The sequence below is a fragment of the Bufo bufo genome, chromosome 3 (assembly GCF_905171765.1).
Source record: "Bufo bufo chromosome 3, aBufBuf1.1, whole genome shotgun sequence".
NCBI classification, from domain to species: domain Eukaryota; kingdom Metazoa; phylum Chordata; class Amphibia; order Anura; family Bufonidae; genus Bufo; species Bufo bufo.
In genome coordinates this window covers 521574723-521646811 of record NC_053391.1, presented here as the reverse complement: position 1 = coordinate 521646811, position 72089 = coordinate 521574723, and positions in this window count along the sequence as shown.

Sequence of the window (72089 nt, the reverse complement as noted above, 5' to 3'; positions counted from 1 at the left end):
TATGGCATTTACTAATATAGTTAGTTCTTGATATTCTGTGCTGACCAATATTTCATAAACTATGCTCCATTGTTGGACAAATATTCAGTTTGCATCAAGGTCCTGTAGATAAGATGGCTACTGATGGAGGGTCATTTGACCAGACACATCACTCAGCCTCCTCTGTTCAAACACATAGCACCTGCACTAAACCTTCAACAGCTATTGCTGATCGCAGATGCAATAGATTTGGGAACAGGCTGCGTGATATGTCTGGTCACATGACCCTCCATCAGTAGCCATATTATCGACAGGATCTCTATGCACATAGCACAAAAGACTTAGTAAACAAGGGGCATAGCTTAATAAATATAGAAAATGGCACAGAATGTTAACAAAGACTATATTAGTAACTTGTATAGTCAACTTACCAACATATTAATCAACTGTAGCCAACCACTTTAAAGTAACAGCAGCAGATTCAGACACTTCTATCATAATTTCAGATATTTATATCTGCACTGCTGATATCCCCAACCAGAAATCTCAAGCAACTGGGAAGACCAAGTTCCTCCTCTCCACACGAGCACACAGACAATCACTGCAAGCTGGCTGCGTTGCCTTTCTCTCTCGTGATTTTTTCCTCCTGTAATCCCTCTCAGAGAAGATCCAAGATAGTGAAGTACTGCAACACTCGGTTCAGCCAAGAATATTTAATATACTTACAGGATATAATATAAAAAATGCATGTATTAAAACCAGATATCCTGGCAAGCCTGACCCAGGTTTCGCCACACTTTTTCAAGGCCCTATTGGCAGTGAGCCTCAAAATATCTGAACTTGTTTGCGGTGAAGGTGGCCTACTTCTATAGCTGCTGCAGCATCAAAAACAGTGGACTCTGAACAATAAGCTTTTTTATTCTTTAATTTTACTTCAATCATAGTTGAAGGTAGCTTTGCAAGAAAGGCTTCCAGAATCATATAATTGCCGTGGCAACCATGCTGCCCAATGATCTGGTTTCATTTACTGTCATCTCTTTCTACCTAATGACAAAAGATCCAGTGGCATACATAGTTGAAAGTATTATTTATAATTTTTTAATTTTATTGTAATGCTACAATGGGTGAATTTTACTATGCCCCTACATTAGGTTTGTGGCATAAAAACTATTTTGCATCTAAATTTATAATTTTCTCTACCCTAGCCATTTTCAAAAAAGGAGGTGTGATGGAAGTATTGTGGGTGGGGCCATCGCTCCTGGCACATTTGTTATGTGCAGGAATATGGCGACCACCATAACGCTTAAAGCCCCTTTACATGGCCTAATGGAGTAGAGAGAATTGTCAGGAAGGAAACATTCCTTCCTGACAAGTGCCTGCTCATCAGTGGAGGACATTGCTGCATTTACATGAAGGGATCTCCCCATAGTATGGGGAGGAATGATCTCTAATGCCATCACTTGTTGCCATACAAAATCATTGTTTGCCAGCACAGTGTGTTTCGCTCATTCATTGGGTAATCAGTGGCACCATTACACTCATTAGCGATAATCTGCCCTAATATCAATCAGTGTAAAGGATCGTTAAAGACGTTGGTGTAATTTAACAGTTATTTACTTTAGATAAGTGTATATATATAGTATAGAAGAATGGTGGCACTGACAAAAAATGGATAGAAAGGTTGGGTGCATGTTCACTGGGGAATGAGTATACACTGCGTGCAGAATTATTAGGCAAATGAGTATTTTGACCACATCATCCTCTTTATGCATGTTGTTTTACTCCAAGTTGTATAGGCTCGAAAGCCTACTACCAATTAAGCATATTAGGTGATGTGCATCTCTGTAATGAGAAGGGGTGTGGTCTAATGACATCAAAACCCTATATCAGGTGTGCATAATTATTAGGCAACTTCCTTTCCTTTGGCAAAATGGGTCAAAAGAAGGACTTGACAGGCTCAGAAAAGTCAAAAATAGTGAGATATCTTGCAGAGGGATGCAGCACTCTTAAAATTGCAAAGCTTCTGAAGCGTGATCATCGAACAATCAAGTGTTTCATTCAAAATAGTCAACAGGGTCGCAAGAAGCGTGTGGAAAAACCAAGGCGCAAAATAAGTGCCCATGAACTGAGAAAAGTCAAGCGTGCAGCTGCCAAGATGCCACTTGCCACCAGTTTGGCCATATTTCAGAGCTGCAACATCACTGGAGTGCCCAAAAGCACAAGGTGTGCAATACTCAGAGACATGGCCAAGGTAAATAAGGCTGAAAGACGACCACCACTGAACAAGACACACAAGCTGAAACGTCAAGACTGGGCCAAGAAATATCTCAAGACTGATTTTTCTAAGGTTTTATGGACTGATGAAATGAGAGTGAGTCTTGATGGGCCAGATGGATGGGCCCGTGGCTGGATTGGTAAAGGGCAGAGAGCTCCAGTCCGACTCAGACGCCAGCAAGGTGGAGGTGGAGTACTGGTTTGGGCTGGTATCATCAAAGATGAGCTTGTGGGGCCTTTTCGGGTTGAGGATGGAGTCAAGCTCAACTCCCAGTCCTACTGACAGTTTCTGGAAGACACCTTCTTCAAGCAGTGGTACAGGAAGAAGTCTGCATTCTTCAAGAAAAACATGATTTTCATGCAGGACAATGCTCCATCACACGCGTCCAAGTACTCCACAGCGTGGCTGGCAAGAAAGGGTATAAAAGAAGAAAATCTAATGACATGGCCTCCTTGTTCACCTGATCTGAACCCCATTGAGAACCTGTGGTCCATCATCAAATGTGAGATTTACAAGGAGGGAAAACAGTACACCTCTCTGAACAGTGTCTGGGAGGCTGTGGTTGCTGCTGCACGCAATGTTGATGGTGAACAGATCAAAACACTGACAGAATCCATGGATGGCAGGCTTTTGAGTGTCCTTGCAAAGAAAGGTGGCTATATTGGTCACTGATTTGTTTTTGTTTTGTTTTTGAATGTCAGAAATGTATATTTGTGAATGTTGAGATGTTATATTGGTTTCACTGGTAAAAATAAATAATTGAAATGGGTATATATTTGTTTTTTGTTAAGTTGCCTAATAATTATGCACAGTAATAGTCACCTGCACACACAGATATCCCCCTAAAATAGCTAAAACTAAAAACAAACTAAAAACTACTTCCAAAAATATTCAGCTTTGATATTAATGAGTTTTTTGGGTTCATTGAGAACATGGTTGTTGTTCAATAAAAATATTAATCCTCAAAAATACAACTTGCCTAATAATTCTGCACTCCCTGTATACATACAAATCGACATGGATTCTTCTTAGCGTTATCCAAACCGCATTTCTCCTGCTCCAGGTTGCCACCAATGTTTGCGTGTTTGCAAAACCCATTGCGTATGCGCTAAATATCCAGCGCATGCACACTGGGACTCCGCACCGCGATAGCCATCTTTAAACAGGTAATAGACCGGACAGGCGGTCTGCGCATGCCCGTAATTATCGTCGGGAGTCAGGCGCCATCTACATTCATGGCAATCTTGCCCTCTTTTCAGACACAAACCCCAAATACACATAAATTATACTAAACAAGGGCAAAGTGTGTACGGTGGGAGGGGATCATCCTTTGCACAGGATTATCCACCTCCCCCACCGGAAAATGACTTGTGGAATACTGCATATCAATACGGACAGCCATCAGGTCTAACCAGTGGTCCGTTATGACACCACACAGCCCAAGAGGGATCTCCTCTCTATCTGGCTTATGGGGTAGGGGTATAGGAAAAATCCGGCAAACAAAGGCATGTGCAGAGAAAATTATACATAGTGCAATCTGGATAGGGATAAAGCGGTGGTTCGATGGGTATATCAAAGTGTCACTTATTCCCGACAGTTATGTTGGTCCATAGTCCCTGATCTCCTCTCATTCAATAGTGTACTATAGAGAAATAGAAAATAAACATTAGTATAATATAGCACAAATAGTTCTATAACTTCTGTCTACAAACAAGTGGAAAAAGAAAATCAAACACCACTGGGAAGGGGGAAAGCCCAAACCCTCCTTGCACTACACCAAGAGATTAAATTCAACATTGAGACCTTTAGGTTTCAAACAGTCTAATGTATATATCCATTGTAGCTCTCTCCGTTTTAATAATTTTAGTCTATCTCCCCCTCTCCTAGGAGGAGGTATATGGTCGATAACTCAGCATTTTAAATCCCGTTCCGTGTGTCCAATCTCCATAAAGTGTTTGGACACAGGTAGATCTGCACGTTTTTTCCTTATAGTATATCCATGATTATTAAGCCGGGATTTCAGTTCAGTAGAGGTTTCATTGAGACCCTCTATGGAACTGAAAACCTGGCTTAATAATCATAGATATACTATAAGGAAAAACATGCAGATCTACCTGTGTTCAAACACTTTATGGAGATTGAACACACGGAACGGGATTTAAAATGCTGGGTTATCGACCATATACCTCCTCCTAGGAGAGGGGGAGATAGACTAAAATTATTAAAACGGAGAGAGCTACAATGGATATATACATTAGACTGTTTGAAACCTAAAGGTCTCAATGTTGAATTTAATCTCTTAGTGTAGTGCAAGGAGGGTTTGGGCTCGCCCCCTTCCCAGCGGCGTTTTCTTTTCTTTCTCCGCTTGTTTGTAGACAGAAGTTATAGAACTATTTGTGCTATATTATACTTGTGGGAGGAGCTGTGCGAGAAACAGAATAGGCATGCCTATGGACTGTCCCCACCCGACTGGCTGGAGTGTGCCCGATGCCAGTGACGAGGTAAGGCCTGAATAAGTGGGCCACCCAAGAGGAAGGTATTAAGAAGGGGATGGGAGGGAGGGCAAGAACCGGGCGCCCTTCTGCTTGTGGGAGGGGGTTTAAATAGGGTAAGTGCGCCCCTCCCACAATTACAGGCTGCAAGCAGCCTTCAATACTTGTGGGAGGAGCTGTGCGAGAAACAGAATAGGCATGCCTATGGACTGTCCCCACCCGACTGGCTGGAGTGTGCCCGATGCCAGTGACGAGGTAAGGCCTGAATAAGTTGGCAAAAGAGAACCGGCAAGTTGCAGGGTATGAAATATTTATTGAAGTATTGTGTGACCTACAATGCCAAGGAACAGAAGGCTCGGGATACTTCCGCCCGTGGATTCGGGATGTACCTTGAGAAGCAGGATGATCTCCACCGACCCATCTTGCGAATGATGTGCGCTGGTACCTGGTGACTGGAAGCTGCAGACGCGGCCCCTATCCGAAATGAGTGCCCGGATATTGCGCTAGGGTTGTAACCCAAACCTGCGGCCAGGGTGCGGATATTGGTGATGAACACGGTAGAAGACAGGGGTTTCCCGTTAACCGGGAGCAACGGGCCGTCTAAAGAGGGAGATTGAAGGGAGGCCAGGAGCTCCTGGAGCACCTTGACAGGACACCAACAGTTAGACGTAGGGTAAAATTCCACCTCCGTGGGTGGACCGGTTTGACTGGTCTTGGAGAATGGAATGGACAAAATAAAGTGGTCGGAGTGCCATGCGAGATGTCGCCTTAGCAGGGTCGTTCGGGAGATGGTGCTGCAGGTGAATTCCCCGGGCCTGAGGAACCCATAGAACCGGAGATACATGGCTGCCTTCGTAACGATGCTTGCAAATTGGCCAAAAGGAAGCCCATCCAGGGCTATGGATAACCTACGGAAAAGCTCACCTGAGACTGGCTGCCTGCGCACCTGGACTGCCGTGCTGACTCTCTGAACGCCCCTGAGGGTGGCTTTGATGGCCTGATTTGAAAAGATGGATCCGGCAGAGGGGTCGCTGAGCATCCGGTGGTGCTGGATGCCTGCCAAATACAGCTTGATGGTATTGTATGAGAGGTGGCGGTGGGAGTGGCAATGGGCTATGAATGCCATGATGAAAGTGACCTCGTCTACGTCCCCCTGCGGATGAGTGTCAGCAAAACGTCTAAACATGCTGAACCCGGTATCATAATTCCTGGCGGTGTTGGTGGCTAGCGACCGCCGGACCAATGACTGCGCGGTTGCTATCAGGGGCTCTAGTCCAGCAGGAGGGCGCTGTAAGGTGGAGCTGGAACGCCGACGGGATCTGCCTCTGGGAGTTCCTGGAAGAAAATATTGAGGTTAAAGCGGGACAGGGCGTCAGCCGCCACGTTCTGCGCTCCCTGGATATGGACCGCGAAGACGTGGAAGTTAAACTCCAAGGACAGCCAGACAAGCCTACGCAACATAGACATCATCCTGAGATTTTTAGCCCTCCCCTTGGAGATCACTTCCACCAGAACCTGACTGTCCGTCCTCAAGATGATCGATTTGTTTGCCCAGAGCGGACCCCAGACGTGGGCAGCCGCCACAATGGGGTATAATTCCAATAGTGGCGAGGACCTCATAGCCCCCGCCTCGGACTGGAGCTCCACCGGCCAACTGCCGACCAACCAGTGCGGATAGAAGATTGCCGCGAACCCGCGGGAGCCCGCGGCGTCGGTGTAAACCGTGGGGGAAGCCGCATCCGGGGATGGCACGAACAAAGAAATGCCATTCCACCCGGTCAGGAAGGTTCGCCACATCTGAAGATCCGCCATGGCGGGACCGTCCAGCCGGACGGTGGAGTCCTGATCCGGAGCAGTCGGGAGGAGATTGAGAAGCCGCGAGATGAAGGACCTCCCCTGTGGCATGATCTTGAAGGTACATGTAAGGAATCCTAACAGGGACTGGAGCTCCTGCCTGGACAAAACTCCAGAAGAGGCCGCGGAGGAAACGGTGGACTTGATCTTGGCCAGCTTGGCCGCGGGGAGGCTGGCCTCCATGCGGACCGAGTCCAGAGTAATGCCCAAGAAGGTAACCCCAGTGCCTGGACCCTCTGTCTTGGCGGATGCCACCGGGACCTCGAGCCTGGCGAACAGCTGGAGCAAGTTCTCCAAACCTGATGGGGGCCCCTGGGGCCTCTCGATGATTAGGAAGTCATCCAAGTAATGAATGACCATGTCCATCCCCCCATGATGGACAAGGATCCAGTGTAGGGCACAGGCGAACTTGTCGAACAACCACGTGCTGCTTTTAGATCCAAATGTGAGGCGGTTAGCAAAATAAAACCCGTCTGCCCAATGCAACCCATAATACTGCCATAACTGAGGAAGGATGGGGAGTAGCTTGAAGGCGTCCGCGATGTCGGCCTTGGCCAACCAAGCCCCTTCCCCAGCCAGCAGGATGAACTGAATGGCCTCGTCAATGGATGAATAGGACATCGAGAATTCCCCTGATGGGATCAGGGAGTTGAGACTGGGGATCGGCGACATGTGTGGAGCAGACAAGTCGTATATCAGACGCTTTTTATTTGATGCTTGTTTGGAGACTAGACCAATGGGATTGATCCTCCACTCGGCAAAGGGAATGGTTTCAAACGGGCCTAGCAGGAACCCTTTGCGAACCTCGTCCCGCAACAGAGTGGCCACCGCCTCCGGATCCTGCATGGCCGACTGTAGGTTCCTTCCTTCCCAGGAAACCTGAGGGAGGGCAATGAATCCTGTATTGAAACCCTTTACGAAACCGGTGATGAGGAACTCCACTGACTGGCGATCGGGGTGATCCCGCAACAGGATGCCCAAGAGCTCGACGTTGATGTCGGACAGTCATAGAGCCTTACGTTGCCTCTTCGGGCAGCTGGAGCGGGGGTGGGCTCTGAAGCAGAGGGAACACACATGCAAAGCTCTACAACTGTTGAAACCACAGCCCCCGGCATTAAAGTTGTTGCAGACCTGACTCTGGCCTAAGAAAGTAATGGGCCTGCCCAGCTTGTCGGTGGAACCCTCCTTGCACTACACCAAGAGATTAAATTCAACATTGAGACCTTTAGGTTTCAAACAGTCTAATGTATATATCCATTGTAGCTCTCTCCGTTTTAATAATTTTAGTCTATCTCCCCCTCTCCTAGGAGGAGGTATATGGTCGATAACTCAGCATTTTAAATCCCGTTCCGTGTGTCCAATCTCCATAAAGTGTTTGGACACAGGTAGATCTGCACGTTTTTTCCTTATAGTATATCTATGATTATTAAGCCGGGATTTCAGTTCAGTAGAGGTTTCATTGAGACCCTCTATGGAACTGAAAACCTGGCTTAATAATCATAGATATACTATAAGGAAAAACATGCAGATCTACCTGTGTCCAAACACTTTATGGAGATTGAACACACGGAACGGGATTTAAAATGCTGGGTTATCGACCATATACCTCCTCCTAGGAGAGGGGGAGATAGACTAAAATTATTAAAACGGAGAGAGCTACAATGGATATATACATTAGACTGTTTGAAACCTAAAGGTCTCAATGTTGAATTTAATCTCTTAGTGTAGTGCAAGGAGGGTTTGGGCTCGCCCCCTTCCCAGCGGCGTTTTCTTTTCTTTCTCCGCTTGTTTGTAGACAGAAGTTATAGAACTATTTGTGCTATATTATACTTGTGGGAGGAGCTGTGCGAGAAACAGAATAGGCATGCCTATGGACTGTCCCCACCCGACTGGCTGGAGTGTGCCTGATGCCAGTGACGAGGTAAGGCCTAAATAAGTGGGCCACACAAGAGGAAGGTATTAAGAAGGGGATGGGAGGGAGGGCAAGAACCGGGCGCCCTTCTGCTTGTGGGAGGGGGTTTAAATAGGGTAAGTGCGCCCCTCCCACAATTACAGGCTGCAAGCAGCCTTCAATACTTGTGGGAGGAGCTGTGCGAGAAACAGAATAGGCATGCCTATGAACTGTCCCCACCCGACTGGCTGGAGTGTGCCCGATGCCAGTGACGAGGTAAGGCCTGAATAAGTGGGCAAAAGAGAACCGGCAAGTTGCAGGGTATGAAATATTTATTGAAGTATTGTGTGACCTACAATGCCAAGGAACAGAAGGCTCGGGATACTTTCGTCCGTGGATTCGGGATGTACCTTGAGAAGCAGGATGATCTCCACCGACCCATCTTGCGAATGATGTGCGCTGGTACCTGGTGACTGGAAGCTGCAGATGCGGCCCCTATCCGAAATGAGTGCCCGGATATTGCGCTAGGGTTGTAACCCAAACCTGCGGCCAGGGTGCGGATATTGGTGATGAACACGGTAGAAGACAGGGGTTTCCCGTTAACCGGGAGCAACGGGCCGTCTAAAGCGGGAGATTGAAGGGAGGCCAGGAGCTCCTGGAGCACCTTGACAGGACACCAACAGTTAGACGTAGGGTAAAATTCCACCTCCGTGGGGGGACCGGTTTGACTGGTCTTGGAGAATGGAATGGACAAAATAAAGCGGTCGGAGTGCCATGCGAGATGTCGCCTTAGCAGGGTCGTTCGGGAGATGCTGCTGCAGGTGAATTCCCCGGGCCTGAGGAACCCATAGAACCGGAGATACATGGCTGCCTTCGTAACGATGCTTGCAAATTGGCCAAAAGGAAGCCCATCCAGGGCTATGGATAACCTACGGAAAAGCTCACCTGAGACTGGCTGCCTGCGCACCTGGACTGCCGTGCTGACTCTCTGAACGCCCCTGAGGGTGGCTTTGATGGCCTGATTTGAAAAGATGGATCCGGCAGAGGGGTCGCTGAGCATCCGGTGGTGCTGGATGCCTGCCAAATACAGCTTGATGGTATTGTATGAGAGGTGGCGGTGGGAGTGGCAATGGGCTATGAATGCCATGATGAAAGTGACCTCGTCTACGTCCCCCTGCGGATGAGTGTCAGCAAAACGTCTAAACATGCTGAACCCGGTATCATAATTCCTGGCGGTGTTGGTGGCTAGCGACCGCCGGACCAATGACTGCGCGGTTGCTATCAGGGGCTCTAGTCCAGCAGGAGGGCGCTGTAAGGTGGAGCTGGAACGCCGACGGGATCTGCCTCTGGGAGTTCCTGGAAGAAAATATTGAGGTTAAAGCGGGACAGGGCGTCAGCCGCCACGTTCTGCGCTCCCTGGATATGGACCGCGAAGACGTGGAAGTTAAACTCCAAGAACAGCCAGACAAGCCTACGCAACATAGACATCATCCTGAGATTTTTAGCCCTCCCCTTGGAGATCACTTCCACCAGAACCTGACTGTCCGTCCTCAAGATGACCGATTTGTTTGCCCAGAGCGGACCCCAGACGTGGGCAGCCGCCACAATGGGGTATAATTCCAATAGTGGCGAGGACCTCATAGCCCCCGCCTCGGACAGGAGCTCCACCGGCCAACTGCCGACCAACCAGTGCGGATAGAAGATTGCCGCGAACCCGCGGGAGCCCGCGGCGTCGGTGTAAACCGTGGGGGAAGCCGCATCCGGGGATGGCACGAACAAAGAAATGCCATTCCACCCGGTCAGGATGGTTCGCCACATCTGAAGATCCGCCATGGCGGGACCGTCCAGCCGGACGGTGGAGTCCTGATCCGGAGCAGTCGGGAGGAGATTGAGAAGCCGCGAGATGAAGGACCTCCCCTGTGGCATGATCTTGAAGGTACATGTAAGGAATCCTAACAGGGACTGGAGCTCCTGCCTGGACAAAACTCCAGAAGAGGCCGCGGTGGAAACAGCGGACTTGATCTTGGCCAGCTTGGCCGCGGGGAGGCTGGCCTCCATGCGGACCGAGTCCAGAGTAATGCCCAAGAAGGTAACCCCAGTGCCTGGACCCTCTGTCTTGGCGGATGCCACCGGGACCTCGAGCCTGGCGAACAGCTGGAGCAAGTTCTCCAAACCTGATGGGGGCCCCTGGGGCCTCTCGATGATTAGGAAGTCATCCAAGTAATGAATGACCATGTCCATCCCCCCATGATGGACAAGGATCCAGTGTAGGGCACAGGCAAACTTGTCGAACAACCACGGGCTGCTTTTAGATCCAAATGTGAGGCGGTTAGCAAAATAAAACCCGTCTGCCCAATGCAACCCATAATACTGCCATAACTGAGGAAGGATGGGGAGTAGCTTGAAGGCGTCCGCGATGTCGGCCTTGGCCAACCAAGCCCCTTCCCCAGCCAGCAGGATGAAGTGAATGGCCTCGTCAATGGATGAATAGGACATCGAGAATTCCCCTGATGGGATCAGGGAGTTGAGACTGGGGATCGGCGACATGTGTGGAGCAGACAAGTCGTATATCAGACGCTTTTTATTTGATGCTTGTTTGGAGACTAGACCAATGGGATTGATCCTCCACTCGGCAAAGGGAATGGTTTCAAACAGGCCTAGCAGGAACCCTTTGCGAACCTCGTCCCGCAACAGAGTGGCCACCGCCTCCGGATCCTGCATGGCCGACTGTAGGTTCCTTCCTTCCCAGGAAACCTGAGGGAGGGCAATGAATCCTGTATTGAAACCCTTCTCGAAACCGGTGATGAGGAACTCCACTGACTGGCGATCGGGGTGATCCCGCAACAGGATGCCCAAGAGCTCGACGTTGATGTCGGACAGTCATAGAGCCTTACGTTGCCTCTTCGGGCAGCTGGAGCGGGGGTGGGCCCTGAAGCAGAGGGAACACACATGCAAAGCTCTACAACTGTTGAAACCACAGCCCCCGGCATTAAAGTTGTTGCAGACCTGACTCTGGCCTAAGAAAGTAATGGGCCTGCCCAGCTTGTCGGTGGAACCCTGGGACCGTTGCGTGCCAGAGGGGCCTGGCTTGGAGCCTACTCGGGCCGGGGTGGGATGATTGGGGCACCAGTCGGCCGTGTGCTGGATGGACTGGCATGCAGCGCACGTGGGGGCCTGCAACCCGGCAAAATGGCGGCAGAACAGCTCCATGTCCAAGTTCGCCCAGTCCGTGATGAACTGGAACTGAGCGAGGGCGGCTGCTGCTTTGGCTGAAAAAGACCTGTGGTAGTCGTAAAAGTTCTTAACCCCGTATTTGTAACCTAAGTCGGTGACTTGGTATAGGTAGGAGTCCAGCTCCTCACGTCTGTGTGGCTGGACGCCGCAGATGGTATCTCGGTAGAGGCTGAATGCCAGGACAAACTCGGGGACCGACAGTTTCCGGTTCAGGCGGGTATCCTTGGCCCGCAGGACCACCGAGACCTCCCCGCAGTTGATGACTTTATTCTCTGATACGTCTTGCGACGCAATGAGAATGGACGCCAGGTTGACGTCCCTCCCCGCCAGGATGTCCCTTTTAAGGTTTTCTGGAATGTAGTGCGAGGGGGCAATCTGGGGTCTGACACGGACCGTACTTGGCGACAAATCCTGGGACGTAGACGGCAAGACCGGAAGGGCTGGAGAAGGCAGGGCCGGAGGAGGCCGGGACTCCCACTCCCCCATCCTAGTCTGGATATCCGCGACCGAACCTGCCAGACTGGCGATTGTGGCCTGTAACTGCAGGAGGGTCAGCTGGATCGATGAGGGAGAAGGCTCCTCACTTGAACCCGATGGTGCCGTCATTAGGAGCCGGTACAGCTCCGCTTTTCTCGCGGTGGCAGGATGGTGAATCCCTCTTCGTCTGAGCTCTGCTATCAGTTTTAGAATGGGGTTGGGGTTGCTGGCGCGGCCTGACACGGAGGTTCCGGGCAAGGACAGATTATCCTCCGACTCCGGGACCTGCGACATCTTCAAGCTGCATGGAGGAGGTATGAAGGTGACAGATGAGACTTCCTTCCCCCTCCCCCGGGTGCCCGACCGAGAGCTACAGGGGAAAATAGTTTCTCTTGACCGAATAGCGTTGTCCGCTACTTACCTTAAACGAAAGGGACCACGCTACCGACTTCTGAGTTGAGGCAGAGACCTATGAACGGGAGCTCATGACAACGAATAGCTAACGCAGTGACAGGTCGTAGCACAGCCTTGTGGCTGTATCTTACCTGAACCGGGAAAATAGGCGCAACGACCGTGGTTTGCTTGTAGCTCTGGTGGACGCGGCCCTGCTTACGAAAAAAGATAAGCCGTGTTTTACCGATGCACGGCGAGGGCCGCGACCTGCTGGTCCCTTAGTCAGTGAACAAAAACACCTGAGCGACTCAGGGAGATATTGCCCTGAGTGGTTCAAGGCGACACTGTCACGGGTGAACAGGGAGACCTTGCCCCTGAGCGATTCAGGGAACCATTGCACCTGAGTGATTTCGGGAACCATTGCACCCGAGCGATTCAGGGAACCATGCATCTGAGCGATTCAGGGAACCATTGCACCTGAGCGATTCAGGGAACCATTGCACCTGAGCGATTCAGGGAACCATTGCGCCTGAGCGATTCAGGGAACCATTGCACCCTAGCGATTCAGGGAACCATTGCACCCGAGTGATTCAGGGAACCATTGCGCCTGAGCGATTAAGGGAACCATTGCGCCTGAGCGATTCAGGGAACCATAGCACCTGAGCGATTCAGGGAACCATTGCGCCTGAGCGATTCAGGGAACCATTGCGCTTGAGCGATTCAGGGAACCATAGAGCCTGAGCGATTCAGGGAACCATTGCACCTGACCGATTCAGGGAACCATTGCACCTGACCGATTCAGGGAACCATTTGCGCCTGAGCGATTCAGGGAACCATTTGCGCCTGATAGAATCCTGAACCATAGCACCAGAGCGACTTACGGAACATTTGCACCTGAGCGAATCCGAAAACATTGCACGTGAGTAAAACAGGGAAAACATTGCACATGAGTGAATCAGGAAACATTGCACATGAGTGAATTAAGGGACATCCCTGGGTGACACCTGGACGAATTGTACCTGAGCGATTCAGGGAAGACATTGCGCCTGAGCGATTCAGGGAAGACATTGCGCCTGAGCGATTCAGGGAAGACATTTGCGCCTGAGCGATTCAGGGAAAACAATTGCTCCTGAGCGATTTCAGGGAAGACATTGCGCCTGACTAATTTGAGGAAGACATTGTACCCGAGTGATTACAGGAAGACATTGGTTCAGGCATGCAGGGAAACTCGCAACAGGGTGGCCGGGAACCCCACCCACAGAGTGGCCCGGGTAGGGGAATGCAGTTGCCTCCGGTGCCCAGCCTCCCATAGGATCAAAGGCTCCCCTTTAAAAAAAAAATTTCAGGGCCCTTTCCACCCCCCCGGCCGGCATTTAGAAATAACTCAGTGCTTTAAGCGGCAACTATGAACTTGCAGTCTGACATGAAATGTATCTCCCCTGCGCGGCTCACGCAGTTCTTACACTCGCTGGCAACACAAAAGCTTTAGACAGAGGGTGTATCTTCATGGCAACATAACATCTCCCTAACGACCGTCCGTTCTGAGGCGCATGACCCAGGGAGATGAGGCCTACTGATTCACCTCTGATCCCCCTGACACATACGCCGCCAACCATCCGGGTCCACAACCTGCGGGGGGGGGGACCGCAGCCGCCGTGCTGCCGCCCCCCCCCTCTCACCCCACGGCATGACACCACAGACACTGGGAACCGGGCAGCCGCTGCGCTGCCAGCGCCCCCCTCCCCCCCCCGCCCCACAACATGATGACCGCTGGTATTGCTTCTCACATGGTGCGCACCGAGCCGCGTGGTGCCCATGTGAATCGTCGCGTGCATGGCGGCGCTGCCGCAGCTGCAGAGCGGGAACCGGCAGCCGCCGCGCTGTCAGCTCCCCCCCCCCGGATGCGACGGAGCTGCCGGTAGGTTGACGGTGGTACGAGGTGCCGGTGGCAAGGCACGTCTGGCCGGGCCGCAGAGCGGTGATACTCACGACAGGTGATGCTGCTGCTGGAGACACGCACGGGATGACGAACCGACGGAGACGCGACCGGAAGTGACGTCAGGCGCTGGAATACTAATGTTTATTTTCTATTTCTCTATAGTACACTATTGAATGAGAGGAGATCAGGGACTTTAAACCAACATAACTGTCGAGAATAAGTGACACATTGATATACCCATTGAACCACTGCTTTATCCCTATCCAGATTGGACTGTGTATAATTTTCTCTGCACATGCCTCTGTTTGCCGGATTTCTCTATATACCCCATAAGCCAGATAGAGGAGATTCCTCTTGGGCTTTGTGGTGTGATAACAGACCACTGGTTAGACCTGATGGCTGTCTGTATTGATATGCGGTATTCCACAAGTCATTTTCCGGTGGATAATCCTGTGCAAAGGACGATCCCCTCCCACCGTACACACCTTGCCCTTGTTTAGTATAATTTCTGTGTATTTGGGGTTTGTGTCTGAAAAGAGGGCAAGATTGCCATGAATGTAGATGGCGCCGGACTCCCGACGATAATTACGGGCATGCACAGACCGCCTGTCTGGTCTATTACCTGTTTAAAGATGGTTATCGCGGTGTAGAGTCCCAGTGCGCATGCGCTGGATATTTAGCGCATGCGCAATGGGTTTTGCAAACACACAATCAATGGTGGCAACCTGGAGCAGGCGCAATGCGGTTTGGATAACGCTAAGAAGAATCCATGTCGATTTGTATGTATATACCCGATCGGTATTGTTTTGTCCATCCCCCCCCCTGATCTCTTCTCCCTCATTACACATGATGTGCTACACCTGATCTAGGAACTTTGGAACAGGTTGTAGTTTATATTGCACTTGCACTTTATGTATTGATATGATATGATGACACTACATTGCTCTCTATGGGCATACTTCAATACATTATGATGTCATCTGTATGAATTTATGCACTGATTACCTTATATTTGAACACTATTGTGTTTGTTTTTGTATCTACGAATGATTTGCATCACATGATTTGCATCACATGATTTGCATCACATGATTTGCATCACATGATCTTGTAATTGAATTGACTTCACTTCCTGTTGGGTATATATATCTCACAGTATGCACTTGTTCTTTGCGTGAGAAAGACTCTAGTTCAGAGCCGAAACGTTGCATCACATGGGTGAATAAAGAAAAACCTTTTCTGTGGATTCCAGGAGTGCTGTTCGTATATATATATATATATATATATATATATGGACTTATATATGTATGTATCTATGTAAGTTCTGTGATCACTCAAAAAGCAACCATCGATTTCAACAAAACTTGGTATACACATCCCTTGCTACCTAGAAAGAAATCTTGTGGTGGTCACAGCTCTCTAGGATGTACCGTTCCTGAGATATTCCCAAAAAATGACTTGCATTAGGGTATTTTCACACTAGCGTTATTCTATTCCGGCATTGAGTTCCATCCTAGGGGCTTAATACCGGAAAAGAACTGATCAGTTTTATCCTAATGCATTCTGAATGGAGAGCAATCCATTCAGGATGCATCAGGATGTCTTCAGTTCAGTCTTTTTGACTTTTCAGGACGGAGATAATATCGCAGAATGCTGCGATATTATCTCCATCAAAAATTCCGGAACACTTGCCGGAATGCCGGATCCGGCATTTTTTCCCATTGGCATGCATTAATGCCGGCCCCGAGTGTTCCGGCAAAACGGATCTGGCATTGCGGTCTGCGCATGCTCAGACCGCAAAAAATTTGAAAAAAACTAATGCCGGATCCGTTTTTCCGGATGACACCGGAAAGACGAATCCGGCATTTCAATGCATTTGTCATACGGATCAGGATCCTGATATGTCTGACAAATGCCATCTGTTTGCATGCTTTTTGACGGATCCGGCAGGCAGTTTTGGCGATGGAACTGCCTGCCGGAATCCTCTGCTGCAAGTGTGAAAGTACCCTTAGCCAATACAAGCCTGCAAGACTTTCTCTTCAAATCCCAACTGCCATACACACGGTCACATGTCCCTTATCAGCCAATAGAAGCTTGCAGGCCCTTAGTCGCCACATACACACAGTTTTACTCCAGGTTTCCATAACAACCCAGCCATTTTTCTTCACTGCTGTAGGTCAGCTTTAGGCTAGGGCTGTACAACACATAGGGCACAACTACAATGCTAAATGTGTCGCGTGACATTGATGTCGCACCAATGTCGCACAACATTTTTTAGAATGATAGTCTTGGATGGATTATTTGCAACTGTCGTGTCACAGTCACAGCATGTCATATGTTGCAGTGCGACACCATAGCCTATCATTATAAAAATTGTTGAGACAAAATGTCGACACATGTCGTCGTGTAGCCCTAGCATTAAAGGGGCAGGGCACTGTGGAGGTCACTGTTAAAGGTGCGGGAACTGTGGAGGTCACTGTTAAAGAGGCATTCACTGTGACTGTTACTGTTAAGGGGGTAGGCCACTGTGGAGGTCACTGTTAAAGGGGCGGACACTCTGGAGGTCACTGTTAAGGTGGCAAAGGCCACTTTTAAAGGGGCAACTGCTGTGGAGGTCACTGTTAAGGCAGTGGGGTACTGTGGAGGTGATTGTTTAGGGGGAGGGCCCCTGAGGAGGTCACTGTCAAGGTAGTGGGGTGCTGTGAAACTCACTGTTAAAGGGGCGGGCTGCTGTGAAGGTCAAAGTTAAGGGCATGGGCTGCTGTGGAGATCCCATTTTAAGGAGGCGGGGCACTGTTGGGGGGGTCAGTGTTAAGGGGTGGGGGACTGTGGAGTTCACTGTTAAAGGGGCGGGATTCTGCAGATGTCACTCTTATGGAGGATACTGTTGATATCTTTTAACAACACACACAAACATTAAATGAAATAGATGAAATATACCCGTCATTCTGCTAGGGATTCAATAAATAACATGGCTGATGTAACTAAAATGTCTTCTGAATGTTAACAGTTTCTAGAAAAGCTATTCTGTTGTTGGGAAACCACAGCAATGCAAATCAATAAATATTCTCTTTATGATACAGTTCAGCAATTTCTTACAACAGGTGCCCGTCATACGTTCTGACTCACTCACTGTGAGCTGTAATTCAGTGCTTGGGTTCAGGTCACACTGCTCCACTCCCCTGGTTCAGGGGCTGGCATACGGCTGATTCTTATTCAGCAGCTCATACTTAGAGGCTAGCTTTTCCCACCTACGTCTGCAGACCCTCTGTTTCTGCTATCTTTCAGTCCACATCATACTACACTGGTCCGTAGCTTGCAGATTGTGGACTCATTAAGTGAATGGGTCCGCATCCATGTAATGGAGTGCACACAACTGGTGCCTATATATTGCTGTCCCCAGGGCCGGACTGGCCATAGGGCAGACCGGGCATTTGCCCGGTGGGCCGGGCCGCCTGGTGGGCCGGGCCGAACACAATCAGCTGGGCAGGAGTGGAGATGAGCGCTTCCCAGTAACTATCAGGGAAGCAGCTGCTTCGGGGCCAGAGAGCAGTCACTGTACTTTGTCACCCCGGCCCCTGTCAGAGCAGCTGACTTCTCCTGCACCACTTGCACTCTGTCACTGACCTCCTGACATCAGTGACATTGCTCCGCCTCTCCCCTCCTTAGTTCTTATGATGGACAGTGGTGACCAGCATCAGGACGGTCCGATGTGGGCGGAGCTATAATAGCCCCGCCCCCTTTTATGCCCGCGATTCCTGCAGCCTGAACTTTCCTGCCCACCATGCTGAACATCAGTTGGATTGAACTGCACCAGTGATGTGAGTAGCAGGGGAACTGGGGTTATATTCAGCTTTCCCAGACTGTGCACATGTGACATGCAGTACAGTAGGAAAGCTGGGTGAATTATAATCATAAAATGTCATCCAGCTTCCCTGCTATCCTGCATGGCACAAGTGCAGAGGCATTAGTGTATGGGGGAGAGGTACTGCAGGAAAGCTGGGTGTCTATATATGTGTATTGTACATGTGTGCGTCCATGTATGTGGTGTCTGTGTGCATGAATGCATCCATGTATGTGGTGTCTGTGTGCATGAATGCATCCATGTATGTGGAGAGTGTGTGTATGAGTGTGTGTATGTATATGGTGAGCGCATGTATGACTGCGTCCATGTATGTGGAGAGTGCGTGTATGGCTGCGTCCATGTATGTGGAGAGTGTATGTATGACTGCGTCCATGTATGTGGAGAGTGCATCCATGTATGTGGAGAGTGCGTGTATGACTGCGTCCATGTATGTGGAGAGTGCATCCATGTATGTGGAGAGTGTGTGTATGACTGCATCCATGTATGTGGAGAGTGCATCCATGTATGTGGAGAGTGCGTGTATGACTGCGTCCATGTATGTGGAGAGTGCGTCCATGTATGTGGAGAGTGCGTGTATGACTGCGTCCATTTTTGTGGAGAGTGCGTCTATGACTGCGTCCATGTATCTGGAGAGTGCGTGTATGACTGTGTCCATGTATCTGGAGAGTGCGTGTATGACTGCGTCCATGTATGTGGAGAGTGCGTGTATGACTGCGTCCATTTTTGTGGAGAGTGCGTGTATGACTGCGTCCATGTATGTGGAGAGTGCGTCCATGTATGTGGAGAGTGCGTGTATGACTGCACTATGGGGGCATCTACTGGGGGCCCTGTATACTGGCACGCATTATAGGTGGGCACTATGGAGAAGTGGGGGACAAGAGCACTATGAGGGCATTATATAGGGGCATTTAATACTGGCACCCATTTTGATGCCACTATGGGGAAGGGAGGAAAGGAGCATTATGGGGGTATCTATGTGGGGCAGTCTATAGGGGCATTTTATAGTGCCACATTATGGAGGGCACTATGGAGATGGGGAAGGAGCACTATGGGGGCATCTTCTGGGGGGACTATATGGGAGTATTTTATACTGGCACAAATTATAAGGTCCCTATGGGCACGTAAGCTCAACTGGGGGCACTAAGTGTTTTTTGTAGTGGCACACAGTACGGGTCATTGGAACACATGAGGGCATTCTGGGGACATTGGCTCTACTGGGGGCACTAAGAGGAGGTATTTCTTTTTTTTACTGCCACACAACGGGGCATTTTTTGTACTGGTACACATTATAAGGGGGGGGGTTCTACTGTCACACATTATAAAGATAATTATTACTATCGGGGCATTATGGTGGGCTTTATTACAACTGGGGGACTATGGGAGCATTATTACTTGTGGGACACAATTACTGTTGGGGGCACTGTAGGAGCACTATTACTATTAAATGCACTCTGGCAAAGAAATAATTACTATAGTTGGGACTTTGGGAGCACCATTACTTTGGGGGCACCCTGGCACAGCATCAGCTTAGCACAGTTCTTTTTGCAGTATAGTGTTGGGGAGCACAGCTCTCAGTATTGGGGGTGCATGATGGGATGTTAATTGGAGGATGATGGAAAAGTAGGAAACTAAGATGTCTGTCAAACTCTGCAGAGACGTGAGATGGCTGAAAGAAATTATCACGGTGGTCTGGTCTGAATGGAGAAGATGAAGAAAGAGAACATCTACATCAGAGGAGACGTCACTGGATATAAGAGGTATGGGGCGCTGTATTAGGCTACCTTCACATCTGCGTTAGTGATCCTGACGGCTGTTCCAGCTGAGAATTCACTGGATCCGGCACTGCTGGATGCAGACAGAATGCCCGCCGGCCCCATTAAATACGGCATAGATCCGGCCACAATCTGGGAAAAATGCAGAGAATCAGCAGGACATGAACATGCTGTGCTTTGTGTCCAGTCGATTCCTTGCATTTTCTGCCGGATTAGGTGGCCGGATCGTACTAAGACCCCTAATGTCACCTGGGGACCCCCAAGGAAGCTTGTGTGTTGACTGAAGCCTTCCTATCTTACTGGTGGCTGGCCCTGCCTCTCAATTGTGCTTCCGGTTTTGGCTCCGCCCCTAGACTGCAAGGGGGTGGGGCCTGTTGGGGGTCATGTGATTGGGCTGCTCAGTCAAAAATGCCCAGGCCTATTTTTTGTCCCAGTCCGGCCCTGGCTGTCCCGCTGTTTGCAGGCCACAATACAGGCACAAGTTACACACGTTTGTGTGCATGAGACCTAAGGGAGAGTTCACATCTCCATTTTATTTTCCATTCTTCTGATCCGTCAGAAGAACAGAAAATAAAAACAGAAGGACCCTCAGTTATGCACAGGATTCATCCTTTTTGTTACAGGATCCTGTAAGGCCTCTTGCACCGAAATTTGCAGTCCCCAATGCACAGGCACTATCTGTGCAGCTGCCGCAACAGATCCAGACCCATTCAACAAGCTCCGGATTGTGGATCCATTCACTTGAATGAATATGAAGGAAATATGCGGCTGCTTGCGAGCTGCAATACGGGCCACGGCCGGCAACGGCTGTGTTCATGAGGCCTTAAAAAAACAAGATCCTGTAAAAAAAAAAACTGATCCCCTTGCACATTTGGCATCTGTTTGAGCCACTACCATCTAAGATCAATTTTTTTAGACAGAAAAAAAAACCTGCAAGCAGGACTTTTTTTTCCCATCTAAAAAAACTGATCTCAGATGGAAATGGCTCAAACAGATGCCAAATGTGCAACAAGATCAATTTTTTTTTTACAGGATCCTGCGTTTTTGTTTTTTGTTTTTCTTTTTTTCCTGTCCTTCTGATGGATCAGAAGAATGGGAAATGAAATGGAGATATGAATTGTCCCTTACACATTCACCACCATTGAAATCTATGCCAACTACAAGCTGGCTTAGACTTCAATCTAGGTGCGTGGGCTGTAGGAGAATGAACTAAAATTTTGCCTCAGAAAATTTGGTGCATCCTCTGGGAGGTATCAAGACCAGCACAGAAAAGCCAGTCTGGATAAATGACGCCCATAGTTTTTAAGGAGTATATATACTTTTACAATTTGCATTGCTTTAATACATCAAAATATAAAAATCAAAACTGTATTGAGTTTACATCCTCCAGTTATACGTCTAGACTTCTGTTTCTCCATTGAAGGCTAAAACTAAACTCTTTGGGTGAGATTTATCATTCTGCTACGCTACGGATTTGGCGTAGCAGGATGATAAATCTACTTTTTAAATTGGCATTTTTATGCCACACTTGAACATTTATAAGGGGGCATGACGACGGAAGGGCCATCAGGCCTAGCACATTTATCATTTTTTTACACCACAATCTGGTGCAAATAATGTCTGAAATCTAAACCATCTATGAGCTGAAGTAGATTTTAATCTGTTGCACACGCTTCCAGAGGAGGAATTTAATTTATGACGCGACTGTGCCTGCTCCTGCAGTGCAAGACCCATGAAGAATGGCAATACGATCCTGATTAATCAGGGCCTATGTGTATTCAGGTTCTGCAGTCCTGTGTTAGAAGAGGCAGCTGGAAGAGACTAACACATGACTGCAGAACTTCACTAAACATAGCATTTGTTTCCGACCATAGGGACATGTAAATCTGCATAACAGCTTTACACCAAAAATAATATTAAAGCCTGCTTGATTTATATATAATTGTACTGGAACAATAGAAATAATGTTACAATATTGCACAATGACTTTAAGGTCAATGTCATAAAATTTATAGTATCATATTAATAATAATAATTGAAAACTCAGGGCACTACTGTTGATGGTATATTTAATTAGAGTGGAAACTACTCAAAAACACTTAAATGAAACACAATCTGAGCAATCTGCGGTGGAATCAAAGTTCGGGACCCATGCAACTCTCTGTGCTTATTTTATGTTATGTGATTCCAAAAGTATGATAAAAAGTGGATGAATGCTCACAATAAAAGTGCTACATAAAAGAGAGTTCAAAGTATTAAATAATATTGTTTCCTTACAAGAAGTTACAACTATGCCTAAAAGAGCAACAAGGGGAGGAATTCAGGACTCCCATTGGGAAGAGTAGTAACTAGAGCATGCATTAAATATGTAAGAGCACATTAGGAATGATTAAAGATTAATTCAGGGCCACCGACCTTGCTCTGGATCGTGGCAGGTCATGAAAGTGTCCTAAAGATGTTGTTCATAGCTTTTATTTCATTAGCACTTTTCTAATTAGTAAAATACGGAAGACATCAGAGACCTGAATAAAGCTTACAATATGGAAAGCAAACCATTCTACTTTTCTAAAATTCAAAGGTTTATCTCCACTGGGAATCCTTCTAAAAATCCCACATAATATTTGGAAAGTATCCAAACGATCCATTGAATTACTTCATTTTAGAAGAAAATGAATTTAGTTAGCTGCGTTCATTTACCCAGGGATTACACACAGAAAGTGAGTTAAAACTGCAATTTGGTAAACTCCCCAAGCACCCAGGACTGGTGTGCTCACATCTATCAGAGCTGTTATAAATAATATGACATATAAGAATAGTGGAATGTAATCTTTTCTGCCAGATAGTCCTCAAAATCAGAACAGGTTCTCAGTTCCATGTGTTACATAAGAAAGCATCTTGTTCACCATCATTGATACTTCAACAATAACATTAAATGAGGAAAAACAATGGTATATTATAACATACATTTCAAGAAATTAACCCCTTCCAGGCCCCAGCAGTGCACTTACTGGGAGAAAATGTCAATATTGATGCAGTAATCACATACATTTATACTACTCCTTAAAGAAATTAAACCCCCCCAAAAAAAAAATAATAATAATAATAATAATTAGAATAATAATAATAATTTCAATTATTTCAAAAATAACAATTTCAACCATGTGAAAAGTGAGTACATAGAAACTGAATCAGGCATTAGTGGCACAAAGCAGGCCCCAGCATTGCCTTGACTGTGACAAAATGTTGGTATTGGTGCAGTAATCACGTATGTATGCTGCTTAATAAAAAGGATTTCCCCCTAAAAAAATGTTTATTTCAACCAAAAATGTCGTATTGATGCAGTAATCACATACATTTATACCACTCCTTAAAGAAATGTAACCCCCCCAAAAAAAAAAAATAATAATAATAATAATTTCAATTATTTAAAAAATAACAATTTCAACCATGTGAAAAGAGAGTACATGAAAACTGACCCTCAGGCATTAGTGACTTGATGTAGGCCTTAGCATTGCCTGGACTGTGAGAAAATGTTGGTATTAAGTCAGTAATCACATACATTTATGCTGCACCTTAAATAAATTTAACCACACCCCCACCCTCAAAATTTATTTTTGTGTTTTTATTATATACAGAATTTCAACTGTGTGGAGACTGAATACACGTAAACTGACAATTGAGAGGCATTAGTAGCTCGATGCAGGCTGCAGCAGCAGAAGTACAGAACGTGATATTAGGCAGACAGAGAGCAACAGACGCAAGATGGGGCACCACCAGCAAGACAAAGTGGACGAGGTCTATGCATCAGAATCAGCTGGAGGAGTGTAAAAATTCTCCTTAACTCATGCTTGGTTCATTTTAACAAAAGTGATGTTTGGACACCTTGGTCCATTTGGGTGTCACAACGCCCCCATGGTGCTGAAAACCATCTGACATGACAATGGAGGCTGGGCATGAAAGAAAATAGAGAACGTACTGGGGGGTGCATGATGGGATGTTAATTGGAGGATGATGGAAAAGTAGGAAACTAAGATGTCTGTCAAACTCTGCAGAGACGTGAGATGGCTGAAAGAAATTATCACGGTGGTCTGGTCTGAATGGAGAAGATGAAGAAAGAGAACATCTACATCAGAGGAGACGTCACTGGATATAAGAGGTATGGGGCGCTGTATTAGGCTACCTTCACATCTGCGTTAGTGATCCTGACGGCTGTTCCAGCTGAGAATTCACTGGATCCGGCACTGCTGGATGCAGACAGAATGCCCGCCGGCCCCATTAAATACGGCAGAGATCCGGCCACAATCTGGGAAAAATGCAGAGAATCAGCAGGACATGAACATGCTGTGCTTTGTGTCCAGTCGATTCCTTGCATTTTCTGCCGGATTAGGTGGCCGGATCGTACTAAGACCCCTAATGTCACCTGGGGACCCCCAAGGAAGCTTGTGTGTTGACTGAAGCCTTCCTATCTTACTGGTGGCTGGCCCTGCCTCTCAATTGTGCTTCCGGTTTTGGCTCCGCCCCTAGACTGCAAGGGGGTGGGGCCTGTTGGGGGTCATGTGATTGGGCTGCTCAGTCAAAAATGCCCAGGCCTATTTTTTGTCCCAGTCCGGCCCTGGCTGTCCCGCTGTTTGCAGGCCACAATACAGGCACAAGTTACACACGTTTGTGTGCATGAGACCTAAGGGAGAGTTCACATCTCCATTTTATTTTCCATTCTTCTGATCCGTCAGAAGAACAGAAAATAAAAACAGAAGGACCCTCAGTTATGCACAGGATTCATCCTTTTTGTTACAGGATCCTGTAAGGCCTCTTGCACCGAAATTTGCAGTCCCCAATGCACAGGCACTATCTGTGCAGCTGCCGCAACAGATCCAGACCCATTCAACAAGCTCCGGATTGTGGATCCATTCACTTGAATGAATATGAAGGAAATATGCGGCTGCTTGCGAGCTGCAATACGGGCCACGGCCGGCAACGGCTGTGTTCATGAGGCCTTAAAAAAACAAGATCCTGTAAAAAAAAAAACTGATCCCCTTGCACATTTGGCATCTGTTTGAGCCACTACCATCTAAGATCAATTTTTTTAGACAGAAAAAAAAACCTGCAAGCAGGACTTTTTTTTCCCATCTAAAAAAACTGATCTCAGATGGAAATGGCTCAAACAGATGCCAAATGTGCAACAAGATCAATTTTTTTTTTACAGGATCCTGCGTTTTTGTTTTTTGTTTTTCTTTTTTTCCTGTCCTTCTGATGGATCAGAAGAATGGGAAATGAAATGGAGATATGAATTGTCCCTTACACATTCACCACCATTGAAATCTATGCCAACTACAAGCTGGCTTAGACTTCAATCTAGGTGCGTGGGCTGTAGGAGAATGAACTAAAATTTTGCCTCAGAAAATTTGGTGCATCCTCTGGGAGGTATCAAGACCAGCACAGAAAAGCCAGTCTGGATAAATGACGCCCATAGTTTTTAAGGAGTATATATACTTTTACAATTTGCATTGCTTTAATACATCAAAATATAAAAATCAAAACTGTATTGAGTTTACATCCTCCAGTTATACGTCTAGACTTCTGTTTCTCCATTGAAGGCTAAAACTAAACTCTTTGGGTGAGATTTATCATTCTGCTACGCTACGGATTTGGCGTAGCAGGATGATAAATCTACTTTTTAAATTGGCATTTTTATGCCACACTTGAACATTTATAAGGGGGCATGACGACGGAAGGGCCATCAGGCCTAGCACATTTATCATTTTTTTACACCACAATCTGGTGCAAATAATGTCTGAAATCGAAACCATCTATGAGCTGAAGTAGATTTTAATCTGTTGCACACGCTTCCAGAGGAGGAATTTAATTTATGACGCGACTGTGCCTGCTCCTGCAGTGCAAGACCCATGAAGAATGGCAATACGATCCTGATTAATCAGGGCCTATGTGTATTCAGGTTCTGCAGTCCTGTGTTAGAAGAGGCAGCTGGAAGAGACTAACACATGACTGCAGAACTTCACTAAACATAGCATTTGTTGAGGCTGGGCATGAAAGAAAATAGAGAACGTACTGTGCCAGTTCAGGCCACTGTTCCAGCTTGCCTACCCAAAAATCCATGGGGTCAGGGAACTGGGACAGAGACTGGCAAAAGTTTAGGTAGGCCTGTACCTGGACATTGAGTCAGCAGCTGTCAGCTTGAGGAGACTTAAATAGCTGCTACTGTTGCTCATGGTGGTGGGAGAGGGGGCTCTCTTTCAGACTCGCTGGCGGCAAGCATCTACTCGCCATAAGCTGCGGCAAGCTGCATACACAGTGTTACGTATTGTGCCCTTCCTTTCTGCCAGAGGAAAACATCCCCTCATTTGTCCTTGGTAGTGAGTGCCTCAAAGTATAGCTATCCAGTAATCATTAGACTGCTTGATGTCAATGATAAGCCTGTCACTGCGTAAGCAAGCCAGTACACACATGGCCATTTTGGACCACTAGGTTGATGAAATGCACCATGCGGGGAGCCCGTGTTGTTTTCCCCAGGTTCAGGGTGGCCACAATGTTGTGCCAATTTTTGCTGACCAGGTTGCCCAGTTGCAGTGGTGACACAGCCAACGGGATGTTTACTGCATGATGTATTTGATCAACTGATCACTGGGATGGCTACTCTCTCCCAGACCGATCATCTCCAACATTGAGTGGCAATGCTTGACCTGATTTATGTGATAGGAAGGAGGGGTAGTGTAAGCAAACCTGCACCCTGCTGCTGTTGAAGACGGGACCATGCCCATGGAGGAGGCAGATAAGTGCCTGCTGTTGGAGCCAGCCCCATGGTATGGCGGGAGGTGGTCAAAGGGACCTGGCAATGTTGCTGGGGTGCTGCCTCTCCACTGCCATAAAAAACAAAACTTGACCCAGTGTCCCATGAAAGACATGTACTGTCCCTGCTCATAACAACTGTTTCAAATGTCCACCATGAAGTGCAGCTTGATGCATAGCGAGAATCGCAAGGAATGGCCTTCATCCTTTGCCACGTGAGAGTATAATGCTCTACTACAATGGTACTACAGCGACTGCGCCGCAAAAAACATGGCCAGAAGTTCAACTTGCAAATAAGCTAATTGCTGGTACAGAAGTTTTTTAAGGCCAAATGTTCCATTATAGATGTCTCATGAAGGAGTGTTAGCAGGAGAAGAAGAAGATGATGGTGATGATGAAAAATATTGGGAATGCTGGCCAGTTGTATTTTCCTAGTTGTATTTTCACAAAGGATATGGTGATGCAGCCTCATGTGCTGTAATATAGTTCTGGTACCTATAATTGTGTTTGAGGCCACGGCTTATTTTAATCCTGCAGATCTTGCACTCCACTGTGGTTTTGTGTGCCCGCCTTGTGGAGAAAAAGGTGCGATACGGGAGTAGCTCGCACAGAGCTACAGAAAGCCAAGCTGGGCTTCTCTCTGGCACCTTTTGGGCATAACTAGAGATGAGCAAATTTAAAAAAAATTCCATTTGCCGGTTCACCAAGTTTTTGGGGAAAACTTTGTTTTGATCTGAATATATTTGCTGCCAATTTCATAAAAAACTGCTATTTCCTGGCTTTACAGAGCCTTTAGAGTTGTGTAGAACTCTGTGCCTTGCAGTTACACGCATAAGGAGTCTGCTTTGGTAGTGAAATAATACTGTGAGTCCGTATAACATGCAGATGAAAGGCGTCGCTCTTAGAATCACTGCACACTTCACTTATTTGGGCAGTCATGGAGCCAAAACTGACCAACTAACTGAAGTATAAACTCAGCCTTACAGGTCGATGTTATCACCAAGAAGCAGCACACTCCTTTTACAACGTCGTCAGCTGATTCCACATAGATGTCTACAGAACCTGTTCTATTAAATGCTTAAACAAGTAGAGCCCTCCTGAGTGGAGAGTGTGTCAGCAGTAAGTTTGTGTTGATGTCACTGATTATTTTGTCATTCCTCTGATCCGTCAGAACAATAACTCCAAAAAACGGATCCTGTCTGTGGAGCATCCGCCTTCACTTGGTCAGCATTTGGTCAGTAATTCACCAGTATTGCTAATGCAAAAAAAAAAAAAACAGGAGTGGATCCAAAACAGAGATGACCGAGTAAACCATTCAAGATCTGCTGGGTTGCTGGTCAAGACACAACTGCTAGATGATACCGGTAGCTCAGGCATCTAACTGAGACCCCTGCTGCCACGCCCCCTTACTCTGCTGCTACCTCTGCCTGCACCAGAAACATTTAGGCCTCTGCCACTCCCCTGTGCAGGGCCTGGCACTTCTTTGTCTGATATACTGTTAAATAAATAAATAGGAAATTAAAAACACCCCCAAAAAACTCTGCAATTTTCTCACTTCACCACACAACAGCAAATACTTTTTTGTGCCACTAATACACACCAAAAAGAGCTTTAGAACATATAACTGCACCGCTGAACAACAAATAGGCCATTCTTTTTTTCCACTTATACACGACATAAAAGGCTTTAGAACATATAACTGCACCGCTGACCGGCAAATATATTTTTCTTTTTCCACTAATACACGCCAAAAAAGGCTCTCGAGCATATAACTGCACCGCTGACCGGCAAATATATTTTTTATTTTTCAACTAATACATAACAAAAAGGGCTTTAGAACATATAACTGCACTGCTGAACGGCAAATATATTTTACTTTTGCCACTAATACATAACAAAAAGGGCTGTAGTTTTTGCACCTCACCACACAACGGCTAATAAGCCATTTTTCCCCACTAATACAAGCCAAAAAATGATTTAGAACATATGACTGCACTGCACAAGGGCAAATAAGACGTATAAATATTTCAGTGTAATAAACCCTGTTAATGCCTGTTTGAAACAGCACTTGAACCCTAATAAGAACGGTTTGATGGAATTACAGAGCTTTATAATGGCAATTTGGATCCACAGTCAGTGCATATGATATGATTGTTCCTACTACCCAGGCTGTAACCTCCCGTAATGAACCCTGTTCAACAAAAATGCTATGGAATGATTCTTCCCTATCCTTTCCCTACACCTTGAATAATTTTGCCAAGCACTTGCAAATAGTTTTTTTAGCACAGTGAAGTTTTTTCTAACACTATCCCTAGCGCCTGCTGACATCCCTCCCTACACTAAGTACAATGGTAAATGACTGAATCTAAGATGTCTGACGCTATTTATAGGGCTGTAACACGTGCAACACGTGCAGCAGCCATTTTAGGAAAAAATTTGTTTCGTTACCATGAAGTGCGAGGAAATTTGGCTTCAGTGCGAATTAAATTTTTTCCTGAAATTCGGATCAAATTCCACTTTGTCAGCTTCGATTCGCTCATCTCTAGGCATAACCCACCAACAGTCTCAGCGGCATCACCAGTATCTGAAGCAGACGTGGCCTCGGCTATTCTTTATACGCTGGTATTGTTCTTTATTGCTGCCGCCACCACCCTCCTTACCACCCCGATCCGACTCCCAGGTACTGTCCAGCACATGATCGTCATTGGAGTCCTTACCCTCCCTGCTGCTTTCATTAGACTGTCACTCTGTGTCACTATTACCACCACCATTAACACAGTTATGAATGGGGTCAACAGCTTCCTCTCTAACCTCCTCCTCATGCAGCCCAAACAATGAGGGCTGTCAAACAAGTTGTCAACAGGGAGACTCTCTTCACTATCTGCCATCGGGCGTGGTGGTGTTTTCTTGCCACTTCTTAGCAAAAAGAAAGGTGCCTCTCTAGTAAACGGCAGTGAACAGGAGTGTAGCTATAGGGGAAGCTGCTTTGGGGCCTGAACTCAGATGGGGCCCATTTAGGAGGAGTACTAAAAGAGTTTGTTGTCAGAGCTCCCTTATCATTATAAAATTGCATTGCATACAGATACACTGTAGGAAATGGACTGAGCGACTGTCAGACCTTGTCTGAGAGTGAAATCTTAACTAGCCAAGAGTAGGGGTTGCATGGGAGGAGGGGGTCATGAAAAATTTGCTGCGGTGGGGGTTCCCCTTTAAAAATTTGCTGTGGGTCCCAGTAATTTCTAGTTAAGCCACTGGCAGTGAAGACTGGGAGCACTCCACTGAAAGCTTTCTTCGGGGCTGCAAGGAGGGGGAGTAGGAGGAACGCTGTGACCCCTGGCTCCATGGCACAGTGTTGGACTCTGAAGTCACCTCCACATCATCCTGTTGCAACTGATGGGAAGAGTGAGCCATCCCATAACTCATCCTTTTTCTCATCAACTGTAATGAAACTGTTTCTGAAACCAGAAGGGGCAACTATGGCCTACTACCACTACTAATACTACTTCTGGCCAGATAGATTCTGCTGATAGTACTGTCTTTTGGTCTTTTGTTTGGAACCCTTCTGTAGCCGAGACATTTTTGGGCCTCTCAGAAAAAGTTGTGCACTACCCTGTGTCTTGTTGTAGTAAAAATTCCATCCGTCTGGAAATTGAAAATATGTACGACTGAGACTTGACAATCAATTTCAACTTAACACACACAGGTAGACTGCTGCCACACTGTTTGAATTACTGCAGTAATCATGTTTATATGCTTCTTAATTAAATGGTACCTCCCAAAAAAAAAAAACACCAGGGGTGAACAACCACTTTAAGTCTGCCTGGTGATTAGCCAACCATTGCAGCTTCTGTTTAATAAACCCTGGCAATCAACTTTAATCACTAGGGGAGACTCCAGTTAGCCAAATATGTCCATGTAGAAATGCTATGAATGACAATAAAACAAGCCATCCTATCTCAAGAATAGGACCGTGCTATGAAAGAAGAGGATGGCATTCTAGCAGTCCCAGAGGTGGGACCAGCACCTGCCAGACATTTATAACATGTCTTATTGATATTTTTATGTTAAAGTGATCTTTATTAAAGACATTACAGTATATTGCCAACCCAGCAAGAAGAGGTAAATAAAGAAACATACTGTAGGTAAGCCATCAGGCCTTAAATCATGATCTGAATGTGCAAAGTCAAACTCAACTTAATAAGGCTACAAACATAATTGCCAGTTTATTCGTTAAATGGTTTGTCAAGTTAACCCAAGGTCAGATGGATAACTTTGTGATTTATGCATTTCTTGGTAGGTACATAAGGAGGGAGAATTGGTTTCTGGAAAATATACTAGCTGAAAGGTTTTCTGCCCAGCATTGTGACTGCTCACAACACATGTAGACTGCAAATATGCTCTGGACAGAGCTACAGTAAGACCATGCAATGGTTTCACTTGATGCAAAGCTTTTGACCATGTCGAGTGGAGCTACCTACAGGTAGTTTTCATTAAGTTGGAGTTTGCCATTTGATTTAGAATGTGGGTCAAACAGTAACTACTATATTGTCAGTGAAGGCAAAACTCAAAAGAGGGGCGACAGACTCCTCTTTAAAATTAGGTACGAGGCCGCTCTGTCCATCGCTATTTATGCTGGTAATGCAGCCTCTGACAGAATTTATCAAAACTAGGCCAGACATTGAGGGATTTAGCCATGGATCCAGGGAGGAGAAAAATAAATTCTATGCAGACGTTATGTTTGTTTTGCTGGATAAAATTCCTGCCCTAATCTGTTTGGGTTAATATGACAGTGTGAGAAATATTTTGGATTTAATGTAAATTGACAAGTATCTGCCCTTCATTATCTGGACTGTGAGGTGCTGGCTTTGATTGAGGGTATTCCAATAGACATTCCAAACAAATTTATGCATTTGGGGTTATTATGTAAATGTGAACACAAACTCTTGTGAGTTTTTGTGAATCAATATAACATATTTGGATGTTTTAATGTAAGATCAGTAAAATAAGATTTAAAAAAAATATATATTTAATCAAGTGCTGGACTGGAGTCATATAATTTAAATATTTACCTGCTGTGGAAGTTTCTTTGTGAATGTGTGTACACAGGCTGGACATTATACAGATTTTTGTACTGAGAATTTATTTTTATTTTTGGATTTGGGGTGTATTGGTTACCCGCAAGTTGGAAACTTGCGTGGAACTGATCATGTCTCCCTTCTTAAAGGGCATCTGTCAGCAGTCTGTGAAACTGATAGACCTGCTAAATGTGCACTTGGCAGCTGAAGGTATCTGTGTTGGTCCCATGGTTATATGTGCCCTTATTGCGTAGAAAAATGAAGTTTTAATATATGCAAATAATTGTCTAGGAGCAATGTGGGCATTGCCGTTACTCCTAGAAGTGTTGCTCTCTCTGCAACTGTCACAACCTCTGCACTTTGATTCACAGGGCCAGGCAGTACCCTTTAACAAAAACAAGGAGTAAATTGAAGATGTGCGAAGCCTCCTCAACAGGTGAAAGGGCAACAATTAGTAAATAGTAATATTATAGCAGGGACTCTGTATTATCCAACTCATTGGTTATGAACCCAAATGTGATATTTCAATACTTAGAGAGTATAATAGTTAACTTACTTTGACTGAGTAGGTGGTCAAGAATTAGTCTAACACCTTCCCTCTCTTCACTTGAACGAGAGCTGTGCTGCCACAGGAATTGCCAATGCACAGTGGACTGAGCCTGTTTTCTTTTGGTTCTGTACTCTGTTTAGTTTCCGGTGCCGGTGGCTGCCTAAACCAGATGATTAGTAGTGATTCCAGGTGTCAGAAACCCATTGATCTGATTAGAGGATTTGAGGATAGGTCATCAATAGCTTCAAAACCCCTAAAAAAAACCTTTAAATATAGAGTTGATTCTTGCTTTCTGCAGCTATAAGATATTTGTAAAAATGTATCAAAATACTTTAAAAAAATAAAACACAAGTGTTTGGAATGTAACCTTACCTAATCTTATTTATAATGTAACTGTCATATCAGTCAGACTATAGCACTGGAAAGATCATGTGTTCAATTAGCTAATGGTAATTAGAATGTTCTATTGTAATCACAATGGCTATGCCATCTTCTTCATGAATTATTAATAAACCCATGTCTGGCTTGTAATATTTTAAAATAAATATTAGTGTTTTCTTTGTTTTTTTTGTTAATTTCCCATTAAAAAATGTACATGCTGATACTGAATAAGGTCAAGATAAAAAATGAATTATTATATTCGTTTATGGAACACATTAATGTAACTCTTTAATTTCACTTAATTGGAGTTCTCTCTGTGATAAAGAAGGTCACAGTTCAAAAAGGCATAGAGCAAGACGTGTCTGCATCTGATATGCAATTAAGATAATTAATATTTAAGAAATACTGAAATTAATATACTAGACTTATAAAGGCATGTCAGAATGTACGCACATTATATAGTATATACATATACATGGAGTTTAGCGGAATTTATTAACATTCTTTTTACCAATTAGATTTACCTGTATCCCTACATATGAGCAAATATAACATTCATGTGGGACTTATTTTTCTTTACAAAAGTGAAGAAAATTAAACTTACTTCAGAAGGAAACATGATAAAAAGCCATATTCTTTATAGTGTATTTCAGGAGAAAATGTGCAGAAGTTAATTTTATACAATTTAATTATTTAACATTCTGTAAAAATATCACACTGGTGTTTTATGCTCATTAATGAAAGTGAAATATGAAGAGCATAATAAAATAAATCCAGTTTAACATTCAAAATAATAGAATACTATAACGAACCACATTGATTTACGGATATCAAATCTTTTATATTGCTCTTTTTTTCTTCTCCTTACAAAGTTAGTGGTTTAAAAAAGAAAAAATCAGGAGCACAAGTGTAGCAGTAATGGAATGATTTTCCTACATAAATGATAATTTTCAAGAGCTCAGGTAAATTGATTAAAATAAGAAAGGATAACGACTAAGGAGAAGGCTAGCATAAATAATAAACAGGCTATCCAAGAAATTGGAAAACTCACTAAACTCACCTTCCACTATGGCAGACATGCTACTCTAAAGCAATGTTCAGACGTAATAGTAGTGTGCTACATAGACAATTTCTGTACAGCAAAACTGCATGGAATTTCCAGTGGTTTTTTCATGAGTCTATAGTCTTCTGCCTTGCAGCACATTTGCCATGTGTGGCCCCAGCCTAAAGATACCCATAGGCTAGTTTCCCATTTGCGGCACAGCAATACAGCAGGCTGTTCAGCAGAGATCAGCGATCTGCAGTTCTGTGGATCTGGCATAGATGAAGAGTGCCGCATGCCCTCTCAACCCTATTAACTATAACGGAACTGGCTGGGATCTGGCTGCTCCCCGGCATAAATGTTGAGATTTGGACAGTCTAAAATTGCTGCACACAACAGTTTTTGTGCAGCTGAATCCCAGAATTTAGGCCAGGCAGTGGCCAGGCAGGGGCCCGACCCCCCCCCCCCCCCCTGCAGGTTTCGATTATAGTCAACAGGGTTCACCAGGAAAGCTGCGCTATCCGGCTATACTGTACCCAGAGAATTCCAGCAGGCAGTTCTCTGCTGAAACAGCCTTCCAGATTGCTGTGCCTCATGTATGAAAATAGCCATACATACTGCAGCTGGACCAGAGTAATCACACTGGATTGCTATGCTTTACCAGCACTTGTCAGGAAACCACATAAAGTACTGGTAAAGCAAGGCAATTAGCATAATACATATGAGGTTACCATGCCTTGGCTGCAACATAAGGAGGCAACTGCATACAAGTGAGTAAAATTGAACCAAATGAATTACCAAAAATTGGGACAAACAAGGGGACTGAAATAAAGCAGCTATTCAGTACTTTGGAGTTACAGTATCTATAAACTGATCTCTATCAATGATCTTGAGAATATAGGAACCTTATCTCCATCCAGATGGCAGCTCGCTACCATTTACAGCCTATGATTGCATGCAGAGGTTGCCAGGATTATCAAACTCCCATAGAAGTGAATTAGAGTTTCAAAAACAGCATAGAAAAGTGAGTTAAGCAATTTTAATAATCTTTTATACCTCTGCTTTTGATCACAGGCCAGATGTCATGTGAATGTGGTCGAGAGACCTGCATCTATTGGACATTTAGGGTATATCCTGTGGATATGCAATAAATGTTGGTGTTTTTTGAAAGCAGGGTTTTCTGGTGGAAACTATGATAACACCAACATTATGTCAAAATCCAGTTTGCAAACAAAAATTAAAAACATACAGGGCAATTAAAATACAATCTTGAGAACTAATACGTTAACAAGGCATATAACAACAGTTTATTATATTTTTTTCCTTGTAGTGCTATGCATATGTTTACAGTGTTGTCTCATGAAGACAACCCCTTTCCATTTGTATTATTAAACCTATAGATGTCATTGAAGAAGCTCCCACCAGGACCTTGCTCAATGAGCCAAAACTGACAGCCATGCTATAAAAATAGTCTGAAGTCATTTATGTATTACATGGATCATTCATCTGAATATCGATCATATAAAAAATCAAAAACATTAAGAAAAATAGACTTCCCCAACAAAATCAGCAGCTTCAATATAAAAGGGGATGTCCCTCATGAGACAAATGCTATAGGGAACTTTTAGACAGGCAATTTTTCTGTCCAAGTCCTGTGCAAGTTTAAGATGGACAGCACCCAGACTGAACAATGACCTATCCAATTAAATGGGTACATTCACATAAGTGATTTCCTACAAGGACCATCAGTGCATGCAGAGAAATACAAGCATGGTTTATCTTAGTAGGTTTTCCTATAAGATTCTTACATTGAAACAAATGGGTCTGCAGAAAAAACTGACTGCACAGATTACTGTACATCTATTTTAAAATTTGTTTATCTTTTTGGCCGGATCAAGGACACATTTTGCTATTGCTTATCTCAAAATGATCTTAAAGTTTTTACAAAATTCAAAATTTTTATGAGGGAAGGTGTGTCCAATGAGTCTATCTGTATCAATATACATATTGGTATTAGTGTGCATTGTCTATAACTGTAAATGCAACTCATGTTAGATATTTCTCCTATGAAAATGAATGGGATAGTAAAGCCATATAGCTCTGCAGAGACAAATAGTTAATCTGTTAAATTTTAAGTAAAATGGTTTCCGAAAAAAGATCTACTTAGGGTTTATAAAAGCTTCTTAATCTTAAGGAATTAATTGTCACAGTTCACGATATTTCTTAAACCTTTCAAATTTTATATAAGGAATACAAGTGAAAGGCCCATAAAAAGCATAAAAGAAACATTCAGCATGTTTTTATTATAATTTAAGCACAAATCCTTTAAGCAATGCTCCCAGAAGCTAACAATTTTGCTGAAAAAAAAAAAAATCATCTAAAAATGCTATCTGGTTTTAAAACACTGAAAAAAGCTCAGCACGAGTGATGTTTGAAGGCCTTCAGAGTCAATATCTCAGTAGTCTATCCAAATTAAAACCCTTGAAGGAAAAACACAGAGCACAACAATATTGTTAGAAAATATTTTACCCAGTGGTCCTTTAACTTTCACTGTAATAAAGTACCATTTTAAGAACATCAGAGCCTTTGTTTCCTCAAAGGAACTTTGAAGAAGCCTCAAGCAAGTAAAAAAAAAGTCATAGGAAAAAAGACTTAACAAGGTTAGGTTAAAAAAAAATATATATATTACTTGAGTGAGAGAACATAACCATTTTGGTTGGACTATTTTATTATTTAAGAGTATCTTTTGTTAATGTGAATTTGATACCTACACTGCGTGCAGAATTATTAGGCAAATGAGTATTTTGACCACATCATCCTCTTTATGCATGTTGTCTTACTCCAAGCTGTATAGGCTCGAAAGCCTACTACCAATTAAGCATATTAGGTGATGTGCATCTCTGTAATGAGAAGGGGTGTGGTCTAATGACATCAACACCCTATATTAGGTGTGCATAATTATTAGGCAACTTCCTTTCATATGGCAAAATGGGTCAAAAGAAGGACTTGACAGGCTCAGAAAAGTCAAAAATAGTGTGTTATCTTGCAGAGGGATGCAGCACTCTTAAAATTGCAAAGCTTCTGAAGCGTGATCATCGAACAATTAAGCGTTTCATTCAAAATAGTTAACAGGGTCGCAAGAAGCGTGTGGAAAAACCAAGGCGCAAAATAACTGCCCATGAACTGAGAAAAGTCAAGCGTGCAGCTGCCAAGATGCCACTTGCCACTAGTTTGGCCATATTTCAGAGCTGCAACATCACTGGAGTGCCCAAAAGCACAAGGTGTGCAATACTCAGAGACATGGCCAAGGTAAGAAAGGCTGAAAGACGACCACCACTGAACAAGACACACAAGCTGAAACGTCAAGACTGGGCCAAGAAATATCTCAAGACTGATTTTTCTAAGGTTTTATGGACTGATGAAATGAGAGTGAGTCTTGATGGGCCAGATGGATGGGCCCGTGGCTGGATTGGTAAAGGGCAGAGAGCTCCAGTCCGACTCAGACGCCAGCAAGGTGGAGGTGGAGTACTGGTTTGGGCTGGTATCATCAAAGATGAGCTTGTGGGGCCTTTTCGGGTTGAGGATGGAGTCAAGCTCAACTCCCAGTCCTACTGCCACTTTCTGGAAGACACCTTCTTCAAGCAGTGGTACAGGAAGAAGTCTGCATCCTTCAAGAAAAAAATGATTTTCATGCAGGACAATGCTCCATCACACGCGTCCGAGTACTCCACAGCGTGGCTGGCAAGAAAGGGTATAAAATAAGAAAATCTAATGACATGGCCTCCTTGTTCACCTGATCTGAACCCCATTGAGAGCCTGTGGTCCATCATCAAATGTGAGAATTACAAGGAGGGAAAACAGTACACCTCTCTGAACAGTGTCTGGGAGGCTGTGGTTGCTGCTGCACGCAATGTTGATGGTGAACAGATCAAAACACTGAAAGAATCCATGGATGGCAGGCTTTTGAGTGTCCTTGCAAAGAAAGGTGGCTATATTGGTCACTGATTTGTTTTTGTTTTGTTTTTGAATGTCAGAAATGTATATTTGTGAATGTTGAGATGTTATATTGGTTTCACTGGTAAAAATAAATAATTGAAATGGGTATATATTTGTTTTTTGTTAAGTTGCCTAATAATTATGCACAGTAATAGAGACATGCACACACAGATATCCCCCTAAAATAGCTAAAACTAAAAACAAACTAAAAACTACTTCCAAAAATATTCAGCTTTGATATTAATGAGTTTTTTGGGTTCATTGAGAACATGGTTGTTGTTCAATAATAAAATTAATCCTCAAAAATACAACTTGCCTAATAATTCTGCACTCCCTGTATATTGATACCGCTTTATAATACAATCAGAACATCAGTGAATGCTCTACTATAAGTTTTCTTTCAAGTGTCTGAAATTATTTACATGTATATTTGTGAAAATTCCTGTACCTTGGCTGTAGTGTTGAGCGAAGCAAAGTATTTAAAGTGGATTTCAGTTCGAAGTTTAGGAGAACTTTGATTTGCAAGGAATCCAAATTTCCTCGCTCTTAATGGTAACGAATCAGTTTTGCCTAAAATAGTGGCTATACGTGTTACAAAATGAAAGTAAGAAGCCTGGGAACGCGACATTACCCATAATGCCATGCAGCCAGCCAATCTGCAGGTAGCCTATGCGGGATAAGGGTTTTATAGAACTGTTAAACTACTTAACTACAAAATCAAGGACCCTTAAAACTCATACTGTATTGATATATAGATAAAAGGAATATTCAAAACCTGAAAATGAGGCTAGCTACAGTAGGTTCAAGGTACCAATGTAAGCAAAAAGTGAAAAAAAATAAAATCTATATATTTATTTTTTTATAAAGCAGAAACCACAACAAACCAGACCATAGTTGCAGGGGGGACCTAAAAATATGAATCTAGTAAATGGGGGCACCAGTATACCGGGGGGGGGGGGGGGAGACTGTCCCTGAGGAAACTCTGGTCAACCCTGAGCCTTTGGAAGACCCCTAATGGTGGGGTCTCCCCGTCCCCGTACCTAACCGAATTGGCGCTAAGAAGCCCTGCATGGTCGAACCTATTACCAGTTCAGCCCGACGTGTTTCCCCCGAGGTGGGTTCATCAGGGGGTATATGAGGGTAAAAAAAAGTTCCCAAAAGGATAATAGATACATAAACAATTAAATTATAAAAAAAAACTAACAAATACAAGAAACTCTACTAGGCGTGGTATAGCAATGGAAAAAGATACATCCTACCACATGTAGTTCACCAAGAGGACAGAAGGCAGGATATACTATATGGAGGCATCCCTTGTTAATCCTAATGCCCAGGGAGTGCAGATAATACTGAGGGTTGACCAGGGTTTCCTCAGGGACAGTCTCCCCCCTGGTATACCGGTATCCCCATTTACTAGCTTCATTTTTTCGGTCCCCCTGCGACTATGGTCTGGTTTGTTGTGCTTTTTACTTTAGAAAAAAAAATTGTAGCTAGCCTCATTTTCAGGTTATGAATATTCCTTTTATCTATATATCAATAAAGTATGAGTTTTAAGGGTCCTTGATTTTAAAGTTAAGTAGTTTAATAATTTTTTGGGACACCACATTATCATTTCTATATTACTAAATACTCTTCAATTTGTTTTATAGAACTGTGACATCACAGGGGATCTGTAATGTCACAGTCCTATAAAACTCTCATCCCATGTCGTTTCTGCCATTGTTCTGTGAGCTGAGCATAGGGAGAGACATGGCAAGTACTCATCCACTAGGGACAGCGTTGCAAAAAATGTTTAATAGAAGAATATTGGAGAAGGGAGAGTGCAGGTAGACTTATGCTGCGTCAGTTTTATTTATTTATTTCTATATTTACTTATTCCTACATCATCTGTAAATGTAATTCTGTACCAATAAGATGGAAGCCTCTATTATTCCAGTGCCAGTGTATCAACTAATACCATCCAGTCTGCACCCCCTCAGGCAGAAGGCAGAAGAAGGGCTCTCACCTATAGGGCAAGTGAGCGCTGAAGTTGAAAAAGTGGGTATGCCAGAGCTGATTAATATTCAGTGTTTACTGTCAAATAACCTGCAGGAGACTTCAGGCAAAAACAGCAATTATATGCATAATAATATGCATATTGTCCCCCATCTCTACTTAGCAGAACAGGAATATTTCATTTGCCATTGTAAAATTTGAGATAGTGTCTTTGGGAATTTATACCTATTCATCCAGAAAAGTATTTGTGAGGTCAGACAGTGATACTGACTCCCACCTATAGGGCAGGTGAGCGCTGAAGTTGGAGAAGTGGGTATGCCAGAGCTGATTAATATTCACTGTTTACTGTCAAATAACCTGCAGGAGATTGTAGGCAAGAACAGCAATAATATGCATAATAATTTGCATATTGTCCCCTATCTCTACTTAGCAGAACAGGAATATTAAATTTTTCATTGTAAAATTTTAGATAGTGTCTTTGGGAATTTATACCTATTAATCCAGAATAGCATTTGTGAGGTCAGACAGTGATACTGGATAAAGGTGCCATTTATTACTAGTGATGTCGCGAACATAAAATTTTCAGTTCGCGAACAGCGAACGAGAACTTCCGCAAATGTTCGCGAACTGGCGAACCGGGCGAACCGCCATAGACTTCAATAGACAGGCGAATTTTAAAACCCACAGGGACTCTTTCTGGCCACAATAGTGATGAGAAAGTTGTTTCAAGGGGTCTAACACCTGGACTGTGGCATGCCGGAGGGGGATCTATGGCAAAACTCCCATGGAAAATTACGTAGTGGACGCAGAGTCGGGTTTTAATCCATAAAGGGCATAAATCAACTAACATTCCTAAATTGTTTGGAATAACGTGCTTTAAAACATCCAGTGTGTGTATACGATCAGGTATGATGTTGTATCGATCAGGTAGTGTAAGGGTTACGCCCGCATCACAGACATTGACAGACCAAACTCCCCTTTTAATGCACCGCAAACAGTTCATTTGCACAACCGCAAACTCCCCATTTGCACAAGGTTGGATACCAAGCTAGCCACGTCCCGGTGATGTCATTGAAGGTTTCTTCCTCCACCCAGCCACGTACAACACCAAGGGTCCCCGAAAGGTCAATTGAATTGATTTTTCGAACGGGGAGATGGTTAAAAAAACGCTGGCTCCCTCCCCTTTGTTTTTATCCACGGTGACTGCGTCTGCGCCGTGCAATTTACTGTCACACCCGATATGAGTGGTATTTTCTGTAGTACTATTCTCATCAGTTTAATCCCTCTAACGTCCCCGACTCCCCAATCTGGGGGCCATTTATTAAACAGATTTTTCGGACGGGGAGATGGTTAAAAAAACGCTGGCTCCCTCCACTCTGTTTTAATCCACGGTGACTGCGTCTGCGCCGTGCAATTTACTGTCACACCCGATATGAGTGGTATTTTCTGTAGTACTATTCTCATCAGTTTAATCCCTCTAACGTCCCCAATCTGGGTGCCATTTATTGAATAGATTTTTCGAACGGGGAGATGGTATCAGTGGTTGGCACTGGCAGTGGGCACACTACAGTCAGTAGAAGCGGGCCTGACACACACTGGCAGCAGGCAAGCAACTGAAATTACACTAAAGTGTAAAAATTAAATGCCTTATTTATCGGCAAGCTACTGTGCCACCCGGTATGAGTGGTTGGCACTGGCAGTGGGCACACTACAGTCAGTGGAAGAGGGCCTGACACACACTGGCAGCAGGCAAGCAACTGAATTTAGACTACTGTCTAAAAATTAAATGCCTTATTTATCGGCAAGCTACTGTGCCACCCGGTATCAGTGGTTGGCACTGGCAGTGGGCACACTACAGTCAGTAGAAGCGGGCCTGACACACACTGGCAGCAGGCAAGCAACTGAAATTACACTAAAGTGTAAAAATTAAATGCCTTATTTATCGGCAAGCTACTGTGCCACCCGGTATGAGTGGTTGGCACTGGCAGTGGGCACACTACAGTCAGTGGAAGAGGGCCTGACACACTGACTGGCAGCAGGCAAGCAACTGAATTTAGACTACTGTCTAAAAATTAAATGCCTTATTTATCGGCAAGCTACTGTGCCACCCGGTATCAGTGGTTGGCACTGGCAGTGGGCACACTACAGTCAGTGGAAGCGGGCCTGACACACACTGGCAGCAGGCAAGCAACTGAAATTACACTACAGTGTAAAAATTAAATGCCTTATTTATCGGCAAGCTACTGTGCCACCCGGTATCAGTGGTTGGCACTGGCAGTGGGCACACTACAGTCAGTAGAAGCGGGCCTGACACACACTGGCAGCAGGCAAGCAACTGAAATTACACTAAAGTGTAAAAATTAAATGCCTTATTTATCGGCAAGCTACTGTGCCACCCGGTATGAGTGGTTGGCACTGGCAGTGGGCACACTACAGTCAGTGGAAGAGGGCCTGACACACTGACTGGCAGCAGGCAAGCAACTGAATTTAGACTACTGTCTAAAAATTAAATGCCTTATTTATCGGCAAGCTACTGTGCCACCCGGTATCAGTGGTTGGCACTGGCAGTGGGCACACTACAGTCAGTGGAAGCGGGCCTGACACACACTGGCAGCAGGCAAGCAACTGAATTTAGACTACTGTCTAAAAATTAAATGCCTTATTTATCGGCAAGCTACTGTGCCACCCGGTATCAGTGGTTGGCACTGGCAGTGGGCACACTACAGTCAGTTGAAGTCGGCCTGACACACACTAGCAGCAGGCAAGCAGCTGAAATTACACTAAAGTGTAAAAATTAAATGCCTTTTTTAAGCAAAGTCCTGTGCCACTCGGGATGACAGGGGTGGGCACTGGCAGTGGGCACACTGCAGTCAGTTGAAGTCGGCCTGACACACACTGGCAGGCAACTAACCTTAGATTAAAGTGTAAAAATGAAGTGCCTTTTTTTTAAGCAAAGTCCTGTGCCACACGGGATGACAGGGGTGGGCACTGGCAGTGGGCACACTACAGTCAGTTGAAGTCGGCCTGACACACACTAGCAGCAGGCAAGCAGCTGAAATTACACTAAAGTGTAAAAATTAAATGCCTTTTTTATGCAAAGTCCTGTGCCAGCCGGTATGAGTGGTGGGCACTGGCAGTGGGCACACTACAGTCAGTGGAAGTCAGCCTGACACACACTGGCAGGCAACTAACCTTAGATTAAAGTGTAAAAATTAAGTGCCTTTTTTTAAGCAAAGTCCTGTGCCACACGGAATGACAGGGGTGAGCACTGGCAGTGGGCACACTACAGTCTGTGGGCCTGCAGCTCCTCACACACAGGCAGGCCAGGCAACTGCAATATGTATATAAAGGAAAAAAAAAAAGCAGACTAATGTTGCAGCCCTAAAAAGGGCTTTTTGGGGTGCTGTCAGGACGCTGTCCTTACAGCAGAGATCAGATGAGTCTTTCAGGACTGGAGTGGACACTGAATTCACTAGCCTAGCTATCGATTTCCCAATTAAATCAGCAGCAGTTACAGTCTCCCTCCTCTCACTAAGACTGCAGCTTCAGAATGAATCTAAAATGGATGCTGTGCAGGAGGTGGGAGGGTCTGGGAGGGAGGGTATGCTGCTGATTGGCTGGAATGTGTCTGCTGACTGTGAGGTACAGGGTCAAAGTTTGCTCAATGATGATGTATAGGGGGCGGACCGAACATCGCATGTGTTCGCCCGGCAGAGGCGAACGCGAACAAGCTATGTTCGCCGGGAACTGTTCGCCGTCGGATAGTTCGGGCCATCTCTATTTATTACCTGATAAACGAGCAAAACGCTCGTTCATTGGCTGATCCTGTCGTTTGTGAAGGTAGTGATTTTGTATGAGGATGAGGGATCGCTATAGCGATTCCTCGCTCTCATACTATGAAGGATATCACTGGATGTAAATACAGCTGTCTCCTTCACTGAGTGAGTAGCAGACTGTTGGGAAGGAATGCTTTCTTCCTGACAATCGGCCACTCCATTGTCCCGTCTAAACCTGCCTTAAGAGAGGATTGGCATTGAAGATATTCGATGGGGTTGAGATTAGGGCACGGAGTCAGCCAGTTAAGTTTTTCCAAACCAAATTCACTCAACTATGCCTTGCTTTATGCACTAGGGCACAGTCATGCTGGAACAAAATAGGGTCTTCACCAAAGCTTCCTCAAAGTTGGAAGTGTATAATGATCCAAAATGTCTTGATGGTTTGTTACTTTTTACACTAGTTTCTGGCATAGAGGGTCATAGAAAACAACTCCCTGTATTAGCTGTTCACTGTCCATAAAAGGTGAAATACCATGAAAAATATTTTCACTTAAATCCAGTCCAAAATTATAATCATAGTTGTATTTAAACTTATTAAAAATTTGATATCCCTAGATATTTAAGGAATAATATTAATACAGGTCCACCTGCTGTTTTTATTGAACAGCCTATTTGTATCCAGAAAATGCGCCAAGGTGGATACATGCTTAATCTTAGGCTACTTTCACATCTATGTTTTCAATTCTGATTTTGAGATCTGGCATAGGATCTCAAACCCGGAATTAAATGGTTCAGTTTTGTCCCCATTCATTGGTAATGGGGACAGAACTGATCAGGATACATAAATATGCATCCGTACGTTTTGTAGCGTTTTAGTGCCGGATACAAAACCTCTGCGGTTTTGTGTCCGGTTTGAGAAATGGAACATACCAGATCTGGCATGAAAATCAATATAAGTCAATGGTGCAGGATCCAGTTTATTTTTTTGCGTAAAAAAAATAATCCGGTGCCCATTGACTTACGAGGATTTTCATACCGCATTTGGTTTGTTCAGTTTTCGTTTAATACAACCGGATCTGGCCAAAACAGATACATCTGGATGTATTAAATGACACGGATCCATTTAATTCGAGTTTACAACCTGAATTTGCAACACAGATGTGAAAGTAGCCTTACCTGTACCTCTGTGGTGGGATTTCTGAAGTGGTGAGCTGGCGGCTTCTAAAGCTGCAGAATCATCTTTCCTTCTCTGAGGAAATTCTGAGCAAGTACAATTTTTATATACAGTGTACCAAAGGAAGAGAGATTGAGCATATGTATCCATCTCTGTACAGATACTGAGATGAACACAAAAAGGATATTCTTTGGAAAGATCAGGTGATGCTACTTTAATATTATTCCTGGAATATCAAGGGATATAAGTATTTTTATAAATGCACATAAATACAAATTTGAATGTATGAGCCGCTGATTGCTTGTACTATTGTACTTGTTTGTACTAGTACTATTGTACTAAAATACTAATGCAGTTTATGGAATTGTTATAGGCTACATGTAAAACCGAGCCTTAGGTATAGCTTAGCCAGAAGTTTAATGTGACATGCCTGGGAGCTTTCTCCTTCCCCACACTGGTTGAGAGGTTTGGACCGAGAAGACGGGGGGAAGAAGATGGCAAATGGACAGGGGTGGAGGGAGAGGGGGGTTGGCACGTGGAACTGGCTATGCCAATGCCTCCTCATCTTCGTCTCCATCCATCTCTTCCAACGTCAATCCATCTTCACAACCATCTTTTTTAGAAAAGAGTCAGATCCCCTACCAACTGCGGGATCGAGGCAGGACGGACAAGGGACAATAAATGATCTTCAGATTATTAATCTGACCTCCCGCACCCTCAGTGCAGTGGAGATTGGGGTCCTTAAGAGGGGACTTTCGTTTGTACCCACTACGAATTTTAGCCTCTTTACCTGGACTAAGGACCTCGATCTCTTCTGCCGGAGACTAAAATGGAAGAATTTTTTCAGGAACTCTAATAGACAGACATGTGAGAGCCTTGGACTTGATGAAGGAGATTTTGAAGATCTTCAAAATCTGACGGAATTAGGGGAGGAGAGTGGTCGTAATCAAGGGTAGGGTACTTCCACTATATTAAAACCTAAGAGTAAAAGGATGCCACCTCCCTCTAACTACGAATGCGTGGACATATTTCTCCAAATGTTTACCTCTGGCCTAGATCAACTAGGCAAGGTTGAACCCAGCACCTTTAACCTCTCTCTTGCTGAAATACAGGCGTTGAGAAATTTGGAGAAAGATGATTCCATTATCATCAAACCGTCCGATAAAGGCGGAAATCTAGTCATTCTTGATTATGATGTTTATCTACACATGTGTATGCATTTCCTTAAAGATAGAGATGGGTATAGGATATTAGCATCAAATCCTACTCCATCCTTTCTTGAAGATCTTAAGGTAGAAACATAGAAACATAGAATGTGTCGGCAGATAAGAACCATTTGGCCCATCTAGTCTGCCCAATATACTGAATACTATGGATAGCCCCTGGCCCTATCTTATATGAAGGATGGCCTTATGCCTATCCCATGCATGCTTAACCACCTCAGCTTCCCTAGCTTAAACACCCTTAATGACCAGACCACTTTTTACAATTCTGCACTACACTACTTTCACCGTTTATTGCTCAGTCATGCAACTTACCACCCAAATGAATTTTACCTCCTTTTCTTCTCACTAATAGAGCTTTCATTTGGTAGTATTTAATTGCTGCTGACATTTTTACTTTTTTTGTTATTAATCGAAATTTAACGATTTTTTTTGCTAAAAAATGACATTTTTAACTTTCAGTTGTAAAATTTTTCCAAAAAAACGACATCTATATATAAATTTTTCTCTGAATTTATTGTTCTACATGTCTTTGAAAAAAAAATTGGGGTAAAAAAAATGGTTTGGGTAAAAGTTATAGCGTTTACAAACTATGGTACAAAAATGTGAATTTCCGCTTTTTGAAGCAGCTCTGACTTTCTGAGGACCTGTCATGTTTCCTGAGGTTCTACAATGCCCAGACAGTAGAAAAACCCCACAAATGACCCCATTTCGGAAAGTAGACACCCTAAGGTATTCGCTGATGGGCATAGTGAGTTCATAGAACTTTTTGTTTTTTGTCACAAGTTAGCGGAAAATTATGATTTTTATTTTATTTATTTTTTTCCTTACAAAGTCTCATATTCCACTAACTTGTGACAAAAAATAAAAACTTCCATGAACTCACTATGCCCATCACGAAATACCTTGGGGTGTCTTATTTCCAAAATAGGGTCACTTGTGGGGTAGTTATACTGCCCTGGCATTTTAGGGGCCCTAATGCGTGAGAAGTAGTTTGAAATCAAAATGTGTAAAAAATGACCTGTGAAATCCTAAAGGTGCTCTTTGGAATGTGGGCCCCTTTGCGCACCTAGGCTGCAAAAAAGTGTCACACATGTGGTATCTCCGTACTCAGGAGAAGTTGGGCAATGTGTTTTGGGGTGTCTTTTTACATATACCCATGCTGGGTGAGAGAAATATCTCAGCCAAAGACAACTTTTTCCATTTTTTTATATAAAGTTGGCATTTGACCGAGATATTTATCTCACCCAGCATGGGTATATGTAAAATGACACCCCAAAACACATTGCCCAACTTCTCCTGAGTACGGAAATACCACATGTGTGACACTTTTTTGCAGCCTAGATGGGCAAAGGGGCCCACATTCCAAAGAGCACCTTTAGGATTTCACAGGGCATTTTTTACACATTTTGATTTCAAACTACTTCTCACGCATTAGGGCCCCTAAAATGCCAGGGCAGTATAACTACCCCACAAGTGACCCCATTTTGGAAAGAAGACACCCCAAGGTATTTCGTGATGGGCATAGTGAGTTCATGGAAGTTTTTTTTTTTTTTTGTCACAAGTTAGTGGAATATGAGACTTTGTAAGAAAAGAAAAAATAATCATCATTTTCCGCTAACTTGTGACATAAAATAAAATATTCTAGGAACTCGCCATGCCCCTCACGGAATACCTTGGGGTGTCTTCTTTCCAAAATGGGGTCACTTGTGGGGTAGTTATACTGCCCTGGCATTTTAGGGGCCCTAATGCGTGAGAAGAAGTCTGGAATCCAAATGTGTAAAAAATGCACTGTAAAATCCTAAAAGTACTCATTGGAATTTGGGCCCCTTTGCCCACCTAGGCTGCAAAAAAGTGTCACACATGTGGTATCGCTGTACTCAGGAGAAGTAGGGCAATGTGTTTTGGGGTGTATTTTTACATATACCCATGCTGGGTGAAAGAAATATCTCTCTAAAAGTCCAACTTCTCCTGAGTACAGCGATACCACATGTGTGACACTTTTTTGCAGCCTAGGTGCGCAAAGGGGCCCAAATTCCAATGAGTATCTTTTAGGAGGGCATTTGGATTCCAGACTTCTTCTCACGCTTTAGGGCCCCTAAAATGCCAGGGCAGTATAAATACCCCACATGTGACCCCATTTTGGAAAGAAGACACCCCAAGGTATTCCGTGAGGGGCATGGAGAGTTCATAGCAATTTTTATTTTTTGTTACAAGTTAGCGGAAAATTATGATTATTTTTTATTTTATTTTTTTTCCTTACAAAGTCCCATATTCCACTAACTTGTGACAAATTTTTTTTTTTTACATGAACTCACTATGCCCATCACGAAATACCTTGAGGTGTCTTCTTTCCGAAATAGGGTCACTTGTGGGGTAGTTATACTGCCCTGGCATTTTAGGGGCCCTAATGCGTGAGAAGAAGTCTGGAATCCAAATGTGTAAAAAATGCCCTGTAAAATCCTAAAAGTACTCATTGGAATTTGGGCCCCTTTGCCCACCTAGGCTGCAAAAAAGTGTCACACATGTGGTATCGCCGTACTTAGGAGAAGTAGGGCAATGTGTTTTGGGGTGTATTTTTTACATATACCCATGCTGGGTGAATGAAATATCTCTCTAAATGTCAACTTTTCCCATTTTTTTAATACAAAGTTGTCATTATAGAGAGATATTTCTCTCACCCAGCATGGGTATATGTAAAAAGACACCCCAAAACACATTGCCCAACTTCTCCTGAGTACAGCGATACCACATGTGTGACACTTTTTTGCAGCCTAGGTGCGCAAAGGGGCCCAAATTCCAATGAGTATCTTTTAGGAGGGCATTTGGATTCCAGACTTCTTCTCACGCTTTAGGGCCCCTAAAATGCCAGGGCAGTATAAATACCCCACATGTGACCCCATTTTGGAAAGAAGACACCCCAAGGTATTCCGTGAGGGGCATGGCGAGACAAGAGGTACACAATATGTGGCACATAACATCTTTATTCTGCAGCTGTTAGAATTCACTCTGACTCCAAACTTTTTTCTTTTCAATGCACATTTTTACCAACAGCTCAGGGGGACGGCAATGGGCAGCCCTTGTGCCCCTACGTACGCCAACCTCCTCCTGGGCTGGTGGGAAGATACCCATGTATTCCCTGATCGACCGGTCTGGTGGGTTGATAACGTCATATTTTGGACACATTATATTGACGACATCTTTTTGGTATGGAAGGGCGGACCGGTGGAACTGAAAAGGTTCATTGCTGAACTTAATAATAACGAGATCGGCCTTCGGTTTACCTATGAATCAGACCCATACACGATCACTTTCCTGGATATACGGAGAATTAAGGAGGAGGATAGACTCGTGACTGACATGTTTAGGACATGTTTGGAAATGTGGTGAGGATGTCAGAAATAGCTAAAAAGTAAAAAATGTCATAATCAGGGATTTATGGCAAAAATTTTTACTTTTCTACACCAGAGCTTTTAGCAAGCTTTGCCTCTGATGCCACCAGATACAAGATAAGTCAATGTTCAGGCCTTTCAAAACAGGCCTTGACACATGATAATTAGAGTTGAGCAAATCGAAGCTGAATTTCCTCACGTTTTGTGTAACAAACCGCAATTTTCCAAAAAAATGGTGGCTACACGTGTGAGGACTGAGGACATGGAGCATGGAACTCTGGGAAGGTGGGATTACCCAGATTGACATGCCTGCATGCAGCCAATCAGCAGCCAGCCAGCCCTATGATGTCACAGGCAGACATTTTAGATTCTGCAATTTTTCCAGCGTTCAGAGTGCAGGGACAGACGTGTGAAGGCGCTAGGGACAGCACTTGGAAAAACCTCATTGTGGAAAAAAATAATAAAAAAATTATTTATAAGTGCAGGGAAAGAATAGGGAGGAATCATTTCAAGGCATCTTAGTGCAGGGAAAGATGTCAGAAGGAGCTAGGGACGTTGATAGGAAAGTGATTTACAAGTGCAGGGAACGATTATTTGGGGATCCAAATAGTCATTAGACAGCTCTGTCATTACAGCTTTTTGTTATTGGGCAGCAAGTGTTATGTTAAAAAGCCCTTAGAGGCTTATATCTTAGTATCTTATTCAGTACTACAAGAAAAATATATACGTAATTCACTTCTGCAGTTATTTCTGGTGAAAGCATATAGGGGCGTATTTTAGTAACAAAGAAAAAAAAATATATGCACTACACTGTTGCAGTTATTTCTGGTGAAAGCTTATAGGGGTGTATTTCACTAAAAAAAGAAATATATATATACATACTGCACTGTTACAGTTATTTCAGGTGAAAGCGTTGTAAGTGATCGTCATTTTATTCATTCTCACAGACTTTTTCCAGACAAAGGCTTTAGTGTCCAAACAGTGCAATTATTTGGAAGTCTTCATGCACAAACAGCAACCAAAACATAACCTGCTCCTTCCTCAGACTGAGAGCCCTACCCAAGTCCAGCAACAGGATTAAATAGCATCCCTGCACATGGGCATATTCTTAAATCCCGGAGTGGAGCATGGGGAACAGGCACCCACCCAACACACTGCCTGTTCCCAGGAAAAGCCTGCCCTGGACTAGCTGGAGCCAGCTAAGCTAAGTAGCTTGGTGTCCACCAATTAGCTTAGTGGCCACTATATATAGGGCCTTTACTCCACCAAGGCCGGGCCCCTTGGTGACACACTCCTGGTGCAAACAACACCCCCTTTCCATGCTTTGCCGGGACTTTTCTGTTCTCACCCAGGCTCCTCTAGGTGAGATACACCCTTTCAATGGCCGTCATGTGGCCATCTGGCAGCTTCACTGCCACAGCGTATAGGGGCGTATTTAAAATATATACGCACTGCACTGTTGCAGTTATTTATGTTAAAAGTGTATAGGGGCGTATTTCAGTAAAAAAAGAAAAATATGTATGCACTGCAGCAGTTATTTCTGTTGAAAGCATATAGGGGCGTATTTCCGTACGAAAAATATATATGCACTTCACTCTTTATTTTTTTTCTGGTCAAAGCGTGTAGTGGCCTATTTCAGTCCGACAAGAAATATATATTCTCAGGTCACTTCTGCAGTTATTTCTGGTGAAAGTGTATAGGGTCGTATTTCAGTAAAAAAAATATATATATATACGCACTGCACTGTTGCAGTTATTTATGTTAAAAGCATATAGGGGCGTATTTCAGTACTGCAAGAAATAGATATACACACTTCACTCTTTAATTTTTTTCTGGTCAAAGCGTATAGTGGCCCATTTCAGTTCAACAAGAAATATATATTCTTAGTTCACTGCTGCAGTTATTTCTTGTAAAAGCGAATAGGGGCCTATTTCATTACTGCTAGAAATTTACATATATGCACTTTACTCTTTAATTTTTTTTTCTGGTCAGAGCGTATAGTGACCAATTTCAGTCCACCAAGAAAAATATATTCTCACTTCACTTCTGTAGTTATTTCTGGTAAAGCGTATAGGGGCGAATTTCAGTACTACAAGAAAAAGATATTCTCACTTCAGTGCTGCAGTTATATCTGGTAAAGCCTTTATTGGCGTATTGCAGTAGAAAAAGAAATATACATTCACCATTCGCTGGTGCACTTACAAGTAGGAAAACCTTTATTGATGTATATCATTAGAAAAATAAATATACATTTCCCATTCGTTCCTGCACTTATATCTTGAAAAACCTTTTGTAAAATAGTAGCATAGTAACAAAGTATATAAGGCCTAAAAAATACATTTGCCCATCCTGTTCGGCCTGTTATGCTGCAAGTTGATACACAGAAAGGCAAAAGAAAATTGTGAGGTAGAAGCCAATTTTCCCCACTTAAGGGGAAAAAATTCCTTCCCGACTCCATTCAGACAATCAGATAACTCCCTGGATCAACGACCCATCTCTAGTAGCTATAGCCTGTAATATTATTACACTCCAGAAATACATCCAGACCCCTCTTAAACTCTTTAAGTGAACTCACCATCACCACCTCCTCAGGCAGAGAGTCCCATAGTCTCACTGCTCCTACCGTAAAGAATCCTTTTCTATGTTTGTTTATAAACCTTCTTTCCTCCAGGCGCAGAGGATGTCCCCTTGTCACAGTCACAGTCCTGGGGATAAATAGATGATGGGAGAGATCTCTGTACTGACCCCTGATATATTTATACATAGTAATTAAATCTCCCCTCAGTCGTCTTTTTTCTAAAGTGAATAACCCAAATTTTGATAATCTTTCAGGGTACTATAGTTCCCTCATTCCAGTTATTACTTTAGTTGCCCTCCTCTGAATCCTCTCCAGCTCTGCTATGTCTACCTTGTTCACAGTAGACCAGAACTGTACACAGTACTCCATGTGTGGTCTGACCAGTAAAGTGGTAGGACTATGTTCTCATCATGAATATCTATGCCCCTTTTGATGCAACCCATTATCTTATTGGCCTTGGCAGCAGCTGCCTGACACTGGTTTTTATAGCTTAGTTTGCTGTTCACTAAAATTCCTAGGTCCTTTTACATGTCAGTGTTACTCAGTGTTTTACCATTTAGTATATACGGGTGACTTGCATTATTCCTTCCCATGTGCATAACCTTACATTTGTCAGTGTTAAACCTCATCTGCCACTTCTCTACCCAAGCCTCCAATCTATCCAGATCCATCTGTAGTAATATACTGTCCTCTTCTGTGTTGTGGAAATTTTATATTGTGTATTGTCATCTGTCTCCCTGTGTCGGATTTAACCGAGGCAGAGGGTACTTGGGTTGAATCGGAACCAGCGTTGAAACCGTCAGTATGAAAACCTTCTCATGGGCTTGGAGACGTGTTCTCAGTGTGTATGGGGACGTTTGCCGGTTTGTGAGCACGAAGTGCAATGCACTGGGCTTCTTCCGTTCAAATGTCTATACACATTAGAGAAGTGAAGTCTGCATAACGAGAGATACATATTATACCTCTGCTGCGGCTTTGCTATCCCTTTCTGGATACATATCTGCTTTTAAGACATGCATATCTGCCTTGTCGGTATACTCGTACCGTATACTGACAATAGCCGTAGCAATGTCCCACAGATAGTCTCAAATCTATAAGAACCAGTAGAATGATCTTCACTAGATACTGGTCACTTTGAGCAGTATTGAATGGGGTCCATACTGACAGTGATGGGGGGTGGGCGGCCACCTGGATGATCAGACAACGGTCATGACTCATCCTTCCTTATACAGGGATGGGGTGTGTGCATTGCACTGTTTGGCCATGTTGATGCCCTCCCCTGTCCTTTGACATGTACAGTGGGATGCGAAAGTTTGGGCAACCTTGTTAATCGTCATGATTTTCCTGTATAAATCGTTGGTTGTTACGATAAAAAATGTCAGTTAAATATATCATATAGGAGACACACACAGTGATATTTGAGAAGTGAAATGAAGTTTATTGGATTTACAGAAAGTGTGCTATAATTGTTGAAACAAAATTAGGCAGGTGCATAAATTTGGGCACTGTTGTCATTTTATTGATTCCAAAACCTTTAGAACTAATTATTGGAACTCAAATTGGCTTGGTAAGCTCAGCGACCCCTGACCTACATACACAGGTGAATCCAATTATGAGAAAGAGTATTTAAGGGGGTCAATTGTAAGTTTCCTTCCTCTTTAAATTTTCTCTGAAGAGTAGCAACATGGGGGTCTCAAAACAACTCTCAAATGACCTGAAGACAAAGATTGTTCACCATCATGGTTTAGGGGAAGGATACAGAAAGCTGTCTCAGAGATTTCAGCTGTCTGTTTCCACAGTTAGGAACATATTGAGGAAATGGAAGACCACAGGCTCAGTTCAAGTTAAGGCTCGAAGTGGCAGACCAAGAAAAATCTCAGATAGACAGAAGCGACGAATGGTGAGAACAGTCAGAGTCAACCCACAGACCAGCACCAAAGACCTACAACATCATCTTGCTGCAGATGGAGTCACTGTGCATCGTTCAACCATTCGGCGCACTTTACACAAGGAGATGCTGTATGCGAGAGTGATGCAGAGGAAGCCTTTTCTCCGCCCACAGCACAAAAAGTGCCGCTTGAGGTGGGCTAAAGCACATTTGGACAAACCAGCTTCATTTTGGAATAAGGTGCTGTGGACTGATGAAACTAAAATTGAGTTATTTGGCCATAACAAGGGGCGTTATGCATGGAGGAAAAAGAACACAGCATTCCAAGAAAAACACCTGCTACCTACAGTAAAATATGGTGGTGGTTCCATCATGCTGTGGGGCTGTGTGGCCAGTGCAGGGACTGGGAATCTTATCAAAGTTGAGGGACGCATGGATTCCACTCAGTATCAGCAGATTCTGGAGACCAATGTCCAGGAATCAGTGACAAAGCTGAAGCTGCGCCGGGGCTGGATCTTTCAACAAGACAACGACCCTAAACACTGCTCAAAATCCACTAAGACATTTATGCAGAGGAACAAGTACAACGTTCTGGAATGGCCATCTCAGTCCCCAGACCTGAAAATAATTGAAAATCTGTGGTGTGACTTAAAGAGAGCTGTCCATGCTCGGAAGCCATCAAACCTGAATGAACTAAAGATGTTTTGTAAAGAGGAAAGGTCCAAAATACCTTCAACCAGAATCCAGACTCTCATTGGAACCTACAGGAAGAGTTTAGAGGCTGTCATTTCTGCAAAAGGAGGATCTACAAAATATTGATTTAATTTCTTTTTTGTGGTGCCCAAATTTATGCACCTGCCTAATTTTGTTTAAACAATTATAGCACACTTTCTGTAAATCCAATAAACTTCATTTCACTTCTCAAATATCACTGTGTGTGTCTCCTATATGATATATTTAACTGACATTTTTTATCGTAACAACCAACGATTTATACAGGAAAATCATGACGATTAACAAGGTTGCCCAAACTTTCGCATCCCACTGTACCTGTACTTTCTAGGCTGACTGGCTGCAATTGTAAAGCCATCTCCTACTGGGCGTCGTTCTATTGCCTTAATAAAGAAGGAGTCTGGAGCCGATTGGGGGATTGCTCAGCAGAACTGAAGATGAGAACACCTGAGTCTGAGTCTTGATGAAGAGATTTACCTTTTCTTACAAAAAGTCTGATGCAAGCGGATTTTTACTATAAATATTTCTATTACATCTGTGCCAATTACTTTACGCAGTTTAGTGTCATCTGCAAAAAATTATATTTTACTGTGCAAGCTTTCTACAAGATCATTAATAAATATATTGAAGAGGATAGAGCCCAGTACTGACCCCTGAGGTACTCCACTAGTGACAGTGACCCAATCTGAGTGTGTACCGTTAATAACCACCCTCATTTTTCTATTACTGAGCCAGTTACTTACCCACATACAGACATATTCTGGTGCCCTGGCTGCGACTGACCAGATTTGGGATCTCATCAAATGACCACAGAAGTCTGCATGCATCGCGCATGAGCAGTAACTGGTGCAGTGAAAAGAAACCAAGCTCCCCAGAACCTGTCCTGCTACACAGTTCGTACAGGTAGTCATTAGCGGCATGTTGCTGCTAGAGCAGCCTATCAAGAATATACAAGGTGGAGTTCCAGAACATCGGGCTGTCACAAAATAGACGTCTGACAGACAGGTGGTGTCGCCGCTGAACGTCAGCAAGGCGAGCCATGGCCGTGTAAGATCTTCTAAAATGGCCAGAGATGGCAGTCGAATAGGTTCTGGGGAGCTTGGGGGGTGCAGCGGAAGAGGCGGTAGCAGTGGAAAAGGAGAATTCAGCCACGAAGGAGACGGAGGATGGAGTGGGAGGAGGAGAAGAAGAGGCAGGCCTGCATGCAATCCATGGCGGTAACACCAAATCCATATAGGTGCCACGGGTTACATGCTTGACGGTCGTCAGAAGGTTCACCCAGTGGGCAGTAAAAGTTATGTACCTTCCCTGCCCGTTTTTGCTAGACCATGTGTTTGTGGTCATATGTATCTTGGCACCAACACTGTGTGCCAGAGATATATTTACTGTCCGCTGAACGTGACCATATAGCTTTGGGATGCCCATCTGGGAGAAATATTTCCTTCCGGGGACCTTCCATTGCGGTATGCCAATGGCCACAAATTTTCTAGAGGCCTCCGAGTACACCAATTGAAATGGCAGTAGTTGTCGGACTAGAAATTAAGAGGGTGCAGATACAGAGGATGTGGAGGGTGCAATAGCGGAAGGCTGAGTGAGACAATCAACCAACTCTGGTGCGCCCTTTGAAGTAATCGCAAGCGCCTTCTCCAACTTCCCACTTAGGCTCTGGCCTGGTGCACCTACCCGACCCCTACCACCCATGCGGAAGGGTCTGCCTCTTCTTCTGCCTGTCATTTTCAAAATGACCCTGTCATTAGAGAAGAGCAGTATTTGTGGAAGCAGGTATATTGCAGGCCTCAATCATTATTTGGTTGAAACAGGTATATTGAACCCCTTAATCAGTATTTTGTGGAAGAAGTTGTATCTCAGGCCTCAATCAATATTTGGTGGAAGCAGGTATATCGCACCCCTCAATCTGTATTTGATGGAAGCAAGTATATCAAACCCTTTAATCAGTAATTTGTGGAAACAGGTATATCTCACCCCTAAATCAATATTTTGTGGAAGCAGGTATATCAATTACTTTAATCAGTATTTTGATAAAGCAGGTATATCAAACCCCTTAATCAGTATTTTGTGGAAGCAGGTGTATCGCAGGCCTCAATCAATATTTGGTGGAAGCAGGTATATCAATCCCCTTAATCCGTATTTTGTGGAAGCAGATATATAGGACCCCTTAATCAATATTTGGTGGAAGCAGTTATATTGCACCCCCCAATCAATATTTAGTGGAAGCAGGAATTTAGAACCCCTTAATCGGTATTTTGTGGAAGCAGATATATCGCAGGCCTCAATCAGTATTTTGTGGAAGCAGGTATATCAATCCACTTAATCAATATTTTGTGGAAGCAGGTATATTAATCCCCTCAATAAGTATTTGATGGAAGCAGATATATAAAATGCCTTAATCAGTATTTGGTGGCAGCAGGTATATTAAATCCCTTAATGAGTATTTTTTGGAAGCATGTGTATTGCAGGCCTCAATCAAAATTTGGTGGAAGCAGATATATTAATCACCTTAATCAGTATTTTGTGGAAGCAGGTGTATCGCAGGCCTCAATCAATATGTGGTGGAAGCAGGTATATCGATCCCCTTAATCAGCATTTTGTGGAAGCAGGTATATAGAACCCCTTAATCAATATTTGGTGGAAGCAGGTATATCAAACCCCATAATCAGTATTTTGTGGAAGCAGGTATATTGCACCACTTTATCAATATTTGGTGCGAGCAGGTATATCGCACCCCTAAAACAGTACTTGGTGGAAGCAGGTATATAAAAACCCTTAATCGGTATTTGGTGAAAGCAGGTATATCAAATCCTGTAATCAGTTTTTTGTGGAAGCAGGTATACAGAACTCCTTAATCAATATTTGGGGAAAGCAGGTATATTGCACCCCTCAATCAGTATTTTGCCGAAGCAGGTATATAAAAAAACCTTAATCTGTATTTTGTGGAAGCAGGAATACCGCACCCCTCAATCTGTATTTTGTAGAAGCAGGAATATAGAACCCCTTAATCAATATTTGCTGGAAGCAGGTATATCACACCCCTCAATCTATATTTTGTGGAAGCATGTATATCAAACCCCTTAATCAGTATTTTGTGGAAGCAGGTATATCGCACCCATCAAAAAGTAGGAGTATCGTAGGCCTCAATCAATATTTGGTTTAAACAGGAATATCAATCCCCTTAATCTGTATTTTGTGGAATCAGGTGTATCGTAGGCCTCAATCAACATTTGGTGGAAGCACATATATCAATCACCTTAATCAGTAGTTTGTGGAAGCAGGTGTATAGCAGGCCTCAATAAATATTTGGTTTAAGCATGTATATCAATCCCCTTAATCAATATTTTGTGGAAGCAGGTATATTGCAACCATCAATCAGTATTTTGTGGAAACAGGTATCTCGCAGGCCTCAATCCAGTATTTGGTGGAAGCAGGTATATATCATTATTTCTAGAAGCAGTTGTATAATAGGCCTTAATCAGTATTTTGTGGAAGTAGGTATATCAATCCCCTTAATCAATATTTTAAGAAAGCAGGTATATCGCACCCCTCAATCAGTATTTGGTGGAAGCAGGTATATCAAAACCTTTAATCAATATTTGATGGAAGCAGGTATATCATAACCCCTTAATCACTATTTGGTGGAAGCAGGTATATCAAACCCCTTAATCAGTACTTTGTGAAAGCAGGTATATCGCACCCTTCAATCTGAAATTTGTGGAAGCAGGTATATAAAACCCCTTAATCACTATTTGGTGAAAGCAGGTATATTGCACCCCTCAATCAGAATTTTGTGGAAGCAGGAATATTGCACCCCTCAATCTATATATTGTGGAGGAAGGTATATAGAACACTTCAATCAATATTTAGTGGAGGCAGGTATATCGCACCCCTCAATCTATATTTTGCTGAAGCAGGTATATAAAAACCACTTAATCAGTATTTTGTGGAAGAAGGAATATAGCACCCCTCAAGCAGTATTTTATGGAAGCAGGTATATCAAACCACTTAATCATTATTTTGTGTAAGCAATTGTATTGCAGGCCTTAATCAATATGAGGTGAAAGCAGGGATATCAAACTCCTTAATCAGTATTTTTTGGAAGCAGGAATATCAATCCCTTTAGGCCTCCTGCACACGACCGTCGTGTGCACCCGTGGCCGTTGTGCCGTTTTCCGTTTTTTTTCGCGGACCCATTGACTTTCAATGGGTCCGTGGAAAAAACGGAAAATGCACCGTTTTGCAGCTGCATCCGTGATCCGTGTTTCATGGCCGTGAAAAAAATAGGACCTGTCCTATTTTTTTCACGGCCAACGGTTCACGGACTCATTCAAGTCAATGGGTCCGTGAAAGAACACAGATGCACACAAGATTGGCATCCGTGTCCGTGATCCGTGGCCGTAGGTCACTTTTTATAACAGACGGATCCGAAGATCCGTCTGCATAAAAGCTTTTTCATAGCTGAGTTTTCACTTCGTGAAAACTCAGAACCGACAGTATATTCTAACACAGAGGCGTCCCCATGGTGATGGGGACGCTTCAGGTTAGAATATACTAAAAGAACTGTGTACATGACTGCCCCCTGCTAATTACAAGGGAGGGAGGGGGTGGCCGGCCGCACTCGCCACCAATGTGTTAACTACAGGGGGGGGCCCACTGGCCACTAATGTGTTAACTACAGCCCCCCCTGTAGTTAACACATTAGTGGCCAGTGGGCCCCCCCTGTAGTTGACACATTGGTGGCCAGTGCGGCCGGCCCCCCCCTCCCTCCCTTGTAGTTAACACATTAGTGGCCAGTGGGCCCCCCCTGTAGTTAACACATTGGCGGCCAGTGCGGCCGGCCCCCCCTCCTTCCCTTGTAGTTAACACATTAGTGGCCAGTGGCCCCCCCTGTAGTTAACACATTGGTGGCCAGTGGGCCCCCCCTTCCCCTGTAGTTAACTCATTGGTGGCCAGTGGGCCCCCCTCCCTCCCCTGTAGTTAAATTGTTGGTGGCCAGTGGGCCCCCTCCCTCCCCTGTAGTTAACTTGTTGGTGGCCAGTGGGCCCTCTCCCCTCCCTCCCCCTCCTAATTAAAATCTCCCCCCCTATCATTGGTGGCAGCGGAGTGTACCGATCGGAGTCCCAGTTTAATCGCTGGGGCTCCGATCGGTAACCATGGCAACCAGGACGCTACTGCTGTCCCGGTTGCCATGGTTACTTAGCAATTTGTAGAACCATTATACTTACCTGCGAGCTGCGATCTCTGCGTCCGGCCGGGAGCTCCTCCTACTGGTAAGTGACAGGTCCGGCCGGGAGCTCCTCCTACTGGTAAGTGACATGACCTGTCACTTACCAGTAGGAGGAGCTCCCGGCCGGACGCATACATCGCAGCTCGCAGGTAAGTATAATGGTTCTACAAATTGCTAAGTAACCATGGCAACCGGGACTGCAGTAGCGTCCTGGTTGCCATGGTTACCGATCGGAGCCCCAGCGATTAAACTGGGACTCCGATCGGTACACTCCGCTGCCACCAATGATAGGGGGGAGATTTTAATTAGGAGGGGGAGGGAGGGGAGAAGGCCCACTGGCCACCAACGAGTTAACTACAGGGGAGGGAGGAAGGGGGGGCCCACTGGCCACCAACGAGTTAACTACAGGGGAGGGAGGGGGGCCGGCCGCACTGGCCACCAATGAGTTAACTACAGGGGAGGGGGGGCCCACTGGCCACCAATGAGTTAACTACAGGGGGGGGCCGGCCGCACTGGCCACCAATGAGTTAAATACAGGGGAGGGAGGGGGGGGCCGGCCACACTGGCCACCAATGTGTTAACTACGGGGGGGGGTCTGCCCCCTGCTGCCTGGCAGCACCTGCCAGGCAGCAGGGGGCAGTCATGTACACAGTTCTTTTAGTATATTCTAACCTGAAGCGTCCCCATCACCATGGGAACGCCTCTGTGTTAGAATATACTGTCGGATTTGAGTTTCACGATGTAACTCAAATCCGACGGTATATTCTAACATAGAGGCGTTCCCATGGTGATGGGGACGCTTCAAGTTAAAATATACCATCGGATTGGAGAAAACTCAGATCCTATGGTATATTAACTCCTGACTTTACATTGAAAGTCAATGGGGGACGGATCCGTTTGAAATTGCACCATATTGTGTCAACGTCAAACGGATCCGTCCCCATTGACTTGCATTGTAATTCAGGACAGATCCGTTTGGCTCCGCACGGCCAGGCCGTGGATCCTCCAAAAATCAAGGAAGACCCACGGACGAAAAAACGGTCACGGATCACGGAAAAACGGGACCCGTTTTTGCGGACCGCAAAAAAATACGTTCGTGTGCAGGAGGCCTTAATCAGTATTTTGCGGAAGCAGGTGTATCGTAGGCCTCAATCAATATTTGGTGGAAGCAGATATATCAATCACCTTAATCAGTATTTTGTGGAAGTAGGTGTATCGTAGGCCTCAATCAATATTTGGTGAAAGCAGGTATATCATCCCCTCAATCAGTATTTTGTGGAAGCAGGTATATCAAACCCCTCAATCAGTATTTTGTGGAGGCAGGTATATTGCACCCTTAAATCTATATTTTGTGGAAGCAGGTATATAGATCACCTTATTCAATATTTGGTGGGTATAGGTATATCTCACCCCTTAATCAGTATTTTGTTGAAGCAGGTATATCAAATCCCTTGATCAGTATTTTGTGGAAGCAGGTGTATTGCAGGCCTCAATTAATATATGGTGGAAGCAGGTATATCAATCCCCTTAATCAGTATTTTGTGGAAGCAGGTATATAAAAACTAGCGTTGATCACGAATATTCAAATTTCGATTTTTTATCGCGAATATAGGTACTTTGAAAATTCGCGAATATTTCGAATATAGTCATATATATTCGTAATCTCGAATATTCGAAATTTATTTCCCCTTTTTTTTTTTTTTTTTTTATTCGATTTTTTTTTTAAATCAGTACACATGATCCCTTCCTGCTTCTAGCTTGTGGGCCAATAAGAAGGCTGCAATATACTTGAATTTAGGAGTAGTAGTGTTTGCGAATTTTGCTCTATATTCGATGAGAAAAAAATTACAACTATTCAACAAAGAAGATTATAGCACTATATTAGCTAAATTGCTCTATATTCGTTTTTTTCGAATATTCGCTATATTGCTATATATTCTTGTTTTCGAATATAACGAATATTCGAAAAACGAAGTTATAGCAATATAGCGAATATTCAAAAAAAATCGAATATAGAGAAATTTTGCTAATATAGTGCTATATAATCTTTTGTCTACTAGTTGTAGGTTGAAAAATTCACAATGAAAAATTTGAATACGAAAATTCGAATTATGAAAATTTGCATATTACACAATTACACATTACCTTGCCGATTTATCGAGTAAAAAAAATCGTGAATTTTCGAATATTCGACGAAGTTTCTACAAAATATTCGAATACGTGTAATATATATATATATATATATATACACTGCGTGCAGAATTATTAGGCAAATGAGTATTTTGACCACATCATCCTCTTTATGTATGTTGTCTTACTCCAAGCTGTATAGGCTCGAAAGCCTACTACCAATTAAGCATATTAGGTGATGTGCATCTCTGTAATGAGAAGGGGTGTGGTCTAATGACATCAACACCCTATATTAGGTGTGCATAATTATTAGGCAACTTCCTTTCCTTTGGCAAAATGGGTCAAAAGAAGGACTTGACAGGCTCAGAAAAGTCAAAAATAGTTAGATATCTTGCAGAGGGATGCAGCACTCTTAAAATTGCAAAGCTTCTGAAGCGTGATCATCGAACAATCAAGCGTTTCATTCAAAATAGTCAACAGGGTCGCAAGAAACGTGTGGAAAAACCAAGGCGCAAAATAACTGCCCATGAACTGAGAAAATTCAAGCGTGCAGCTGCCAAGATGCCACTTGCCACCAGTTTGGCCATATTTCAGAGCTGCAACATCACTGGAGTGCCCAAAAGCACAAGGTGTGCAATACTCAGAGACATGGCCAAGGTAAGAAAGGCTGAAAGACGACCACCACTGAACAAGACACACAAGCTGAAACGTCAAGACTGGGCCAAGAAATATCTCAAGACTGATTTTTCTAAAGTTTTATGGACTGATGAAATGAGAGTAAGTCTTGATGGGCCAGATGGATGGGCCTGTGGCTGGATTGGTAAAGGGCAGAGAGCTCCAGTCCGACTCAGACACCAGCAAGGTGGTGGTGGAGTACTGGTTTGGGCTGGTATCATCAAAGATGAGATTGTGGGGCCTTTTCGGGTTGAGGATGGAGTCAAGCTCAACTCCCAGTCCTACTGCCAGTTTCTGGAAGACACCTTTTTCAAGCAGTGGTACAGGAAGAAGTCTGCATCCTTCAAGAAAAACATGATTTTCATGCAGGACAATGCTCCATCACACGCGTCCAAGTACTCCACAGCGTGGCTGGCAAGAAAGGGTATAAAAGAAGAAAATCTAATGACATGGCCTCCTTGTTCACCTGATCTGAACCCCATTGAGAACCTGTGGTCCATCATCAAATGTGAGATTTACAAGGAGGGAAAACAGTACACCTCTCTGAACAGTGTCTGGGAGGCTGTGGTTGCTGCTGCACGCAATGTTGATGGTGAACAGATCAAAACACTGACAGAATCCATGGATGGCAGGCTTTTGAGTGTCCTTGCAAAGAAAGGTGGCTATATTGGTCACTGATTTGTTTTTGTTTTGTTTTTGAATGTCAGAAATGTATATTTGTGAATGTTTAGATGTTATATTGGTTTCACTGGTAAAAATAAATAATTGAAATGGGTATATATTTGTTTTTTGTTAAGTTGCCTAATAATTATGCACAGTAATAGTCACCTGCACACACAGATATCCCCCTAAAATAGCTAAAACTAAAAACAAACTAAAAACTACTTCCAAAAATATTCAGCTTTGATATTAATGAGTTTTTTGGGTTCATTGAGAACATGGTTGTTGTTCAATAATAAAATTAATCCTCAAAAATACAACTTACCTAATAATTCTGCACTCCCTGTATATATATATACACAGTACAGACCAAAAGTTTGGACACACCTTCTCATTCAAAGAGTTTTCTTTATTTTCATGACTATGAAAATTGTGGATTCACACTGAAGGCATCAAAACTATGAATTAACACATGTGGAATTATATACATAAAAAACAAGAGTGAAACAACTAAAAATATGTTATATTCTAGGTTCTTCAAAGTAGCCACCTTTTGCTTTGATTACTGCTTTGCACACTCTTGGCATTCTCTTGATGAGCTTCAAGAGGTAGTCCCCTGAAATGGTTTTCACTTCACAGGTGTGCCCTGTCAAGTTTAATAAGTGGGATTTCTTGCCTTATAAATGGTTTTGGGGTTGCGTTGAGGAGAAGTCAGGTGGATACACAGCTGATGGTCCTACTGAATAAACTTTTAGAATTTGTACTATGGCAAGAAAAAAAGCAGCTAAGTAAAGAAAAATGAGTGGCCATCATTACTTTAAGAAATGAAGGTCAGTCAGTCAGCCGAAAAATTGGGAAAACTTTGAAAGTAAGGGCTATTTGACCATGAAGGAGAGTGATGGGGTGCTGCGCCAGATGACCTAGCCTCCACAGTCACCGGACCTGAACCCAATCGAGATGGTTTGGGGTGAGCTGGACCGCAGAGTGAAGGCAAAAGGGCCAACAAGTGCTAAGCATCTCTGGGAACTCCTTCAAGACTGTTGGAAGACCATTTCAGGGGACTACCTCTTGAAGCTCATCAAGAGAATGCCAAGAGTGTGCAAAGCAGTAATCAAAGCAAAAGGTGGCTACTTTGAAGAACCTAGAATATGACATATTTTCAGTTGTTTCACACTTGTTTGTTATGTATATAATTCCACATTTGTTAATTCATAGTTTTGATGCCTTCATAGTCTTGAAAATAAAGAAAACTCTTTGAATGAGAAGGTGTGTCCAAACTTTTGGTCTGTACTGTATATATATATATATATATATATATATATATATATATATATATATATATGTGGTTCAAGCACCACCTAGGGGGGAATAAAGGTAAATGACACTGCCAGCCTGTTAAAGGGAATTACAGCATATTACAATACATTTGATATGACATTTAGCAAGAGTTTAAAGTGCCCACATGTAGCACATAGTGGGACACTGCATCAAGATGAATCAGGCGTGGATCAGCCAGGATTTATACACACCAATACCTGGTGCATCAGACTAGATCATCAATGGTGCCACACCAATAATTTGACAAAAGAGACCGGTTTCTTCTGGCTACCTGCCTCAGCTACTATTCTGATGCTGTTACCCGCCTGATGTCACACATCTGATGCCAAGAGCTCCTTCTTTTACCCACCATCTTCAGCGGGTACTGGTATTAGCACCCACCTCCACGGTATGTCACCTTGCCACTCTGTGGCCTCCTGATGCTGCTTCCACCTCCAGACTCTGTCATTGTGCTGCTCTGTTATCTCCTCATGCTTATGCCACCTCCAGACTCTGTCATTGTGCCACTCTGTGGCCTCCTGATGCTGCCGCCACCTTCAGACTCTGTCATTGTGCCATTCTGTGGCCTCCTCATACTGCTGCCACCTGCAGGCTCTGTCATTGTGTCGATCTTTGGTCTCCTTATGCTGCTGCCACCTCCATACCCTGTAATTGGGCCACTCTGTGGTCTCCACATGATGCTTTCACCTCACCACTATGTCATAGGTCCACTCTGTGGACTTCTCATGCTGTTCCCACCCTTCTCACTTCATGACTGGTCCACTATTTTGGCTTTTGGCCTGGCTGACATAATCATTTATTTGGCCTTTCTTCTGATCTGTCAGAAGGAAGAAAAAATGAGACGCACAGCGGATCCTGTCTGTGTAGCAGCTTTAAGACCTGTATCAGTATTAGCTTATGATTTGGTAGCCAAAAGCAGGAGTGGGTAGAAAACACATAAGACAAAATATTCCATTCACGTGTCATCTCTGTTTTAGATCCACTCAGTTTGTTTTTGTTTTTTTGCCTTTTTTTGCCTTTAGCAATACTGATGGATTATTGAGCAAATGTTGACCGAGTGAAGGCGTATGCTCCACAGACAGGATCAGTTTTTTCTGGGAAATTGTTCTGACGGATCAGAGAATGGGTAAAATTAATTAGTGATGTCAACACATAATTACTGCTGACACCCTCTTTACTCTGTCGGGGAGCTCTACTTGTATAAGCGTTTAATAGAACAGGTTCTGTAGACATCTATGTGGAATCAGCTGATGAGGGTGTAAAATAAGTGCTCTTTTTCTTGACGCTAACATCTACCTGTAAGGCTGAGTTGATACTTGAGTAATTTGGTCAGTTTTGGCCCCGTGACCTCCCAAATAAGTGAAGTATGCTGTGATTCTAAGAGCGAAGCCTTTCATCTGCATGTCATATGGACTCACAGTATTATTTAACTATCAAAGCAGACTCCCTATGCGTGTTACTACAAGGCACAGTGTTCTACACCACTATAAAAGCCCTCAGCAGCCAGGAAATAGTGTTTTTTTTATTTTTTATTAACAATTTTTATTGTTTTATCAGGTAGTTATAGGTAGCCATACAATATGTACTTTCAAGTAAGACCATAAAAATCTTAGTTACAGGTGAAAGTGGTAGACATATATCTTGACCGGTATAGACCGGAGTGAGTAGGCAATACAGCTTGTACAATCAATACCATAACCATAACAACAGTTAGACATGGGGAAGTACTGGTAATCTTTGGATTTAGAATAGGGCAACGCTATATCCTGAATCTTGTGGCACAAGCAAGGCATAATGAGTTGGAGAAGGGGATCATGAGAAATCCCTATAACTTCTCCAAGGTGACCATATCTGAAGGAAAGTAGGTCTAGATCTTAGCTCCCAGTGGGAAATTTCCTTGAATCTATAGATCTGGTCAACTTTGCTAACCCAGTGGTCTACATTTTGGATTTCAGAAGAGAGCCAATGGGAAGGCAAGAGCATTCTGGCCGCTGCTAATAGTAGGGAGAAGAGAGAGGTTTAATGTGGGTTTACTTCCCCCACCCCTAGAGTAAGCAAAGCTAGTTCCGGGGTGCAGGGAAAGGAGGTCTTGCATATCTGGTTGCTGATTTTAATTATTTCTGACCACCAGGCTTTGATTGGGTTGCAAGACCACCAGATATGGAGGTAAGTACCTTTTTTCTTTATGGCATCTCCAACAGACATCTGGGGATCCAGGCTTATAAAGACAAATCTTGTCTGGGGTCCTATACCAGCGTAATAGGATTTTGTAACTGTTTTTTCTGAATGCAAATATATCTAGAAATCTTATGTGGAGTAATCAAAATCTTTGCAGTTTCAGAGGTCGACAGAGTCCGTTTCAAATCCCTCTCCTAAAGACCTATTGCAGCAGGTTTAGCACTAGAGGAAGATGTCTTGAGAGACTTATAAATTGTAGATAGGCAATTTGCTTGCCCCTCCCAAATAAATATCAGCCTCTCAAACCAGTTAGTCTCTCTCGGAGGGGAATGTTTTTTTATGAGGAGGAGTGTTTCCAACTGAAGAAAATGAATGAGCATGTAGCTTTAAATGGGTAAACCCAACTTCTTGTGAAGTTCAGAGTCGGGGAGTATACATCCGTCCTGAACTAAAATATCAGAGATGGGGAGCCTGGAAGACCTTAAGGAGATAGGACAACTTTCCCTTAGTTCTTTAGGGGCTAGGGCTAAAACATCTTTTAAACGTAAGAGGGAGGATGGTAGCGCCAAAGCCCCATCACTGGCCAAGAACCACCCCCAAACCTTTATTGTGTTGTGAATCATGGAGTTGGGAATAGTGCTGGGTATCAGAAGTGATCTGTCGGCCAGCAGAAGGGCCCGGGCAGGGGTGTGTAAGAAAGCATTCTTCAGGGTAAGCCATGATTTATGAGTGGGGTTCCTAATCCAATCCACAGACCTGGAAAGTTGGATAGCTTTCATGTAAATTTCAGGGTCAGGTAGACCAATACCTCCCTGGGCTCTAGATTTAGTAAGCGTGTAAAAAGAGATACGCAGACTTTTCCCCTCCCATATATATCTGCGAATCAGCTTATTTAGGGAGACAAAATACGTTTTGGGGATCTCAATAGGGAGTACTTGCATCAGGTAAGTTAGTCTTGTGACTAATCAGGACTAAGGAGATGAATTTATAAGAAGCATAGAATAGGGCATTTAAGACGTTTGTAGTATTGTCCTTTCCCTCACGTCCCCTGACAAATCCCACCTAATCAGGGTGATTTAAGCTGGGTAAAAGGCCCTGTAATCTAGTGGCCAGCATCTTGGCTATTAATTTGAGGTCTACATTGAGTATTAAGATGGGGCGGTAACTGGAGCATGATGAAGGGTCTTTGCCCTCCTTGGGGATGATAGTAATGGTGGCTCTAGTCATATCAGCAGAGATAGAATGGTTGAGCATAGAGAGGTTGCATATGGGAAGTAGGAAGGGAAGGAGGGAGTTTCGGAAGATTGAGTAGTATGAAATAGGAAGGCCATCTGGACCTGGGTCACTGAGCTTACCAAGCCAATTTGAGTTCCAATAATTAGTCCTAAAGGTTTTGGAATCAATAAAATGACAACAGTGTCCAAATTTATGCACCTGCCTAATTTTGTTTAAACAATTATAGCACGCTTTCTGTAAATCCAATAAACTTCATTTCACTTCTCAAATATCACTGTGTGTGTCTCCTATATGATATATTTAACTGACATTTTTTATCGTAACAACCAACGATTTATACAGGAAAATCATGATGATTAACAAGGTTGCCCAAACTTTCGCATCCCACTGTATCTACCCTCAGGGTCTTGGGTATGGGACTTGTACTGGAAAGCTAGCCCTTTATGGAAACCAATACTAACTCCTCTCGAGGCGGCAGCCCCGGCTCCACAATGATACCAGTTAGGAAATTTGGAGAAAGAGCGGTTTGGATAGTTGCCATGTTTAAAATGAGTTTTCTGAAGGAAAACTATAGAACATCTCTCCCTATTTAAATGAGAAAAAATTTGGCATCTCTTTGAAGGTGACCTCATTCATTTAACATTATAAGATACTAATCTAAGGGCATTCATGTCGGAGTTTGGAGGTGAGGAGAGGGGGAGCAAAGGGTAATCTGACCTCATAGATATAATCAGCTGGTGCGAGGAGAGGGAGAGCGCCACCCCGAGAGGAATGGACCTCTAGAAACCATCTGGAAGAATGGTATAGTAGCCTGTTACCAGACCCAAAACAAAATTAAGAGGAACAGTAAAACATAACAATATATGCAAGAATGTTTGTAGGTTATTAAGTGGTAAGTAGCATGACTCCCAGGGGAACTTGTTTGAGAAGGTAGGAGCTATAAAAGACATTACTGTGATGTATTTTAGAAGTAAGGAAGTTTAAGAAGAGAGAGAGCAGGAGGTACGAAGGGGGGAGAAAGAGTAGGGGGGTTACTAAGTGACATGTTGTATTGCCCTTAGTAGAAATTGGGATCCAAAAAAGTATCAGAAAAGGAGTATCAGAGAGATCTGAAGGGAGGAAGATTGACAGGAAGAGGGATGCAAGGAGGCCGCAATTGAATTTGGGGTGGTGTGACCCAAAGAGGAGGATCCTTATGTAGCTAGCTGAAAAAGTTCATCTAATTCTCCCATTGTGAGTCTTCTGGGTGTTGATTTGGAGTTTACTCTTCTGCCCCTTTGGGGTTTAGGGGTTTGCTGCTTTTCCCAGAGCTCGAGAGGTGGGAGGTTCGGTAAATCAGTCAAGTCCTGGACAGGGTCCCAATTCTATATGTCCAGGGGTTCAATCCCCAGATGCTCAAATGCTTGATCCAAGTCCTGGAATGAGGAGCTGTTCATTCTATGTCCCTCATGCATAAAAGAGAGTCCAAAGGGGAAGGACCATCTGTATGGGACATTCTGTGATCTGAGCTAATCTGTTAAAGGCTTTAAGTTCCGTCTCTTCTTCAGGGTTAATTGGGCAAGGTCTTGGAATATAAGAATGTCCTTGCCGTCCCATTTGACCGATTTTGCTTCCCTAGCCTTGGAGATAACAGCCTCTTTTACTGGAAAGTGAAGTAACTTGCAGATTATGTCCCTGGGAGGCGCTGTGAATACTGGTTTAGGCTTCAGGGCCCTATGGGCTCTTTCCAGGAGCACTTCATACGCTGAGTCTGGGCCCAGGAGGGAGAGGCATATTTGGACAATGGTATTGGGTATGTCCCCTGGGGCAACTGATTCTGGAATACCCCTGAAACGCAGGTTATTGCACCTCCCTCTATTTTCCTGGTCCTCTATGGCATTGTATAGAGAGTTAATGTTGGCTTGAACCGTGTGGATGTTATGCTTTACAGCAATTTGGTGCTGGATCATAGCAGATTGTGACTCCTCCAGCGATTCTACCCTGCGTCCTATATGTCGGATGTCCTGCTTTTTGCCATAAGGTCGGAGCTCAGGGGCTCCAAAGCAGCTGCCAGAGAAGAAGTGAGGGCTTCTCTGAGGTACGTACGGGAGATGGGCAGGGTGTCTGCATCGTCCTCACCTCCGTGTGCGGTGTCAGAAGCCTCCGTCTGTTTGTGTCCTGTGGTGCGCGGCAAGGTCGGCGCCATCTTGGTTTCCCTTGCGGCGTAGGCAGAGGCTGCTTTTTCTATAAACGTATCAATCTCCCCTTCATTGTTCGAGGATCTGTGATGGTTGGAGGAATCACTAGCTTTAGAGCCTCCTATCTTCACCATCCTGGATCCAACAAGCTGAAAAACCAAGCTGTATGGGAGATGTGACCGACGGAGCTACTGCTGCATGCGACCAGTCAGTTCAGGCGCTAGCTCCGCCCCCTCAGGAAATAGCGTTTTTAACGTAATTTGCCGCAAATATATTCAGATGTAACCAAATTTTTCCCGAAAAATTTGGTGAACCGGCGAATCAAATTTTTGAAAAATTCACTCATCTCTAATGATAATAATTAAGCCAGCATCTCATGAGTCATCTTGTGGCATCAGAGGCAGAGCTTTCTAACAGCTTATTCGCATACCCTCTTCCCAGAATTCCAGAGAAGTGTTGCCTGCCTTATAAGACTCCTCAAACAGTTAAGGCACTTTCCATAAGGAGATTGTCACGACCGCTATCCCAGCAGCAGTCGTGTCGCACCAGACGGAGGGGAAGGGGGACCCTTATCTACGGATGGGAAATAGAATGGCCACCCCTGACTAACCCTAAGCTGGCACCTGTCTGCCCTGATACCCTAGACGGGGTGTGAACCCGTGCGGCGAGCAGGATGCCTAAACTCTCAGTCGCCCTAACAAGACTGGACTGGGGAAAGGCCGATGGGCGCGCTAGTCACCATCACTCACGTCTAGGAAAACAACAGGGGAAGACAGCAACAAACAAACAACAGCAGAGATAGACTTATCCAGTCACGAGCAGAGAAGGCGATCCCAAACACGACAGTCCACGCCGGACAAGAGCTCCACAGCAACACCATCAAACGATCTCCTTCCAAGGTCAGAGTAGCACTGGAAGTAAGGACTATATCTGGCAATGACTGCAAGTGAAAGTGAAACTAATATAGAAGCTGGGAGTGGCAGACAGGACTCACCTGAGAAGGATGCCTACAAACTCCCACTCAGGACAAAAAGGTTCACAAGGCAAAACCCAGATGACATACCCTGAACCACGGAGCAAACTCACAAGCTATCGCGAGTAGCAAGTCGCTGCGACCTTCTCCTCCCAGACCTGTCTGGATCAGTCACAGTCGTGACAGTACCCCCCTTTCTACGAGGGGCCCCTGGACCCTCAAGACCAGGCCTCTCCGGATGGGAGCTATGAAAAGCCCGAATGAGTGTCCGCTTTTATCTCTGATGCTGGAACCCACATTCTCTCTTCGGAACCATAACCTTTCCAGTGCACCAGGTACTGAAGAGAGCGGCGAACATATCGTGAATCAACAATCTTTTCTACCTGAAACTCAAGACTGCCATCAACAACCACCGGTGGAGGCGGTAGTGGCAATGGTTCAGGAGGTTCTACATATCTCTTAAGCAGAGATCTGTGGAAGACATTATGGATCCTTAGAGTCTGAGGTAGCTCCAGACGAAAAGCCACCGGGTTAATGATCTTAATTACCCTATAAGGACCAATAAATCTCGGACCTAATTTCCACGAGGGAACCTTCAACTTGATATTTCTGGTAGACAACCACACCAAATCATTCACCCCAAGGTCCGGACCTTCAGAGCGCTTCCTATCAGCCGCACGTTTGTATCTACCACCAATTCTCTTTA